The sequence below is a fragment of the Anabrus simplex genome, chromosome 4, assembly GCF_040414725.1.
Source record: "Anabrus simplex isolate iqAnaSimp1 chromosome 4, ASM4041472v1, whole genome shotgun sequence".
NCBI lineage: Eukaryota > Metazoa > Arthropoda > Insecta > Orthoptera > Tettigoniidae > Anabrus > Anabrus simplex.
This window is the reverse complement of record NC_090268.1, coordinates 453,975,899-454,036,846: the sequence shown is the minus strand read 5'-3', so window position 1 is coordinate 454,036,846 and position 60,948 is coordinate 453,975,899. Positions and strand designations below refer to the sequence as shown.

The window sequence follows — 60,948 nt, the reverse complement described above, 5'->3', positions numbered from 1 at the left end:
ACCCAACCGCAACAACCTTCACTACTCAGCCTAAAGATCCCACCACCTCCCGCCTACAACCCACCACCGCAACTCAACACACCTGCCATAGAGCTACTTAAAAGCCTCCTAACTCTCCTCACCACTACAGCAACATAAAGCCATTATCTCCCACCTCCAAAACTTTTTCACCCAAATACTGTATATAATAAATCCCAAATCTAACCTGCCCTACCCTCTTGAAATACTGGAAGATAGGGCTGAAAACTACAATGTCAAGATGGCATAGTCGAAAACTGAGAAGAACCAACTGAAGAACGAGGACAGCAAGTCGAAACAAGCAACTCACCAACCAGTTGGCATGGGACAAAGGACCCAGAAAGGTCGGCGGTCCCAAAAGATTTTAAACAAAAACCACGCGACCCCCCTTCGGGGGGTCACGTGGTCTCGTACACAGTCTGGAGCGCGCGAACACATTCTCATCGTGACCATGGCTGACACAGCAACAGCATCGGCAGCATCTGCACCCGCCTCGGCTCCGGCCCAGGCGTCGCCCAAGAAGAGCAAGGCTTCTGCATCGAAGAAACCTCGCACCAAGCCTGCCCATCCGAAAACCTCCGAGATGGTGGGCAGTGCCATCAAGAGCCTGAAGGAACGAGGTGGATCTTCTCTGCAGGCTATCAAGAAGTACATCTCTGCCAACTACAAGGTGGACTCTGAGAAGCTGGCCCCTTTCATCAAGAAGTACCTGAAATCTGCCGTGGCTTCCGGAGAGCTGGTCCAGACCAAGGGGAAGGGAGCTTCAGGTTCCTTCAAGCTCGCTTCGGCTGCCAAGCCGGAGAAGGCCAGCGCAGCCCCTGTCAAGCGGTCCGCTGCCCCCAAGGAGAAGCGCATCCCCAAGGCGAAGAAGGCTGGTGGAGCCAAGGCTGCAGCCAAGAAAGCCATTTCCAAAAAGCCTGCCGAGAAGAAGAAGGCCGCTCCTGCTCCCAAACCCAAGCAGAAGGCTCCTTCCAAGGCTAAGAAGGCCGCCAAGGTGCCCACTAAGAAACCTAAGGCACCTAAGCCTAAAAAGGCCGCTAAGCCCAAGGCCTCGCCTAAAAAGGCACCAGCAAAAAGGAAGTGAGGACATTTCATGTTCTTGCTTCCTTCTACACGCACCTCTTGCTCTCGTAGGAGCAGAGGAAAAACGGCCCTTATCAGGGCCATCAATTTTATTCCCCAAGAGAGCATATTATGTCAGTCACTGTCCAAGGCTGGAACCCTGGCCTCTCCTATCTCTGCCTCCTAAACAGGCTAGTTTGTCTCATTGCGGGGCGACTCACTCTTCAAATTTCATTATTATTGTACTTAACTACATTTTTCTTTATCCTTACTTACTGCACTTTTGCTGTTGCTGTTGTTGTTGTTATTATTATTATTATTATTATTATTATTATTATTATTATTACTATCACGTCCTAGATATTAATTAATGAATTATTGTACTCAATACTCAAGATTATTATTATTATTATTATTATTATTATTATTATTATTATTATTATTGTTATTATTATTATATTCTGTTACTCTTAGATTTTTCCTTGAACCTAGAGGAACCACTAGCTTTTTTTCTTTTCGTTTTCCTTCTATCCTAGACCAGAGAGACAATAACTACTCTTCTAGGAAATTTTGGTGGCCCTGAAAAGGGCCGTTTGGTAAAGCTCCAGCCATAAGACAAGCACCGGACTTAGGCACGTTCGCCACGGATGCGGCGGGCGAGCTGGATGTCCTTAGGCATGATGGTGACACGCTTGGCGTGGATGGCACACAAGTTGGTGTCTTCAAAAAGACCCACCAGGTAGGCCTCACTGGCCTCCTGCAAGGCCATGACAGCCGAGCTCTGGAAGCGCAGGTCGGTCTTGAAGTCCTGAGCTATCTCTCTCACCAGCCGCTGGAAGGGCAGCTTGCGGATCAGAAGCTCAGTGCTCTTCTGGTAGCGTCTGATCTCACGCAGGGCCACGGTACCGGGCCTGTAGCGATGAGGCTTCTTCACTCCTCCGGTGGCAGGCGCGCTCTTACGGGCAGCCTTGGTGGCCAGTTGCTTGCGCGGGGCCTTGCCTCCGGTAGATTTACGTGCAGTCTGCTTAGTACGGGCCATCACGTGCTCACTGTCGACTCGTCCCAGGAAGAATGGTTCGGGGGCTTGCTGCCCGACTGTTTTATTGCTTCGCTTCCCCCACCCTCGGTAGCAGCTGCACTCCCATTGGCCGGGCGGTGCTGACGTCACCGGGGCCAGGCACTTTCAACAAAAGCGAGGGGCCTCGAGTGCCAGCCGCATTCTAGCTCTGAACTCGCAGCTCTACTGATCTATCATGACCGGACGAGGCAAGGGAGGCAAGGGACTCGGCAAAGGAGGCGCCAAGCGTCACAGGAAGGTGCTCCGAGACAACATCCAGGGCATCACTAAGCCTGCCATCAGACGTCTCGCTCGCAGAGGTGGAGTCAAGCGTATTTCGGGACTTATCTACGAGGAGACCCGTGGCGTGCTCAAGGTATTCCTGGAGAACGTTATCCGGGATGCCGTCACCTACACCGAGCACGCCAAGAGGAAGACCGTGACCGCCATGGATGTCGTCTATGCTCTCAAGAGGCAGGGACGCACCCTGTACGGTTTTGGTGGTTAAGTCTCCTCCGAGCGTGCTCCCGTTTGTGAGCATGCAGTATTTAAAAAACGGCCCTTTTCAGGGCCACCACTTACCTCTCAAAAGAGCACAGAGTCCCACTTACAGTACTCCTCTAACGTAGCTTGCGCTATTCTCCCTCTCAAAACAGTCATCTCCCCGAAACCTGCACGGAAAAAAGCCCTCATTATCAGTTATGATGTCTACATTTTAATGCTAACAAGAGAAAACAAACATTATCTTCCTTGCTGTGCACGTCTAAAAGACAAAGTATTGTAAATATACTACTTTAAGTATCCTTTCCTTTCCTTTCTAGTTAAGTGTGTGTTCTTACATGCATAGGTTGGTAGTATCCAGCAGTCAAGAACAGAATTATACAGCATAAATGAAATGAAAAGAAATCTATAATGTACTTCCTTCTTCCTTCCCTTCTGAAAATTAAATATTAAGAGGGGCCTGGAGCTACCTTACTCATTTCCCCCTTAAATAAATAACCTCAAAGGAAAGGCTATTCTTGTGCTCTCCTGGCTAATGTTACAGATGCCCTCATATTTGCAGTGTCTCATTATTGTTATTATTATCATTATTATTAGGAGAGTTGTCTGAACTGCTCTATCACTTCAGGATTTCTCCATACTTCTGCTAAGATAGCTATAGCAGCATGATAGACAAACAGCTCTTATCTTAAGGAGTTGGTGGCCCTGAAAAGGGCCGTTTATTTATATTTTTCCGGTGAGCCAACGCCCTGACCGAGAACAGGAACTTAAGCCTTCTTCTCGGTCTTCTTAGGCAGGAGCACTGCCTGGATGTTGGGCAGAACACCACCCTGGGCAATGGTCACTCCAGACAGCAACTTGTTCAACTCCTCGTCGTTACGGATGGCCAACTGTAAGTGACGAGGGATGATCCTGGTCTTCTTGTTGTCACGGGCTGCATTGCCCGCCAACTCAAGAACTTCAGCTGCCAGGTATTCCATGACTGCAGCCAGGTACACAGGAGCCCCAGCACCCACTCGCTCAGCGTAGTTTCCCTTGCGGAGGAGACGGTGGATACGGCCGACAGGGAACTGCAGGCCTGCACGGCTGGAGCGACTCTTGGACTTGCCCTTCACTTTTCCTCCCTTTCCTCGTCCTGACATGATGCTATGATGCTCTGCTGCTCTACTTCGAAGGGAAAATGATACCGAATCACTCTGCGCACCAGTTTTGTAGCCTGCAAGGTTGCTCAACGTTACGAGCCAACCAATAAGGCTGCAGTAAGCTTGCGCTCATTGGCTAGTCGCATGCAGCCCTCTCGGTCTTAAAAAGAATTGCAAGGGGGCCGAAAAATTTACTTTCTAGGAGACATCCCAGACAACCATGCCACCCAAGACAAGCGGAAAGGCAGCCAAGAAAGCCGGCAAGGCCCAGAAGAACATCTCCAAGGGAGACAAGAAGAAGAAGCGCAAGAGGAAGGAAAGCTATGCCATCTACATCTACAAGGTGCTTAAACAGGTACATCCTGATACTGGCATCTCCAGCAAGGCGATGAGCATCATGAACAGCTTTGTCAACGACATCTTCGAGCGCATCGCCGCTGAGGCTTCCCGTCTGGCCCACTACAACAAGCGCTCCACCATCACCAGTCGGGAGATCCAGACTGCCGTCCGCCTCCTGTTGCCCGGTGAGCTGGCCAAGCACGCCGTCAGTGAGGGTACCAAGGCAGTTACCAAATACACCAGCTCCAAGTAAGGTGCCAGGTTTTCTGCCTTGCTGCATTCTTAACAAACGGCCCTTTTCAGGGCCACCACACCTTTAAAAAAAAGAGCAGCATCTGTTAGCCTTGTTATCAACTCCACTCTGATTTTATCTATCTGTCCTACTTCATATACATCGAAAGACAGTGCAAAACATTCAAATCATAAGCTAAGGAGGGAAGAACTACTACTACTACTACTACTACATTACCTTATTGCTAAAAATCCTCCTGCTTTGTCCTTTACAATGAAAACCAGACCAAGCCCCATGGCACTACAGCCCCTAAGCAAGCAGGCTGAGTGGACCTCAAAGCAGCCATTAGATCGAGGTAAAATTCCTTTGCCTGGCCGGGAATTGAACCCGGGCCCCCCAGCTACGAGGCAGGCACGCTGCCCCTGCGCTACAGCGCCGGCCCCTTCACAACCACCTTCAGTAATTATTATTATTATTATTATTATTATTATTACAACCCTCGACACTTCCCGTGTGTGTGTGCGCGCGCGCGCCAGCGCGCGCGTTTTTTTGGGGTTAGGTTACGAGAAGTGGGGTTAAGTCGAGTTAGGGTACGTTTCGCCGCGGAGCGCGACAACCACCCGCGCCCGCTCCGCGACGGCGACCTCCGAGCACACCCCTGCACCATTGCCAACGCCCCCGCGCCACAAAGACCTCCAGGAAACTCGCTTTGCGGTTCGTATGGACGTTTCAAGCTCCGTTCTCTCGCCAACGGCCATACCATGTTGAATACACCGGTTCTCGTCCGATCACCGCAGTTAAGCAACATTGGGCGTGGTCAGTACTTGGATGGGTGACCGCTTGGGAACACCACGTGCCGTTGGCTCAATTCCCTTTTTACCAAGTTTCCCAGTCCCAGTACGACAACTTACTTTCAACTTTTGCCTCAGGCCAGCAGAAATTGCTTAAATCACGTTTTTTGTTACGTCTGAAACTAGCTAGACCTTTTGCTGCTCTTCGACCCCGTGGCTATACAGGAACGAAGCTTAGCGTAGTATTGCATTTCCTCCTAGGTGACCGGCCTAACCTGGCGGCGGCGACATCATCATCATCGTTGTTGTTATTATTATTATTATTATTATTATTATTATTATTATTATTATTATTATTATTCGTCGTCTCTCTCTCTCTCTCTCTCTCTCTCTCTCTCTCTCTCTGTGTGTGTGTGTGTGTGTGTGTGTGTGTGTGTGTGTGTGTGTGTGTCGACCTAGGGGACCCTTGCTGAGCCTAGCACCGCTTCCAATTACTCGTGCCAGGATTTTAACTTTCGTACCTCCTATCGTACGTCCCTATGTCTAAACTTGCTGTTCTTATTCTTTTAGGTTAGTGTAGCTTATCCTGCAGGCCTCTTATGGCACATAACATCATTCTACGTCCTATTTCTCCCAATATTAAGATTATTAAAGGGCGGAACGAGGCTTCTAAACTCCCCGCCCACCTTGAAAATCGCGAGGAAGGTGGTTTCCATGCAACGTCATCGACACTGTCGTGATTACAATGAAAGCCATGTCCTAGCAACCGACCGCGGCATTTAGCAGCCCCTCAAAGAGTCGAACAATTTCCTTTTATGTTCTTTCAGGTAAGTAGCTATTCAAATTACGACACGGTTCGGCAATAAGTTACAAGTTTGTAGTACGCTCGTGTCTCTCCCGGGCTTCCTTACGAACGGTAGGGCACCAGTGCAGTACAGTGGCCTACACACAGCCCGCTATCTTCGAAGTGCGTGTGTTGCGATGTAACGTAGTTTTGAAGCCTAGGAACTTGTAAAACTCTTTCATTTCTATCAAAGACGAGACGCCCTTCAAATAAGACTGAGAAGGTAACCTTTTGACGACAAGGGTTAGTTCAAAGAGTCGTGACGTTTTAGGTTAGGTGAAGGGAGGAAAGCACTCGTTTTTGTTGTTTGTACGTCAGCTGACCGATCTTTTGGCAAGTGATAAATTGAGTAGAACGAATCGGAACTCCGTATAGTTACTGTTACCGTCCTAGAATTAAAATTAGACCATTCTGAGCCCTACTTGACAGGTTCGACACCGGCTCACTCGTGTGATATTTCGATGGTCTGTAGATATGGGCGCATAAAAAGAACTCCTGCGGGACAAACTTCCGGCACCTCGGCATCTACGAAAGGCGTAAGATAATAGTGAACATAACCTTACTAGTAGTACCACCACCACCATTACTGCTACTAATACGACTATTACTTAAGGCAGTGGACAATTTCGAACTCAAGCAATAATGTGTCCTTTTGCTGACCACCTGATCACTGCCTCTTGCCTTACTACTACAGGCTAGCGTTCAAGGAAAGAAAGAAAGAAAGAAAGAAAGAAATAAGTTACCGTTCTTCCCAAGTCAGGTTAGGATTTCTGCATCAGACACGGCTAGGGCTGATCGTGGATCTACTAGTACCTAACATGCTAAATTGTGCTCCGTTATATCATCACCAGTCGTGAAGTCACACCTGCATCTTCTAATTACAGGGTAGATGCTACATATTTCGGGCAATATATAACCCAGGTTTGGCTTGGATAACCTAAAAATATTCAGGTACTGGGTCTGGCCTGGTTATATCAAGTGTCACCCTAGATCAGCAGGGCTAAGAATCATCAGGTCTCTGTCATGAATTTAAATGGCTTAGTACCCCTCATTATGGTGTACTTCTCTTCATATTTGAGGGAAGAGGAGTAAAACTTAAAACTTTATTGCCTGTCTTAAACCACCTACTTTCTTTGGGGTATTGTCTAGCACAAACTTCTAAGGCGACCACATCACACAGCCCGATGCTCGAATACTGCTTGGGCAGGGGTGTAGGTGGTGGTTAGTGGTTGCAAGAAGGGTCCTGGAAGGGAGGGATAATAAGCCAGTACGCCACTTGCTCTTAAGTCTGTACCTTTCATTATACGGTTTCATTAACTATTTTTTACACCTGCCCTGTAGTATGGTACCATTTAGTAAGAGGTCTCTAGAGTTTGGCCTAGTACAACCTTCAATGAAAGTAGTTTTCAGGAGTGGTTAGGTACCCCTATACTTACTTTCTTTCTTTCTTTCTTTCTTTCTTTCTTTCTTTCTTTCTTGGATTACAAGGTGTCGGTAAAGCAGCTGATCGTTGCTTATGTACAAAAAAATGTTCATACATGGGCTTTCATTCGCTGAGGTAAATGATAATGATAATAATAATAATAATAATAATAATAATAATAATAATAATAATAATAATAATAATAATAATAATAATAATAATGGCAAGAACACAAAGGGTCCTTTTCTCTGCAGCTGATTTTTAGCATGAAGGACAGAGGCTGTCATGATGATGATGATTACCGAGTGATACCGTTAAGCTAAAACCCAGTAGGGGATTAATATTAACAGCAGGGAACGTTGTGCAGAATCATTCAGTAAAGATGTAATGGCAGGGGGAGGGGGGGAAGAGGGCGTTCAGTATAATACACCATCAACCCAAGTACAGTGCATATTTAGCTCTATGTTATGTAATGCTCTCTCTGCTCTCTGTACCTTTATTTGGCCCTACAACTTGTCTCACCAAGTGAAGGAGATCTTACACATAGTTACTGTACTGTACTTAATTTCACGCTGACTTCAACTGCTAGTAGGATACGCACGTCGAACCATGCAGAAACCTGCACGATTTCAAACGACTGCCGACTAGATAGCGACTAGGCCGAAGAAAGAAAGGGCATCTTATAAATCGAGAGCGACAATTCATTTTCGAGGTTAGGGTTACCGCTTGGTTCTCTTAGCCAAAGAAATCATGAAACCATTTTGCGAGTAAAAACTGATGTTACCTGAATTTTGGATACAGTTATTACTACCATCATCATCATCATCATCATCATCATCATCATCATCGTCATACGCTACTCTGTATGATGAAGGTGGGTAGCAAGATCGAGTCTCGGCGCGATCAGTTGGCTTCAAATTCTGCTTCACCTCGTTCAGAGTATACATATTCAAGGTAAAAACACTAGCTTCTCTCAAAAAATAAACTCCTATTGAAGGGTCATTAAACACAACTTCTTCTTCTTCTTCTTCTTCTTCTTCTTCTTCTTCTTCTTCTTCTTCTTCTTCTTCTTCTTCTTCTTATTATTATTATTATTATTATTATTATTATTATTATTATTATTATTATTATTATTATTATTTTCCTTTCTTTCTTTCTTTCTTTCTTTCTGTCTTTCTTTCTTTCTTTCTTTCTTTCTTTCTTTCTTTCTTTCTTTCAGGACCATTTAAGTGAGATGTTAGCTGTATGAGTGTTGCAGCACCTCAAACCTTTACATTTTTTCCCTTGTAAGTTGTGGCAATGTCTTGCAGAGAAGTTTGTTGGGAAACCATGGTCCTTCCTTCCTTCCTTCCTTCCTTCCTTCCTTCCTTCCTTCCTTCCTTCCTTCCTTCCTTCCAATAAATCTGCTGAGTTGCTGTCTCAAAGGGTCTCTCATCCTAAAGAAATTTGACCGAAGGTAAGGGATGTTGCCAGGTCTATCAAACTGACAGACTTATCATCTCCTGGTACAGGAAATCTGTTCTTTGAAGAGTCTGGACTGACTGCCCCTTCCTCCGTCACGGTGTTCTCGATCCTGCCTTCGCAGCCCACTGGAGGCAGTAAGATACGACTCACAATGCCTCCATCCAGCAGGCGAGGGGTGAAGCCTCTCCTGAGGCGGTACAGGCTCTGTAGCGAACTGGAAATTTAATTATGCCCTAAGAAACATCTAGAGGTTCCCTTGGGCAGGCTGTCCCTTTTCCCAACCTGAGCTTTCGACCCCCGACAGGGGCTGAAAGCTGCTGGATGTGAGAGACTGTACAGAGTTGAGAGCCTTATAAATAGAGGCCTAAAGGCTAGGACTTTACGAGATTGGCGCTACCAGCAGGAAAGCAGGAGTCGAACGAGTCATGGAGGCTAGCTTCTAACTTATGTCCTTTATCCTGTAGGTCCTTTCAAGCAAAGCTACAAGAGGCAGATTACAGCAGGTCTGCTTCACTCTGTGGAAAACTACCTAAAGGCTGACTTGCCTTTGCTCTCACTCGGAAGGGGTTAGAGCCTGAGGATGGCCGTTCAGCTCCATTGCTAGAGGAAGGATTGGGCTTCCTTCAGGTAAGAGGGGGTCACTCCCGGGGGCGTCGCGACGACGACGGCCGCCCCTAAACGTCGGCATGGAGAGGCGGCTGGTGAAATGCTGCCCATCGAACGCACCTCCATCAGGACGCCCGAAGCAAGGTGACGAGTACTTCTGCCACCTGAGGAGCAGCGTCAAACCTTTGACTATCCCTTCCTAACCGAACCCTGATTGTAACCCACCCCTTAAAGACGCAGGGAGCACGAGAAAGGAGCTAGGAAGCACGTCCCCAACTTGTCGCCGCGCAACCCACCCGACAGCCAGCCACTGCTGTTTCCTGCGCGGTCCGAGTAGCCTGATACACTCAGATAACCAGGGGAGCGCGCGAACACGAACAACACATTCCAAGCTTATGCTCTGAGCAGTCAACATCGCCAGAGAGCCCAGCCACCGAGCGAGTACCCTGCCAACCGACAGCGCTTTGCCGTCTCCCGCTAGCTACTCTCGCCTTCGGTACTAAAGTACTGCTCCCCGCCGCTTGGAGCGCTCCACCGAGCTTTCCTGCTAAGCGAGCCCGGCTCGCCCTCCAGCCACCGACCGCCAGCCGCAACAAGATTTGCCCGGCAACGGCCGCCATCTTGTCGTCCACAGCCGTTCCCAGCGCGGTCCGACTTTTCGGATATACTCCAACGAGTCCTTCTGCGGTCGCCATCAGTCACCCAGCTACCTCCAGACCATTACAGTCCGCCTGCCTTGTGCGGGCACACTAAAGAAGCCTGATAAAGAAAAAGAGCTTTTGTCTAGCACACAGTTTGGTTGCCTGCTCGTGACTTGTCCCGGTGCGACCCGGCAAAACTACACCTGGCACGACTGGTACCTGCTGTGTGCACCCTAATAGGCGATTGGTCCTCCACGGAGTTTGACCGTTCCAGTGCTTCTTTTTTCCCAACCCACCTGCCAAGTCTGACAATACCAGTAAGGAATATGGATAACCCTGGTGGATTGAGTAGCTGGGGCCCATATTCCGATTTCGCCCAGCCCCTGAACGTTACCTTCAACCACCAATTAAAGCACGATCAAACCAACTACTTTATAATAGCCTGCCCCAACCTTGACAACCTACCCTCCTTCAGGAAAATGCTCGCCTCAAAATTCCGACCCTGCACCCACCTCATCCATAGCATCAGGGAAGAAACCCACCTCATCCACCGCACCCAAAAACATGCAGTATTCTTCTTCCTATTCACCAACCACCCTTCCAATAACCAAGCAATAGCCGACATTCTCACCAGCAACAAACTCCAGTACCAATTCCGTGAAAACCAACCCACCCCCACGGCGCAAGAAGAAACTTCTGAGGAAGAGACTGAATCATCCGAGGAAGAGGCAGAAGAAGAGGAGGAACAGCACGATTTTGAGCACCCCTTCCGCTACATCAGACACGATTCTCCATTCCCCACTTCGCAAAAATGTGACATCCTTCTACTACCCCTAACTTCTCCAGGCCCAATACCACTTTCCCGTAAAATCATCATTGAAACTATCCAGCCCTTCATCCGTAAATTCATTGCAGTTATTGAGGAAACACACAACTGTCACCTCCTCATCACCCCCATCAGGAACAAATTCATCCCAGATATAATTAATATTTTACTAAAGGCAGGTATCCCAACTCCAATCCTAATCCATCCTGTACCCACCGAAACCATAGAATCATCCTCCCAAACGTACCCTCCTCTTCCCCCCCCTCTCCCTCCTCCAACCACCACCACCAAGAACACTCAGACAGACGGGACAGAGGCAGAAACTACCCAGGAAACAGCCTCTAGTCCACTCGCAAACACTGACACACAACAGACCCCTCCCCTCCCCCCCCAAACAACCACCGAGCCCGGGCGTGGGATCTCATCAGTCTCACCACCGAGCACGGAAACACTGCACAAATACACTCAGACTGGGAGCAGGCGTAAAAAACCTGCTCCCAAGTCCAAGCACATACCAACACCTCACACAACTACAGAAACTCGAACCCGTCCCCCCCCCAGACCCACACTTGTAACTCAGTGCTTTAACTGCCTCAAACTCCATCACTCAGCTGCCAATTGCACTGAACCCACCCGCTGCAACAGATGTGGTGGTTCCCACCGTCACACTGTCTGCACGGTCCCACGGAACGAGGCTAAGTGTGCTAACTGTCAAGGCGGCCACGCCGCCTCTTTCCCTGGATGCCCCTTCATTAAAAAGGCAGTCAAAGCACATCACAAACATTCACGGCACCTATTCACACGCAGTACACCAGTCTCTTCTCAGTCGATCCCAGTACCCACCCAGTCGAACCCAGTACCTACCACCCCAGAACAACCCATCCAAATAAACCAGGACATCTCTACCCTCATCCATCTACTACTACTCAAACTCCTTACACCCCAGAATCAGCCCACAATTCCCATGCCCACTAGACAGCTTATCATAAACTAATCCCCCCCCCCCTCCCGCCAAGAAGAACCACCAAGCAATTGTCCTCACTTCCAAAGCACTGGAACTCGGGTACAGCCGAGGCGGTGTGCCAACAACTGCACATATCAGATGCTCACTACTTTCCAAATTTAACACCTAATGCTGTTCTTTACATAACACCCGCAATAGCTGCTATTTTACAACACAAAATAGTATGCTGCGACAGTAAATACGATGTAGCGTTGCAAACTTCTGAAAGCAACACTAGCTATGCAAGCCCTATAATCAGGGCAAGCAACATCGTATACACAAACTGTGCTAGCCATGATCACGGAATGTCGCGTTTTCCCCGGCCAAATTAACACACTCACAACACTACTACTCAGACGCACAACACTCACACACACACATACACACAAGCACACACACAGACAGTTAAGCAACATTGGGAATGGTCACCCACTGGATGGGTGACCAAAACACATACGCACACAGAAACCCACTATAATAATGAACCTAACACATAACTGATCAATTATACACATAAAGAAAAATCACACAACAGTCAACAACACATAAAAGCCGACAGAGGAGCGCGGAACAGCGCACCGGTATCGGCACCTCACAAACCATCTATCTCTACGGAGATAGGTGGAACATACGGATGACCAGGGAGCGCGCGAACACATTCTCATCGTGACCATGGCTGACACAGCAACAGCATCGGCAGCATCTGCACCCGCCTCGGCTCCGGCCCAGGCGTCGCCCAAGAAGAGCAAGGCTTCTGCATCGAAGAAACCTCGCACCAAGCCTGCCCATCCGAAAACCTCCGAGATGGTGGGCAGTGCCATCAAGAGCCTGAAGGAACGAGGTGGATCTTCTCTGCAGGCTATCAAGAAGTACATCTCTGCCAACTACAAGGTGGACTCTGAGAAGCTGGCCCCTTTCATCAAGAAGTACCTGAAATCTGCCGTGGCTTCCGGAGAGCTGGTCCAGACCAAGGGGAAGGGAGCTTCAGGTTCCTTCAAGCTCGCTTCGGCTGCCAAGCCGGAGAAGGCCAGCGCAGCCCCTGTCAAGCGGTCCGCTGCCCCCAAGGAGAAGCGCATCCCCAAGGCGAAGAAGGCTGGTGGAGCCAAGGCTGCAGCCAAGAAAGCCATTTCCAAAAAGCCTGCCGAGAAGAAGAAGGCCGCTCCTGCTCCCAAACCCAAGCAGAAGGCTCCTTCCAAGGCTAAGAAGGCCGCCAAGGTGCCCACTAAGAAACCTAAGGCACCTAAGCCTAAAAAGGCCGCTAAGCCCAAGGCCTCGCCTAAAAAGGCACCAGCAAAAAGGAAGTGAGGACATTTCATGTTCTTGCTTCCTTCTACACGCACCTCTTGCTCTCGTAGGAGCAGAGGAAAAACGGCCCTTATCAGGGCCATCAATTTTATTCCCCAAGAGAGCATATTATGTCAGTCACTGTCCAAGGCTGGAACCCTGGCCTCTCCTATCTCTGCCTCCTAAACAGGCTAGTTTGTCTCATTGCGGGGCGACTCACTCTTCAAATTTCATTATTATTGTACTTAACTACATTTTTCTTTATCCTTACTTACTGCACTTTTGCTGTTGCTGTTGTTGTTGTTATTATTATTATTATTATTATTATTATTATTATTATTATTATTACTATCACGTCCTAGATATTAATTAATGAATTATTGTACTCAATACTCAAGATTATTATTATTATTATTATTATTATTATTATTATTATTATTATTGTTATTATTATTATATTCTGTTACTCTTAGATTTTTCCTTGAACCTAGAGGAACCACTAGCTTTTTTTCTTTTCGTTTTCCTTCTATCCTAGACCAGAGAGACAATAACTACTCTTCTAGGAAATTTTGGTGGCCCTGAAAAGGGCCGTTTGGTAAAGCTCCAGCCATAAGACAAGCACCGGACTTAGGCACGTTCGCCACGGATGCGGCGGGCGAGCTGGATGTCCTTAGGCATGATGGTGACACGCTTGGCGTGGATGGCACACAAGTTGGTGTCTTCAAAAAGACCCACCAGGTAGGCCTCACTGGCCTCCTGCAAGGCCATGACAGCCGAGCTCTGGAAGCGCAGGTCGGTCTTGAAGTCCTGAGCTATCTCTCTCACCAGCCGCTGGAAGGGCAGCTTGCGGATCAGAAGCTCAGTGCTCTTCTGGTAGCGTCTGATCTCACGCAGGGCCACGGTACCGGGCCTGTAGCGATGAGGCTTCTTCACTCCTCCGGTGGCAGGCGCGCTCTTACGGGCAGCCTTGGTGGCCAGTTGCTTGCGCGGGGCCTTGCCTCCGGTAGATTTACGTGCAGTCTGCTTAGTACGGGCCATCACGTGCTCACTGTCGACTCGTCCCAGGAAGAATGGTTCGGGGGCTTGCTGCCCGACTGTTTTATTGCTTCGCTTCCCCCACCCTCGGTAGCAGCTGCACTCCCATTGGCCGGGCGGTGCTGACGTCACCGGGGCCAGGCACTTTCAACAAAAGCGAGGGGCCTCGAGTGCCAGCCGCATTCTAGCTCTGAACTCGCAGCTCTACTGATCTATCATGACCGGACGAGGCAAGGGAGGCAAGGGACTCGGCAAAGGAGGCGCCAAGCGTCACAGGAAGGTGCTCCGAGACAACATCCAGGGCATCACTAAGCCTGCCATCAGACGTCTCGCTCGCAGAGGTGGAGTCAAGCGTATTTCGGGACTTATCTACGAGGAGACCCGTGGCGTGCTCAAGGTATTCCTGGAGAACGTTATCCGGGATGCCGTCACCTACACCGAGCACGCCAAGAGGAAGACCGTGACCGCCATGGATGTCGTCTATGCTCTCAAGAGGCAGGGACGCACCCTGTACGGTTTTGGTGGTTAAGTCTCCTCCGAGCGTGCTCCCGTTTGTGAGCATGCAGTATTTAAAAAACGGCCCTTTTCAGGGCCACCACTTACCTCTCAAAAGAGCACAGAGTCCCACTTACAGTACTCCTCTAACGTAGCTTGCGCTATTCTCCCTCTCAAAACAGTCATCTCCCCGAAACCTGCACGGAAAAAAGCCCTCATTATCAGTTATGATGTCTACATTTTAATGCTAACAAGAGAAAACAAACATTATCTTCCTTGCTGTGCACGTCTAAAAGACAAAGTATTGTAAATATACTACTTTAAGTATCCTTTCCTTTCCTTTCTAGTTAAGTGTGTGTTCTTACATGCATAGGTTGGTAGTATCCAGCAGTCAAGAACAGAATTATACAGCATAAATGAAATGAAAAGAAATCTATAATGTACTTCCTTCTTCCTTCCCTTCTGAAAATTAAATATTAAGAGGGGCCTGGAGCTACCTTACTCATTTCCCCCTTAAATAAATAACCTCAAAGGAAAGGCTATTCTTGTGCTCTCCTGGCTAATGTTACAGATGCCCTCATATTTGCAGTGTCTCATTATTGTTATTATTATCATTATTATTAGGAGAGTTGTCTGAACTGCTCTATCACTTCAGGATTTCTCCATACTTCTGCTAAGATAGCTATAGCAGCATGATAGACAAACAGCTCTTATCTTAAGGAGTTGGTGGCCCTGAAAAGGGCCGTTTATTTATATTTTTCCGGTGAGCCAACGCCCTGACCGAGAACAGGAACTTAAGCCTTCTTCTCGGTCTTCTTAGGCAGGAGCACTGCCTGGATGTTGGGCAGAACACCACCCTGGGCAATGGTCACTCCAGACAGCAACTTGTTCAACTCCTCGTCGTTACGGATGGCCAACTGTAAGTGACGAGGGATGATCCTGGTCTTCTTGTTGTCACGGGCTGCATTGCCCGCCAACTCAAGAACTTCAGCTGCCAGGTATTCCATGACTGCAGCCAGGTACACAGGAGCCCCAGCACCCACTCGCTCAGCGTAGTTTCCCTTGCGGAGGAGACGGTGGATACGGCCGACAGGGAACTGCAGGCCTGCACGGCTGGAGCGACTCTTGGACTTGCCCTTCACTTTTCCTCCCTTTCCTCGTCCTGACATGATGCTATGATGCTCTGCTGCTCTACTTCGAAGGGAAAATGATACCGAATCACTCTGCGCACCAGTTTTGTAGCCTGCAAGGTTGCTCAACGTTACGAGCCAACCAATAAGGCTGCAGTAAGCTTGCGCTCATTGGCTAGTCGCATGCAGCCCTCTCGGTCTTAAAAAGAATTGCAAGGGGGCCGAAAAATTTACTTTCTAGGAGACATCCCAGACAACCATGCCACCCAAGACAAGCGGAAAGGCAGCCAAGAAAGCCGGCAAGGCCCAGAAGAACATCTCCAAGGGAGACAAGAAGAAGAAGCGCAAGAGGAAGGAAAGCTATGCCATCTACATCTACAAGGTGCTTAAACAGGTACATCCTGATACTGGCATCTCCAGCAAGGCGATGAGCATCATGAACAGCTTTGTCAACGACATCTTCGAGCGCATCGCCGCTGAGGCTTCCCGTCTGGCCCACTACAACAAGCGCTCCACCATCACCAGTCGGGAGATCCAGACTGCCGTCCGCCTCCTGTTGCCCGGTGAGCTGGCCAAGCACGCCGTCAGTGAGGGTACCAAGGCAGTTACCAAATACACCAGCTCCAAGTAAGGTGCCAGGTTTTCTGCCTTGCTGCATTCTTAACAAACGGCCCTTTTCAGGGCCACCACACCTTTAAAAAAAAGAGCAGCATCTGTTAGCCTTGTTATCAACTCCACTCTGATTTTATCTATCTGTCCTACTTCATATACATCGAAAGACAGTGCAAAACATTCAAATCATAAGCTAAGGAGGGAAGAACTACTACTACTACTACTACTACATTACCTTATTGCTAAAAATCCTCCTGCTTTGTCCTTTACAATGAAAACCAGACCAAGCCCCATGGCACTACAGCCCCTAAGCAAGCAGGCTGAGTGGACCTCAAAGCAGCCATTAGATCGAGGTAAAATTCCTTTGCCTGGCCGGGAATTGAACCCGGGCCCCCCAGCTACGAGGCAGGCACGCTGCCCCTGCGCTACAGCGCCGGCCCCTTCACAACCACCTTCAGTAATTATTATTATTATTATTATTATTATTATTACAACCCTCGACACTTCCCGTGTGTGTGTGCGCGCGCGCGCCAGCGCGCGCGTTTTTTTGGGGTTAGGTTACGAGAAGTGGGGTTAAGTCGAGTTAGGGTACGTTTCGCCGCGGAGCGCGACAACCACCCGCGCCCGCTCCGCGACGGCGACCTCCGAGCACACCCCTGCACCATTGCCAACGCCCCCGCGCCACAAAGACCTCCAGGAAACTCGCTTTGCGGTTCGTATGGACGTTTCAAGCTCCGTTCTCTCGCCAACGGCCATACCATGTTGAATACACCGGTTCTCGTCCGATCACCGCAGTTAAGCAACATTGGGCGTGGTCAGTACTTGGATGGGTGACCGCTTGGGAACACCACGTGCCGTTGGCTCAATTCCCTTTTTACCAAGTTTCCCAGTCCCAGTACGACAACTTACTTTCAACTTTTGCCTCAGGCCAGCAGAAATTGCTTAAATCACGTTTTTTGTTACGTCTGAAACTAGCTAGACCTTTTGCTGCTCTTCGACCCCGTGGCTATACAGGAACGAAGCTTAGCGTAGTATTGCATTTCCTCCTAGGTGACCGGCCTAACCTGGCGGCGGCGACATCATCATCATCGTTGTTGTTGTTATTATTATTATTATTATTATTATTATTATTATTATTATTATTATTATTCGTCGTCTCTCTCTCTCTCTCTCTCTCTCTCTCTCTCTCTCTCTGTGTGTGTGTGTGTGTGTGTGTGTGTGTGTGTGTGTGTGTGTGTGTGTCGACCTAGGGGACCCTTGCTGAGCCTAGCACCGCTTCCAATTACTCGTGCCAGGATTTTAACTTTCGTACCTCCTATCGTACGTCCCTATGTCTAAACTTGCTGTTCTTATTCTTTTAGGTTAGTGTAGCTTATCCTGCAGGCCTCTTATGGCACATAACATCATTCTACGTCCTATTTCTCCCAATATTAAGATTATTAAAGGGCGGAACGAGGCTTCTAAACTCCCCGCCCACCTTGAAAATCGCGAGGAAGGTGGTTTCCATGCAACGTCATCGACACTGTCGTGATTACAATGAAAGCCATGTCCTAGCAACCGACCGCGGCATTTAGCAGCCCCTCAAAGAGTCGAACAATTTCCTTTTATGTTCTTTCAGGTAAGTAGCTATTCAAATTACGACACGGTTCGGCAATAAGTTACAAGTTTGTAGTACGCTCGTGTCTCTCCCGGGCTTCCTTACGAACGGTAGGGCACCAGTGCAGTACAGTGGCCTACACACAGCCCGCTATCTTCGAAGTGCGTGTGTTGCGATGTAACGTAGTTTTGAAGCCTAGGAACTTGTAAAACTCTTTCATTTCTATCAAAGACGAGACGCCCTTCAAATAAGACTGAGAAGGTAACCTTTTGACGACAAGGGTTAGTTCAAAGAGTCGTGACGTTTTAGGTTAGGTGAAGGGAGGAAAGCACTCGTTTTTGTTGTTTGTACGTCAGCTGACCGATCTTTTGGCAAGTGATAAATTGAGTAGAACGAATCGGAACTCCGTATAGTTACTGTTACCGTCCTAGAATTAAAATTAGACCATTCTGAGCCCTACTTGACAGGTTCGACACCGGCTCACTCGTGTGATATTTCGATGGTCTGTAGATATGGGCGCATAAAAAGAACTCCTGCGGGACAAACTTCCGGCACCTCGGCATCTACGAAAGGCGTAAGATAATAGTGAACATAACCTTACTAGTAGTACCACCACCACCATTACTGCTACTAATACGACTATTACTTAAGGCAGTGGACAATTTCGAACTCAAGCAATAATGTGTCCTTTTGCTGACCACCTGATCACTGCCTCTTGCCTTACTACTACAGGCTAGCGTTCAAGGAAAGAAAGAAAGAAAGAAAGAAAGAAAGAAATAAGTTACCGTTCTTCCCAAGTCAGGTTAGGATTTCTGCATCAGACACGGCTAGGGCTGATCGTGGATCTACTAGTACCTAACATGCTAAATTGTGCTCCGTTATATCATCACCAGTCGTGAAGTCACACCTGCATCTTCTAATTACAGGGTAGATGCTACATATTTCGGGCAATATATAACCCAGGTTTGGCTTGGATAACCTAAAAATATTCAGGTACTGGGTCTGGCCTGGTTATATCAAGTGTCACCCTAGATCAGCAGGGCTAAGAATCATCAGGTCTCTGTCATGAATTTAAATGGCTTAGTACCCCTCATTATGGTGTACTTCTCTTCATATTTGAGGGAAGAGGAGTAAAACTTAAAACTTTATTGCCTGTCTTAAACCACCTACTTTCTTTGGGGTATTGTCTAGCACAAACTTCTAAGGCGACCACATCACACAGCCCGATGCTCGAATACTGCTTGGGCAGGGGTGTAGGTGGTGGTTAGTGGTTGCAAGAAGGGTCCTGGAAGGGAGGGATAATAAGCCAGTACGCCACTTGCTCTTAAGTCTGTACCTTTCATTATACGGTTTCATTAACTATTTTTTACACCTGCCCTGTAGTATGGTACCATTTAGTAAGAGGTCTCTAGAGTTTGGCCTAGTACAACCTTCAATGAAAGTAGTTTTCAGGAGTGGTTAGGTACCCCTATACTTACTTTCTTTCTTTCTTTCTTTCTTTCTTTCTTTCTTTCTTTCTTGGATTACAAGGTGTCGGTAAAGCAGCTGATCGTTGCTTATGTACAAAAAAATGTTCATACATGGGCTTTCATTCGCTGAGGTAAATGATAATGATAATAATAATAATAATAATAATAATAATAATAATAATAATAATAATAATAATAATAATAATAATAATGGCAAGAACACAAAGGGTCCTTTTCTCTGCAGCTGATTTTTAGCATGAAGGACAGAGGCTGTCATGATGATGATGATTACCGAGTGATACCGTTAAGCTAAAACCCAGTAGGGGATTAATATTAACAGCAGGGAACGTTGTGCAGAATCATTCAGTAAAGATGTAATGGCAGGGGGAGGGGGGGAAGAGGGCGTTCAGTATAATACACCATCAACCCAAGTACAGTGCATATTTAGCTCTATGTTATGTAATGCTCTCTCTGCTCTCTGTACCTTTATTTGGCCCTACAACTTGTCTCACCAAGTGAAGGAGATCTTACACATAGTTACTGTACTGTACTTAATTTCACGCTGACTTCAACTGCTAGTAGGATACGCACGTCGAACCATGCAGAAACCTGCACGATTTCAAACGACTGCCGACTAGATAGCGACTAGGCCGAAGAAAGAAAGGGCATCTTATAAATCGAGAGCGACAATTCATTTTCGAGGTTAGGGTTACCGCTTGGTTCTCTTAGCCAAAGAAATCATGAAACCATTTTGCGAGTAAAAACTGATGTTACCTGAATTTTGGATACAGTTATTACTACCATCATCATCATCATCATCATCATCATCATCATCATCGTCATACGCTACTCTGTATGATGAAGGTGGGTAGCAAGATCGAGTCTCGGCGCGATCAGTTGGCTTCAAATTCTGCTTCACCTCGTTCAGAGTATACATATTCAAGGTAAAAACACTAGCTTCTCTCAAAAAATAAACTCCTATTGAAGGGTCATTAAACACAACTTCTTCTTCTTCTTCTTCTTCTTCTTCTTCTTCTTCTTCTTCTTCTTCTTCTTCTTCTTCTTCTTCTTATTATTATTATTATTATTATTATTATTATTATTATTATTATTATTATTATTATTATTATTATTTTCCTTTCTTTCTTTCTTTCTTTCTTTCTGTCTTTCTTTCTTTCTTTCTTTCTTTCTTTCTTTCTTTCTTTCAGGACCATTTAAGTGAGATGTTAGCTGTATGAGTGTTGCAGCACCTCAAACCTTTACATTTTTTCCCTTGTAAGTTGTGGCAATGTCTTGCAGAGAAGTTTGTTGGGAAACCATGGTCCTTCCTTCCTTCCTTCCTTCCTTCCTTCCTTCCTTCCTTCCTTCCTTCCTTCCTTCCTTCCAATAAATCTGCTGAGTTGCTGTCTCAAAGGGTCTCTCATCCTAAAGAAATTTGACCGAAGGTAAGGGATGTTGCCAGGTCTATCAAACTGACAGACTTATCATCTCCTGGTACAGGAAATCTGTTCTTTGAAGAGTCTGGACTGACTGCCCCTTCCTCCGTCACGGTGTTCTCGATCCTGCCTTCGCAGCCCACTGGAGGCAGTAAGATACGACTCACAATGCCTCCATCCAGCAGGCGAGGGGTGAAGCCTCTCCTGAGGCGGTACAGGCTCTGTAGCGAACTGGAAATTTAATTATGCCCTAAGAAACATCTAGAGGTTCCCTTGGGCAGGCTGTCCCTTTTCCCAACCTGAGCTTTCGACCCCCGACAGGGGCTGAAAGCTGCTGGATGTGAGAGACTGTACAGAGTTGAGAGCCTTATAAATAGAGGCCTAAAGGCTAGGACTTTACGAGATTGGCGCTACCAGCAGGAAAGCAGGAGTCGAACGAGTCATGGAGGCTAGCTTCTAACTTATGTCCTTTATCCTGTAGGTCCTTTCAAGCAAAGCTACAAGAGGCAGATTACAGCAGGTCTGCTTCACTCTGTGGAAAACTACCTAAAGGCTGACTTGCCTTTGCTCTCACTCGGAAGGGGTTAGAGCCTGAGGATGGCCGTTCAGCTCCATTGCTAGAGGAAGGATTGGGCTTCCTTCAGGTAAGAGGGGGTCACTCCCGGGGGCGTCGCGACGACGACGGCCGCCCCTAAACGTCGGCATGGAGAGGCGGCTGGTGAAATGCTGCCCATCGAACGCACCTCCATCAGGACGCCCGAAGCAAGGTGACGAGTACTTCTGCCACCTGAGGAGCAGCGTCAAACCTTTGACTATCCCTTCCTAACCGAACCCTGATTGTAACCCACCCCTTAAAGACGCAGGGAGCACGAGAAAGGAGCTAGGAAGCACGTCCCCAACTTGTCGCCGCGCAACCCACCCGACAGCCAGCCACTGCTGTTTCCTGCGCGGTCCGAGTAGCCTGATACACTCAGATAACCAGGGGAGCGCGCGAACACATTCTCATCGTGACCATGGCTGACACAGCAACAGCATCGGCAGCATCTGCACCCGCCTCGGCTCCGGCCCAGGCGTCGCCCAAGAAGAGCAAGGCTTCTGCATCGAAGAAACCTCGCACCAAGCCTGCCCATCCGAAAACCTCCGAGATGGTGGGCAGTGCCATCAAGAGCCTGAAGGAACGAGGTGGATCTTCTCTGCAGGCTATCAAGAAGTACATCTCTGCCAACTACAAGGTGGACTCTGAGAAGCTGGCCCCTTTCATCAAGAAGTACCTGAAATCTGCCGTGGCTTCCGGAGAGCTGGTCCAGACCAAGGGGAAGGGAGCTTCAGGTTCCTTCAAGCTCGCTTCGGCTGCCAAGCCGGAGAAGGCCAGCGCAGCCCCTGTCAAGCGGTCCGCTGCCCCCAAGGAGAAGCGCATCCCCAAGGCGAAGAAGGCTGGTGGAGCCAAGGCTGCAGCCAAGAAAGCCATTTCCAAAAAGCCTGCCGAGAAGAAGAAGGCCGCTCCTGCTCCCAAACCCAAGCAGAAGGCTCCTTCCAAGGCTAAGAAGGCCGCCAAGGTGCCCACTAAGAAACCTAAGGCACCTAAGCCTAAAAAGGCCGCTAAGCCCAAGGCCTCGCCTAAAAAGGCACCAGCAAAAAGGAAGTGAGGACATTTCATGTTCTTGCTTCCTTCTACACGCACCTCTTGCTCTCGTAGGAGCAGAGGAAAAACGGCCCTTATCAGGGCCATCAATTTTATTCCCCAAGAGAGCATATTATGTCAGTCACTGTCCAAGGCTGGAACCCTGGCCTCTCCTATCTCTGCCTCCTAAACAGGCTAGTTTGTCTCATTGCGGGGCGACTCACTCTTCAAATTTCATTATTATTGTACTTAACTACATTTTTCTTTATCCTTACTTACTGCACTTTTGCTGTTGCTGTTGTTGTTGTTATTATTATTATTATTATTATTATTATTATTATTATTATTATTACTATCACGTCCTAGATATTAATTAATGAATTATTGTACTCAATACTCAAGATTATTATTATTATTATTATTATTATTATTATTATTATTATTATTGTTATTATTATTATATTCTGTTACTCTTAGATTTTTCCTTGAACCTAGAGGAACCACTAGCTTTTTTTCTTTTCGTTTTCCTTCTATCCTAGACCAGAGAGACAATAACTACTCTTCTAGGAAATTTTGGTGGCCCTGAAAAGGGCCGTTTGGTAAAGCTCCAGCCATAAGACAAGCACCGGACTTAGGCACGTTCGCCACGGATGCGGCGGGCGAGCTGGATGTCCTTAGGCATGATGGTGACACGCTTGGCGTGGATGGCACACAAGTTGGTGTCTTCAAAAAGACCCACCAGGTAGGCCTCACTGGCCTCCTGCAAGGCCATGACAGCCGAGCTCTGGAAGCGCAGGTCGGTCTTGAAGTCCTGAGCTATCTCTCTCACCAGCCGCTGGAAGGGCAGCTTGCGGATCAGAAGCTCAGTGCTCTTCTGGTAGCGTCTGATCTCACGCAGGGCCACGGTACCGGGCCTGTAGCGATGAGGCTTCTTCACTCCTCCGGTGGCAGGCGCGCTCTTACGGGCAGCCTTGGTGGCCAGTTGCTTGCGCGGGGCCTTGCCTCCGGTAGATTTACGTGCAGTCTGCTTAGTACGGGCCATCACGTGCTCACTGTCGACTCGTCCCAGGAAGAATGGTTCGGGGGCTTGCTGCCCGACTGTTTTATTGCTTCGCTTCCCCCACCCTCGGTAGCAGCTGCACTCCCATTGGCCGGGCGGTGCTGACGTCACCGGGGCCAGGCACTTTCAACAAAAGCGAGGGGCCTCGAGTGCCAGCCGCATTCTAGCTCTGAACTCGCAGCTCTACTGATCTATCATGACCGGACGAGGCAAGGGAGGCAAGGGACTCGGCAAAGGAGGCGCCAAGCGTCACAGGAAGGTGCTCCGAGACAACATCCAGGGCATCACTAAGCCTGCCATCAGACGTCTCGCTCGCAGAGGTGGAGTCAAGCGTATTTCGGGACTTATCTACGAGGAGACCCGTGGCGTGCTCAAGGTATTCCTGGAGAACGTTATCCGGGATGCCGTCACCTACACCGAGCACGCCAAGAGGAAGACCGTGACCGCCATGGATGTCGTCTATGCTCTCAAGAGGCAGGGACGCACCCTGTACGGTTTTGGTGGTTAAGTCTCCTCCGAGCGTGCTCCCGTTTGTGAGCATGCAGTATTTAAAAAACGGCCCTTTTCAGGGCCACCACTTACCTCTCAAAAGAGCACAGAGTCCCACTTACAGTACTCCTCTAACGTAGCTTGCGCTATTCTCCCTCTCAAAACAGTCATCTCCCCGAAACCTGCACGGAAAAAAGCCCTCATTATCAGTTATGATGTCTACATTTTAATGCTAACAAGAGAAAACAAACATTTCCTTGCTGTGCACGTCTAAAAGACAAAGTATTGTAAATATACTACTTTAAGTATCCTTTCCTTTCCTTTCTAGTTAAGTGTGTGTTCTTACATGCATAGGTTGGTAGTATCCAGCAGTCAAGAACAGAATTATACAGCATAAATGAAATGAAAAGAAATCTATAATGTACTTCCTTCTTCCTTCCCTTCTGAAAATTAAATATTAAGAGGGGCCTGGAGCTACCTTACTCATTTCCCCCTTAAATAAATAACCTCAAAGGAAAGGCTATTCTTGTGCTCTCCTGGCTAATGTTACAGATGCCCTCATATTTGCAGTGTCTCATTATTGTTATTATTATCATTATTATTAGGAGAGTTGTCTGAACTGCTCTATCACTTCAGGATTTCTCCATACTTCTGCTAAGATAGCTATAGCAGCATGATAGACAAACAGCTCTTATCTTAAGGAGTTGGTGGCCCTGAAAAGGGCCGTTTATTTATATTTTTCCGGTGAGCCAACGCCCTGACCGAGAACAGGAACTTAAGCCTTCTTCTCGGTCTTCTTAGGCAGGAGCACTGCCTGGATGTTGGGCAGAACACCACCCTGGGCAATGGTCACTCCAGACAGCAACTTGTTCAACTCCTCGTCGTTACGGATGGCCAACTGTAAGTGACGAGGGATGATCCTGGTCTTCTTGTTGTCACGGGCTGCATTGCCCGCCAACTCAAGAACTTCAGCTGCCAGGTATTCCATGACTGCAGCCAGGTACACAGGAGCCCCAGCACCCACTCGCTCAGCGTAGTTTCCCTTGCGGAGGAGACGGTGGATACGGCCGACAGGGAACTGCAGGCCTGCACGGCTGGAGCGACTCTTGGACTTGCCCTTCACTTTTCCTCCCTTTCCTCGTCCTGACATGATGCTATGATGCTCTGCTGCTCTACTTCGAAGGGAAAATGATACCGCAGGACCGCCTCAATTGGTGCAGGCAGGGCCTGCACCGTGAGTATTATGGCCTATCAGCCCATTGGGGCTTTGAGTGCTTTTTCTTGAAGATTCTTCTTATTGTAGCTTGACGTTCTGTTGTTGGTGGTCGGTCTTGATACCGAATCACTCTGCGCACCAGTTTTGTAGCCTGCAAGGTTGCTCAACGTTACGAGCCAACCAATAAGGCTGCAGTAAGCTTGCGCTCATTGGCTAGTCGCATGCAGCCCTCTCGGTCTTAAAAAGAATTGCAAGGGGGCCGAAAAATTTACTTTCTAGGAGACATCCCAGACAACCATGCCACCCAAGACAAGCGGAAAGGCAGCCAAGAAAGCCGGCAAGGCCCAGAAGAACATCTCCAAGGGAGACAAGAAGAAGAAGCGCAAGAGGAAGGAAAGCTATGCCATCTACATCTACAAGGTGCTTAAACAGGTACATCCTGATACTGGCATCTCCAGCAAGGCGATGAGCATCATGAACAGCTTTGTCAACGACATCTTCGAGCGCATCGCCGCTGAGGCTTCCCGTCTGGCCCACTACAACAAGCGCTCCACCATCACCAGTCGGGAGATCCAGACTGCCGTCCGCCTCCTGTTGCCCGGTGAGCTGGCCAAGCACGCCGTCAGTGAGGGTACCAAGGCAGTTACCAAATACACCAGCTCCAAGTAAGGTGCCAGGTTTTCTGCCTTGCTGCATTCTTAACAAACGGCCCTTTTCAGGGCCACCACACCTTTAAAAAAAAGAGCAGCATCTGTTAGCCTTGTTATCAACTCCACTCTGATTTTATCTATCTGTCCTACTTCATATACATCGAAAGACAGTGCAAAACATTCAAATCATAAGCTAAGGAGGGAAGAACTACTACTACTACTACTACTACATTACCTTATTGCTAAAAATCCTCCTGCTTTGTCCTTTACAATGAAAACCAGACCAAGCCCCATGGCACTACAGCCCCTAAGCAAGCAGGCTGAGTGGACCTCAAAGCAGCCATTAGATCGAGGTAAAATTCCTTTGCCTGGCCGGGAATTGAACCCGGGCCCCCCAGCTACGAGGCAGGCACGCTGCCCCTGCGCTACAGCGCCGGCCCCTTCACAACCACCTTCAGTAATTATTATTATTATTATTATTATTATTATTACAACCCTCGACACTTCCCGTGTGTGTGTGCGCGCGCGCGCCAGCGCGCGCGTTTTTTTGGGGTTAGGTTACGAGAAGTGGGGTTAAGTCGAGTTAGGGTACGTTTCGCCGCGGAGCGCGACAACCACCCGCGCCCGCTCCGCGACGGCGACCTCCGAGCACACCCCTGCACCATTGCCAACGCCCCCGCGCCACAAAGACCTCCAGGAAACTCGCTTTGCGGTTCGTATGGACGTTTCAAGCTCCGTTCTCTCGCCAACGGCCATACCATGTTGAATACACCGGTTCTCGTCCGATCACCGCAGTTAAGCAACATTGGGCGTGGTCAGTACTTGGATGGGTGACCGCTTGGGAACACCACGTGCCGTTGGCTCAATTCCCTTTTTACCAAGTTTCCCAGTCCCAGTACGACAACTTACTTTCAACTTTTGCCTCAGGCCAGCAGAAATTGCTTAAATCACGTTTTTTGTTACGTCTGAAACTAGCTAGACCTTTTGCTGCTCTTCGACCCCGTGGCTATACAGGAACGAAGCTTAGCGTAGTATTGCATTTCCTCCTAGGTGACCGGCCTAACCTGGCGGCGGCGACATCATCATCATCGTTGTTGTTATTATTATTATTATTATTATTATTATTATTATTATTATTATTATTATTATTCGTCGTCTCTCTCTCTCTCTCTCTCTCTCTCTCTCTCTCTCTCTGTGTGTGTGTGTGTGTGTGTGTGTGTGTGTGTGTGTGTGTGTGTGTGTCGACCTAGGGGACCCTTGCTGAGCCTAGCACCGCTTCCAATTACTCGTGCCAGGATTTTAACTTTCGTACCTCCTATCGTACGTCCCTATGTCTAAACTTGCTGTTCTTATTCTTTTAGGTTAGTGTAGCTTATCCTGCAGGCCTCTTATGGCACATAACATCATTCTACGTCCTATTTCTCCCAATATTAAGATTATTAAAGGGCGGAACGAGGCTTCTAAACTCCCCGCCCACCTTGAAAATCGCGAGGAAGGTGGTTTCCATGCAACGTCATCGACACTGTCGTGATTACAATGAAAGCCATGTCCTAGCAACCGACCGCGGCATTTAGCAGCCCCTCAAAGAGTCGAACAATTTCCTTTTATGTTCTTTCAGGTAAGTAGCTATTCAAATTACGACACGGTTCGGCAATAAGTTACAAGTTTGTAGTACGCTCGTGTCTCTCCCGGGCTTCCTTACGAACGGTAGGGCACCAGTGCAGTACAGTGGCCTACACACAGCCCGCTATCTTCGAAGTGCGTGTGTTGCGATGTAACGTAGTTTTGAAGCCTAGGAACTTGTAAAACTCTTTCATTTCTATCAAAGACGAGACGCCCTTCAAATAAGACTGAGAAGGTAACCTTTTGACGACAAGGGTTAGTTCAAAGAGTCGTGACGTTTTAGGTTAGGTGAAGGGAGGAAAGCACTCGTTTTTGTTGTTTGTACGTCAGCTGACCGATCTTTTGGCAAGTGATAAATTGAGTAGAACGAATCGGAACTCCGTATAGTTACTGTTACCGTCCTAGAATTAAAATTAGACCATTCTGAGCCCTACTTGACAGGTTCGACACCGGCTCACTCGTGTGATATTTCGATGGTCTGTAGATATGGGCGCATAAAAAGAACTCCTGCGGGACAAACTTCCGGCACCTCGGCATCTACGAAAGGCGTAAGATAATAGTGAACATAACCTTACTAGTAGTACCACCACCACCATTACTGCTACTAATACGACTATTACTTAAGGCAGTGGACAATTTCGAACTCAAGCAATAATGTGTCCTTTTGCTGACCACCTGATCACTGCCTCTTGCCTTACTACTACAGGCTAGCGTTCAAGGAAAGAAAGAAAGAAAGAAAGAAAGAAAGAAATAAGTTACCGTTCTTCCCAAGTCAGGTTAGGATTTCTGCATCAGACACGGCTAGGGCTGATCGTGGATCTACTAGTACCTAACATGCTAAATTGTGCTCCGTTATATCATCACCAGTCGTGAAGTCACACCTGCATCTTCTAATTACAGGGTAGATGCTACATATTTCGGGCAATATATAACCCAGGTTTGGCTTGGATAACCTAAAAATATTCAGGTACTGGGTCTGGCCTGGTTATATCAAGTGTCACCCTAGATCAGCAGGGCTAAGAATCATCAGGTCTCTGTCATGAATTTAAATGGCTTAGTACCCCTCATTATGGTGTACTTCTCTTCATATTTGAGGGAAGAGGAGTAAAACTTAAAACTTTATTGCCTGTCTTAAACCACCTACTTTCTTTGGGGTATTGTCTAGCACAAACTTCTAAGGCGACCACATCACACAGCCCGATGCTCGAATACTGCTTGGGCAGGGGTGTAGGTGGTGGTTAGTGGTTGCAAGAAGGGTCCTGGAAGGGAGGGATAATAAGCCAGTACGCCACTTGCTCTTAAGTCTGTACCTTTCATTATACGGTTTCATTAACTATTTTTTACACCTGCCCTGTAGTATGGTACCATTTAGTAAGAGGTCTCTAGAGTTTGGCCTAGTACAACCTTCAATGAAAGTAGTTTTCAGGAGTGGTTAGGTACCCCTATACTTACTTTCTTTCTTTCTTTCTTTCTTTCTTTCTTTCTTTCTTTCTTGGATTACAAGGTGTCGGTAAAGCAGCTGATCGTTGCTTATGTACAAAAAAATGTTCATACATGGGCTTTCATTCGCTGAGGTAAATGATAATGATAATAATAATAATAATAATAATAATAATAATAATAATAATAATAATAATAATAATAATAATAATAATAATAATGGCAAGAACACAAAGGGTCCTTTTCTCTGCAGCTGATTTTTAGCATGAAGGACAGAGGCTGTCATGATGATGATGATTACCGAGTGATACCGTTAAGCTAAAACCCAGTAGGGGATTAATATTAACAGCAGGGAACGTTGTGCAGAATCATTCAGTAAAGATGTAATGGCAGGGGGAGGGGGGGAAGAGGGCGTTCAGTATAATACACCATCAACCCAAGTACAGTGCATATTTAGCTCTATGTTATGTAATGCTCTCTCTGCTCTCTGTACCTTTATTTGGCCCTACAACTTGTCTCACCAAGTGAAGGAGATCTTACACATAGTTACTGTACTGTACTTAATTTCACGCTGACTTCAACTGCTAGTAGGATACGCACGTCGAACCATGCAGAAACCTGCACGATTTCAAACGACTGCCGACTAGATAGCGACTAGGCCGAAGAAAGAAAGGGCATCTTATAAATCGAGAGCGACAATTCATTTTCGAGGTTAGGGTTACCGCTTGGTTCTCTTAGCCAAAGAAATCATGAAACCATTTTGCGAGTAAAAACTGATGTTACCTGAATTTTGGATACAGTTATTACTACCATCATCATCATCATCATCATCATCATCATCATCATCGTCATACGCTACTCTGTATGATGAAGGTGGGTAGCAAGATCGAGTCTCGGCGCGATCAGTTGGCTTCAAATTCTGCTTCACCTCGTTCAGAGTATACATATTCAAGGTAAAAACACTAGCTTCTCTCAAAAAATAAACTCCTATTGAAGGGTCATTAAACACAACTTCTTCTTCTTCTTCTTCTTCTTCTTCTTCTTCTTCTTCTTCTTCTTCTTCTTCTTCTTCTTCTTCTTATTATTATTATTATTATTATTATTATTATTATTATTATTATTATTATTATTATTATTATTTTCCTTTCTTTCTTTCTTTCTTTCTTTCTGTCTTTCTTTCTTTCTTTCTTTCTTTCTTTCTTTCTTTCTTTCAGGACCATTTAAGTGAGATGTTAGCTGTATGAGTGTTGCAGCACCTCAAACCTTTACATTTTTTCCCTTGTAAGTTGTGGCAATGTCTTGCAGAGAAGTTTGTTGGGAAACCATGGTCCTTCCTTCCTTCCTTCCTTCCTTCCTTCCTTCCTTCCTTCCTTCCTTCCTTCCTTCCTTCCAATAAATCTGCTGAGTTGCTGTCTCAAAGGGTCTCTCATCCTAAAGAAATTTGACCGAAGGTAAGGGATGTTGCCAGGTCTATCAAACTGACAGACTTATCATCTCCTGGTACAGGAAATCTGTTCTTTGAAGAGTCTGGACTGACTGCCCCTTCCTCCGTCACGGTGTTCTCGATCCTGCCTTCGCAGCCCACTGGAGGCAGTAAGATACGACTCACAATGCCTCCATCCAGCAGGCGAGGGGTGAAGCCTCTCCTGAGGCGGTACAGGCTCTGTAGCGAACTGGAAATTTAATTATGCCCTAAGAAACATCTAGAGGTTCCCTTGGGCAGGCTGTCCCTTTTCCCAACCTGAGCTTTCGACCCCCGACAGGGGCTGAAAGCTGCTGGATGTGAGAGACTGTACAGAGTTGAGAGCCTTATAAATAGAGGCCTAAAGGCTAGGACTTTACGAGATTGGCGCTACCAGCAGGAAAGCAGGAGTCGAACGAGTCATGGAGGCTAGCTTCTAACTTATGTCCTTTATCCTGTAGGTCCTTTCAAGCAAAGCTACAAGAGGCAGATTACAGCAGGTCTGCTTCACTCTGTGGAAAACTACCTAAAGGCTGACTTGCCTTTGCTCTCACTCGGAAGGGGTTAGAGCCTGAGGATGGCCGTTCAGCTCCATTGCTAGAGGAAGGATTGGGCTTCCTTCAGGTAAGAGGGGGTCACTCCCGGGGGCGTCGCGACGACGACGGCCGCCCCTAAACGTCGGCATGGAGAGGCGGCTGGTGAAATGCTGCCCATCGAACGCACCTCCATCAGGACGCCCGAAGCAAGGTGACGAGTACTTCTGCCACCTGAGGAGCAGCGTCAAACCTTTGACTATCCCTTCCTAACCGAACCCTGATTGTAACCCACCCCTTAAAGACGCAGGGAGCACGAGAAAGGAGCTAGGAAGCACGTCCCCAACTTGTCGCCGCGCAACCCACCCGACAGCCAGCCACTGCTGTTTCCTGCGCGGTCCGAGTAGCCTGATACACTCAGATAACCAGGGGAGCGCGCGAACACATTCTCATCGTGACCATGGCTGACACAGCAACAGCATCGGCAGCATCTGCACCCGCCTCGGCTCCGGCCCAGGCGTCGCCCAAGAAGAGCAAGGCTTCTGCATCGAAGAAACCTCGCACCAAGCCTGCCCATCCGAAAACCTCCGAGATGGTGGGCAGTGCCATCAAGAGCCTGAAGGAACGAGGTGGATCTTCTCTGCAGGCTATCAAGAAGTACATCTCTGCCAACTACAAGGTGGACTCTGAGAAGCTGGCCCCTTTCATCAAGAAGTACCTGAAATCTGCCGTGGCTTCCGGAGAGCTGGTCCAGACCAAGGGGAAGGGAGCTTCAGGTTCCTTCAAGCTCGCTTCGGCTGCCAAGCCGGAGAAGGCCAGCGCAGCCCCTGTCAAGCGGTCCGCTGCCCCCAAGGAGAAGCGCATCCCCAAGGCGAAGAAGGCTGGTGGAGCCAAGGCTGCAGCCAAGAAAGCCATTTCCAAAAAGCCTGCCGAGAAGAAGAAGGCCGCTCCTGCTCCCAAACCCAAGCAGAAGGCTCCTTCCAAGGCTAAGAAGGCCGCCAAGGTGCCCACTAAGAAACCTAAGGCACCTAAGCCTAAAAAGGCCGCTAAGCCCAAGGCCTCGCCTAAAAAGGCACCAGCAAAAAGGAAGTGAGGACATTTCATGTTCTTGCTTCCTTCTACACGCACCTCTTGCTCTCGTAGGAGCAGAGGAAAAACGGCCCTTATCAGGGCCATCAATTTTATTCCCCAAGAGAGCATATTATGTCAGTCACTGTCCAAGGCTGGAACCCTGGCCTCTCCTATCTCTGCCTCCTAAACAGGCTAGTTTGTCTCATTGCGGGGCGACTCACTCTTCAAATTTCATTATTATTGTACTTAACTACATTTTTCTTTATCCTTACTTACTGCACTTTTGCTGTTGCTGTTGTTGTTGTTATTATTATTATTATTATTATTATTATTATTATTATTATTACTATCACGTCCTAGATATTAATTAATGAATTATTGTACTCAATACTCAAGATTATTATTATTATTATTATTATTATTATTATTATTATTATTATTATTGTTATTATTATTATATTCTGTTACTCTTAGATTTTTCCTTGAACCTAGAGGAACCACTAGCTTTTTTTCTTTTCGTTTTCCTTCTATCCTAGACCAGAGAGACAATAACTACTCTTCTAGGAAATTTTGGTGGCCCTGAAAAGGGCCGTTTGGTAAAGCTCCAGCCATAAGACAAGCACCGGACTTAAGCACGTTCGCCACGGATGCGGCGGGCGAGCTGGATGTCCTTAGGCATGATGGTGACACGCTTGGCGTGGATGGCACACAAGTTGGTGTCTTCAAAAAGACCCACCAGGTAGGCCTCACTGGCCTCCTGCAAGGCCATGACAGCCGAGCTCTGGAAGCGCAGGTCGGTCTTGAAGTCCTGAGCTATCTCTCTCACCAGCCGCTGGAAGGGCAGCTTGCGGATCAGAAGCTCAGTGCTCTTCTGGTAGCGTCTGATCTCACGCAGGGCCACGGTACCGGGCCTGTAGCGATGAGGCTTCTTCACTCCTCCGGTGGCAGGCGCGCTCTTACGGGCAGCCTTGGTGGCCAGTTGCTTGCGCGGGGCCTTGCCTCCGGTAGATTTACGTGCAGTCTGCTTAGTACGGGCCATCACGTGCTCACTGTCGACTCGTCCCAGGAAGAATGGTTCGGGGGCTTGCTGCCCGACTGTTTTATTGCTTCGCTTCCCCCACCCTCGGTAGCAGCTGCACTCCCATTGGCCGGGCGGTGCTGACGTCACCGGGGCCAGGCACTTTCAACAAAAGCGAGGGGCCTCGAGTGCCAGCCGCATTCTAGCTCTGAACTCGCAGCTCTACTGATCTATCATGACCGGACGAGGCAAGGGAGGCAAGGGACTCGGCAAAGGAGGCGCCAAGCGTCACAGGAAGGTGCTCCGAGACAACATCCAGGGCATCACTAAGCCTGCCATCAGACGTCTCGCTCGCAGAGGTGGAGTCAAGCGTATTTCGGGACTTATCTACGAGGAGACCCGTGGCGTGCTCAAGGTATTCCTGGAGAACGTTATCCGGGATGCCGTCACCTACACCGAGCACGCCAAGAGGAAGACCGTGACCGCCATGGATGTCGTCTATGCTCTCAAGAGGCAGGGACGCACCCTGTACGGTTTTGGTGGTTAAGTCTCCTCCGAGCGTGCTCCCGTTTGTGAGCATGCAGTATTTAAAAAACGGCCCTTTTCAGGGCCACCACTTACCTCTCAAAAGAGCACAGAGTCCCACTTACAGTACTCCTCTAACGTAGCTTGCGCTATTCTCCCTCTCAAAACAGTCATCTCCCCGAAACCTGCACGGAAAAAAGCCCTCATTATCAGTTATGATGTCTACATTTTAATGCTAACAAGAGAAAACAAACATTATCTTCCTTGCTGTGCACGTCTAAAAGACAAAGTATTGTAAATATACTACTTTAAGTATCCTTTCCTTTCCTTTCTAGTTAAGTGTGTGTTCTTACATGCATAGGTTGGTAGTATCCAGCAGTCAAGAACAGAATTATACAGCATAAATGAAATGAAAAGAAATCTATAATGTACTTCCTTCTTCCTTCCCTTCTGAAAATTAAATATTAAGAGGGGCCTGGAGCTACCTTACTCATTTCCCCCTTAAATAAATAACCTCAAAGGAAAGGCTATTCTTGTGCTCTCCTGGCTAATGTTACAGATGCCCTCATATTTGCAGTGTCTCATTATTGTTATTATTATCATTATTATTAGGAGAGTTGTCTGAACTGCTCTATCACTTCAGGATTTCTCCATACTTCTGCTAAGATAGCTATAGCAGCATGATAGACAAACAGCTCTTATCTTAAGGAGTTGGTGGCCCTGAAAAGGGCCGTTTATTTATATTTTTCCGGTGAGCCAACGCCCTGACCGAGAACAGGAACTTAAGCCTTCTTCTCGGTCTTCTTAGGCAGGAGCACTGCCTGGATGTTGGGCAGAACACCACCCTGGGCAATGGTCACTCCAGACAGCAACTTGTTCAACTCCTCGTCGTTACGGATGGCCAACTGTAAGTGACGAGGGATGATCCTGGTCTTCTTGTTGTCACGGGCTGCATTGCCCGCCAACTCAAGAACTTCAGCTGCCAGGTATTCCATGACTGCAGCCAGGTACACAGGAGCCCCAGCACCCACTCGCTCAGCGTAGTTTCCCTTGCGGAGGAGACGGTGGATACGGCCGACAGGGAACTGCAGGCCTGCACGGCTGGAGCGACTCTTGGACTTGCCCTTCACTTTTCCTCCCTTTCCTCGTCCTGACATGATGCTATGATGCTCTGCTGCTCTACTTCGAAGGGAAAATGATACCGAATCACTCTGCGCACCAGTTTTGTAGCCTGCAAGGTTGCTCAACGTTACGAGCCAACCAATAAGGCTGCAGTAAGCTTGCGCTCATTGGCTAGTCGCATGCAGCCCTCTCGGTCTTAAAAAGAATTGCAAGGGGGCCGAAAAATTTACTTTCTAGGAGACATCCCAGACAACCATGCCACCCAAGACAAGCGGAAAGGCAGCCAAGAAAGCCGGCAAGGCCCAGAAGAACATCTCCAAGGGAGACAAGAAGAAGAAGCGCAAGAGGAAGGAAAGCTATGCCATCTACATCTACAAGGTGCTTAAACAGGTACATCCTGATACTGGCATCTCCAGCAAGGCGATGAGCATCATGAACAGCTTTGTCAACGACATCTTCGAGCGCATCGCCGCTGAGGCTTCCCGTCTGGCCCACTACAACAAGCGCTCCACCATCACCAGTCGGGAGATCCAGACTGCCGTCCGCCTCCTGTTGCCCGGTGAGCTGGCCAAGCACGCCGTCAGTGAGGGTACCAAGGCAGTTACCAAATACACCAGCTCCAAGTAAGGTGCCAGGTTTTCTGCCTTGCTGCATTCTTAACAAACGGCCCTTTTCAGGGCCACCACACCTTTAAAAAAAAGAGCAGCATCTGTTAGCCTTGTTATCAACTCCACTCTGATTTTATCTATCTGTCCTACTTCATATACATCGAAAGACAGTGCAAAACATTCAAATCATAAGCTAAGGAGGGAAGAACTACTACTACTACTACTACTACATTACCTTATTGCTAAAAATCCTCCTGCTTTGTCCTTTACAATGAAAACCAGACCAAGCCCCATGGCACTACAGCCCCTAAGCAAGCAGGCTGAGTGGACCTCAAAGCAGCCATTAGATCGAGGTAAAATTCCTTTGCCTGGCCGGGAATTGAACCCGGGCCCCCCAGCTACGAGGCAGGCACGCTGCCCCTGCGCTACAGCGCCGGCCCCTTCACAACCACCTTCAGTAATTATTATTATTATTATTATTATTATTATTACAACCCTCGACACTTCCCGTGTGTGTGTGCGCGCGCGCGCCAGCGCGCGCGTTTTTTTGGGGTTAGGTTACGAGAAGTGGGGTTAAGTCGAGTTAGGGTACGTTTCGCCGCGGAGCGCGACAACCACCCGCGCCCGCTCCGCGACGGCGACCTCCGAGCACACCCCTGCACCATTGCCAACGCCCCCGCGCCACAAAGACCTCCAGGAAACTCGCTTTGCGGTTCGTATGGACGTTTCAAGCTCCGTTCTCTCGCCAACGGCCATACCATGTTGAATACACCGGTTCTCGTCCGATCACCGCAGTTAAGCAACATTGGGCGTGGTCAGTACTTGGATGGGTGACCGCTTGGGAACACCACGTGCCGTTGGCTCAATTCCCTTTTTACCAAGTTTCCCAGTCCCAGTACGACAACTTACTTTCAACTTTTGCCTCAGGCCAGCAGAAATTGCTTAAATCACGTTTTTTGTTACGTCTGAAACTAGCTAGACCTTTTGCTGCTCTTCGACCCCGTGGCTATACAGGAACGAAGCTTAGCGTAGTATTGCATTTCCTCCTAGGTGACCGGCCTAACCTGGCGGCGGCGACATCATCATCATCGTTGTTGTTATTATTATTATTATTATTATTATTATTATTATTATTATTATTATTATTATTCGTCGTCTCTCTCTCTCTCTCTCTCTCTCTCTCTCTCTCTCTCTGTGTGTGTGTGTGTGTGTGTGTGTGTGTGTGTGTGTGTGTGTGTGTCGACCTAGGGGACCCTTGCTGAGCCTAGCACCGCTTCCAATTACTCGTGCCAGGATTTTAACTTTCGTACCTCCTATCGTACGTCCCTATGTCTAAACTTGCTGTTCTTATTCTTTTAGGTTAGTGTAGCTTATCCTGCAGGCCTCTTATGGCACATAACATCATTCTACGTCCTATTTCTCCCAATATTAAGATTATTAAAGGGCGGAACGAGGCTTCTAAACTCCCCGCCCACCTTGAAAATCGCGAGGAAGGTGGTTTCCATGCAACGTCATCGACACTGTCGTGATTACAATGAAAGCCATGTCCTAGCAACCGACCGCGGCATTTAGCAGCCCCTCAAAGAGTCGAACAATTTCCTTTTATGTTCTTTCAGGTAAGTAGCTATTCAAATTACGACACGGTTCGGCAATAAGTTACAAGTTTGTAGTACGCTCGTGTCTCTCCCGGGCTTCCTTACGAACGGTAGGGCACCAGTGCAGTACAGTGGCCTACACACAGCCCGCTATCTTCGAAGTGCGTGTGTTGCGATGTAACGTAGTTTTGAAGCCTAGGAACTTGTAAAACTCTTTCATTTCTATCAAAGACGAGACGCCCTTCAAATAAGACTGAGAAGGTAACCTTTTGACGACAAGGGTTAGTTCAAAGAGTCGTGACGTTTTAGGTTAGGTGAAGGGAGGAAAGCACTCGTTTTTGTTGTTTGTACGTCAGCTGACCGATCTTTTGGCAAGTGATAAATTGAGTAGAACGAATCGGAACTCCGTATAGTTACTGTTACCGTCCTAGAATTAAAATTAGACCATTCTGAGCCCTACTTGACAGGTTCGACACCGGCTCACTCGTGTGATATTTCGATGGTCTGTAGATATGGGCGCATAAAAAGAACTCCTGCGGGACAAACTTCCGGCACCTCGGCATCTACGAAAGGCGTAAGATAATAGTGAACATAACCTTACTAGTAGTACCACCACCACCATTACTGCTACTAATACGACTATTACTTAAGGCAGTGGACAATTTCGAACTCAAGCAATAATGTGTCCTTTTGCTGACCACCTGATCACTGCCTCTTGCCTTACTACTACAGGCTAGCGTTCAAGGAAAGAAAGAAAGAAAGAAAGAAAGAAAGAAATAAGTTACCGTTCTTCCCAAGTCAGGTTAGGATTTCTGCATCAGACACGGCTAGGGCTGATCGTGGATCTACTAGTACCTAACATGCTAAATTGTGCTCCGTTATATCATCACCAGTCGTGAAGTCACACCTGCATCTTCTAATTACAGGGTAGATGCTACATATTTCGGGCAATATATAACCCAGGTTTGGCTTGGATAACCTAAAAATATTCAGGTACTGGGTCTGGCCTGGTTATATCAAGTGTCACCCTAGATCAGCAGGGCTAAGAATCATCAGGTCTCTGTCATGAATTTAAATGGCTTAGTACCCCTCATTATGGTGTACTTCTCTTCATATTTGAGGGAAGAGGAGTAAAACTTAAAACTTTATTGCCTGTCTTAAACCACCTACTTTCTTTGGGGTATTGTCTAGCACAAACTTCTAAGGCGACCACATCACACAGCCCGATGCTCGAATACTGCTTGGGCAGGGGTGTAGGTGGTGGTTAGTGGTTGCAAGAAGGGTCCTGGAAGGGAGGGATAATAAGCCAGTACGCCACTTGCTCTTAAGTCTGTACCTTTCATTATACGGTTTCATTAACTATTTTTTACACCTGCCCTGTAGTATGGTACCATTTAGTAAGAGGTCTCTAGAGTTTGGCCTAGTACAACCTTCAATGAAAGTAGTTTTCAGGAGTGGTTAGGTACCCCTATACTTACTTTCTTTCTTTCTTTCTTTCTTTCTTTCTTTCTTTCTTTCTTGGATTACAAGGTGTCGGTAAAGCAGCTGATCGTTGCTTATGTACAAAAAAATGTTCATACATGGGCTTTCATTCGCTGAGGTAAATGATAATGATAATAATAATAATAATAATAATAATAATAATAATAATAATAATAATAATAATAATAATAATAATAATAATAATGGCAAGAACACAAAGGGTCCTTTTCTCTGCAGCTGATTTTTAGCATGAAGGACAGAGGCTGTCATGATGATGATGATTACCGAGTGATACCGTTAAGCTAAAACCCAGTAGGGGATTAATATTAACAGCAGGGAACGTTGTGCAGAATCATTCAGTAAAGATGTAATGGCAGGGGGAGGGGGGGAAGAGGGCGTTCAGTATAATACACCATCAACCCAAGTACAGTGCATATTTAGCTCTATGTTATGTAATGCTCTCTCTGCTCTCTGTACCTTTATTTGGCCCTACAACTTGTCTCACCAAGTGAAGGAGATCTTACACATAGTTACTGTACTGTACTTAATTTCACGCTGACTTCAACTGCTAGTAGGATACGCACGTCGAACCATGCAGAAACCTGCACGATTTCAAACGACTGCCGACTAGATAGCGACTAGGCCGAAGAAAGAAAGGGCATCTTATAAATCGAGAGCGACAATTCATTTTCGAGGTTAGGGTTACCGCTTGGTTCTCTTAGCCAAAGAAATCATGAAACCATTTTGCGAGTAAAAACTGATGTTACCTGAATTTTGGATACAGTTATTACTACCATCATCATCATCATCATCATCATCATCATCATCATCGTCATACGCTACTCTGTATGATGAAGGTGGGTAGCAAGATCGAGTCTCGGCGCGATCAGTTGGCTTCAAATTCTGCTTCACCTCGTTCAGAGTATACATATTCAAGGTAAAAACACTAGCTTCTCTCAAAAAATAAACTCCTATTGAAGGGTCATTAAACACAACTTCTTCTTCTTCTTCTTCTTCTTCTTCTTCTTCTTCTTCTTCTTCTTCTTCTTCTTCTTCTTATTATTATTATTATTATTATTATTATTATTATTATTATTATTATTATTATTATTATTATTATTATTATTTTCCTTTCTTTCTTTCTTTCTTTCTTTCTGTCTTTCTTTCTTTCTTTCTTTCTTTCTTTCTTTCTTTCTTTCAGGACCATTTAAGTGAGATGTTAGCTGTATGAGTGTTGCAGCACCTCAAACCTTTACATTTTTTCCCTTGTAAGTTGTGGCAATGTCTTGCAGAGAAGTTTGTTGGGAAACCATGGTCCTTCCTTCCTTCCTTCCTTCCTTCCTTCCTTCCTTCCTTCCTTCCTTCCTTCCTTCCTTCCAATAAATCTGCTGAGTTGCTGTCTCAAAGGGTCTCTCATCCTAAAGAAATTTGACCGAAGGTAAGGGATGTTGCCAGGTCTATCAAACTGACAGACTTATCATCTCCTGGTACAGGAAATCTGTTCTTTGAAGAGTCTGGACTGACTGCCCCTTCCTCCGTCACGGTGTTCTCGATCCTGCCTTCGCAGCCCACTGGAGGCAGTAAGATACGACTCACAATGCCTCCATCCAGCAGGCGAGGGGTGAAGCCTCTCCTGAGGCGGTACAGGCTCTGTAGCGAACTGGAAATTTAATTATGCCCTAAGAAACATCTAGAGGTTCCCTTGGGCAGGCTGTCCCTTTTCCCAACCTGAGCTTTCGACCCCCGACAGGGGCTGAAAGCTGCTGGATGTGAGAGACTGTACAGAGTTGAGAGCCTTATAAATAGAGGCCTAAAGGCTAGGACTTTACGAGATTGGCGCTACCAGCAGGAAAGCAGGAGTCGAACGAGTCATGGAGGCTAGCTTCTAACTTATGTCCTTTATCCTGTAGGTCCTTTCAAGCAAAGCTACAAGAGGCAGATTACAGCAGGTCTGCTTCACTCTGTGGAAAACTACCTAAAGGCTGACTTGCCTTTGCTCTCACTCGGAAGGGGTTAGAGCCTGAGGATGGCCGTTCAGCTCCATTGCTAGAGGAAGGATTGGGCTTCCTTCAGGTAAGAGGGGGTCACTCCCGGGGGCGTCGCGACGACGACGGCCGCCCCTAAACGTCGGCATGGAGAGGCGGCTGGTGAAATGCTGCCCATCGAACGCACCTCCATCAGGACGCCCGAAGCAAGGTGACGAGTACTTCTGCCACCTGAGGAGCAGCGTCAAACCTTTGACTATCCCTTCCTAACCGAACCCTGATTGTAACCCACCCCTTAAAGACGCAGGGAGCACGAGAAAGGAGCTAGGAAGCACGTCCCCAACTTGTCGCCGCGCAACCCACCCGACAGCCAGCCACTGCTGTTTCCTGCGCGGTCCGAGTAGCCTGATACACTCAGATACCAGCAACAAACTCCAGTACCAATTCCGTGAAAACCAACCCACCCCCACGGCGCAAGAAGAAACTTCTGAGGAAGAGACTGAATCATCCGAGGAAGAGGCAGAAGAAGAGGAGGAACAGCACGATTTTGAGCACCCCTTCCGCTACATCAGACACGATTCTCCATTCCCCACTTCGCAAAAATGTGACATCCTTCTACTACCCCTAACTTCTCCAGGCCCAATACCACTTTCCCGTAAAATCATCATTGAAACTATCCAGCCCTTCATCCGTAAATTCATTGCAGTTATTGAGGAAACACACAACTGTCACCTCCTCATCACCCCCATCAGGAACAAATTCATCCCAGATATAATTAATATTTTACTAAAGGCAGGTATCCCAACTCCAATCCTAATCCATCCTGTACCCACCGAAACCATAGAATCATCCTCCCAAACGTACCCTCCTCTTCCCCCCCCTCTCCCTCCTCCAACCACCACCACCAAGAACACTCAGACAGACGGGACAGAGGCAGAAACTACCCAGGAAACAGCCTCTAGTCCACTCGCAAACACTGACACACAACAGACCCCTCCCCTCCCCCCCCAAACAACCACCGAGCCCGGGCGTGGGATCTCATCAGTCTCACCACCGAGCACGGAAACACTGCACAAATACACTCAGACTGGGAGCAGGCGTAAAAAACCTGCTCCCAAGTCCAAGCACATACCAACACCTCACACAACTACAGAAACTCGAACCCGTCCCCCCCCCAGACCCACACTTGTAACTCAGTGCTTTAACTGCCTCAAACTCCATCACTCAGCTGCCAATTGCACTGAACCCACCCGCTGCAACAGATGTGGTGGTTCCCACCGTCACACTGTCTGCACGGTCCCACGGAACGAGGCTAAGTGTGCTAACTGTCAAGGCGGCCACGCCGCCTCTTTCCCTGGATGCCCCTTCATTAAAAAGGCAGTCAAAGCACATCACAAACATTCACGGCACCTATTCACACGCAGTACACCAGTCTCTTCTCAGTCGATCCCAGTACCCACCCAGTCGAACCCAGTACCTACCACCCCAGAACAACCCATCCAAATAAACCAGGACATCTCTACCCTCATCCATCTACTACTACTCAAACTCCTTACACCCCAGAATCAGCCCACAATTCCCATGCCCACTAGACAGCTTATCATAAACTAATCCCCCCCCCCCTCCCGCCAAGAAGAACCACCAAGCAATTGTCCTCACTTCCAAAGCACTGGAACTCGGGTACAGCCGAGGCGGTGTGCCAACAACTGCACATATCAGATGCTCACTACTTTCCAAATTTAACACCTAATGCTGTTCTTTACATAACACCCGCAATAGCTGCTATTTTACAACACAAAATAGTATGCTGCGACAGTAAATACGATGTAGCGTTGCAAACTTCTGAAAGCAACACTAGCTATGCAAGCCCTATAATCAGGGCAAGCAACATCGTATACACAAACTGTGCTAGCCATGATCACGGAATGTCGCGTTTTCCCCGGCCAAATTAACACACTCACAACACTACTACTCAGACGCACAACACTCACACACACACATACACACAAGCACACACACAGACAGTTAAGCAACATTGGGAATGGTCACCCACTGGATGGGTGACCAAAACACATACGCACACAGAAACCCACTATAATAATGAACCTAACACATAACTGATCAATTATACACATAAAGAAAAATCACACAACAGTCAACAACACATAAAAGCCGACAGAGGAGCGCGGAACAGCGCACCGGTATCGGCACCTCACAAACCATCTATCTCTACGGAGATAGGTGGAACATACGGATGACCAGGGAGCGCGCGAACACATTCTCATCGTGACCATGGCTGACACAGCAACAGCATCGGCAGCATCTGCACCCGCCTCGGCTCCGGCCCAGGCGTCGCCCAAGAAGAGCAAGGCTTCTGCATCGAAGAAACCTCGCACCAAGCCTGCCCATCCGAAAACCTCCGAGATGGTGGGCAGTGCCATCAAGAGCCTGAAGGAACGAGGTGGATCTTCTCTGCAGGCTATCAAGAAGTACATCTCTGCCAACTACAAGGTGGACTCTGAGAAGCTGGCCCCTTTCATCAAGAAGTACCTGAAATCTGCCGTGGCTTCCGGAGAGCTGGTCCAGACCAAGGGGAAGGGAGCTTCAGGTTCCTTCAAGCTCGCTTCGGCTGCCAAGCCGGAGAAGGCCAGCGCAGCCCCTGTCAAGCGGTCCGCTGCCCCCAAGGAGAAGCGCATCCCCAAGGCGAAGAAGGCTGGTGGAGCCAAGGCTGCAGCCAAGAAAGCCATTTCCAAAAAGCCTGCCGAGAAGAAGAAGGCCGCTCCTGCTCCCAAACCCAAGCAGAAGGCTCCTTCCAAGGCTAAGAAGGCCGCCAAGGTGCCCACTAAGAAACCTAAGGCACCTAAGCCTAAAAAGGCCGCTAAGCCCAAGGCCTCGCCTAAAAAGGCACCAGCAAAAAGGAAGTGAGGACATTTCATGTTCTTGCTTCCTTCTACACGCACCTCTTGCTCTCGTAGGAGCAGAGGAAAAACGGCCCTTATCAGGGCCATCAATTTTATTCCCCAAGAGAGCATATTATGTCAGTCACTGTCCAAGGCTGGAACCCTGGCCTCTCCTATCTCTGCCTCCTAAACAGGCTAGTTTGTCTCATTGCGGGGCGACTCACTCTTCAAATTTCATTATTATTGTACTTAACTACATTTTTCTTTATCCTTACTTACTGCACTTTTGCTGTTGCTGTTGTTGTTGTTATTATTATTATTATTATTATTATTATTATTATTATTATTACTATCACGTCCTAGATATTAATTAATGAATTATTGTACTCAATACTCAAGATTATTATTATTATTATTATTATTATTATTATTATTATTATTATTATTATTGTTATTATTATTATATTCTGTTACTCTTAGATTTTTCCTTGAACCTAGAGGAACCACTAGCTTTTTTTCTTTTCGTTTTCCTTCTATCCTAGACCAGAGAGACAATAACTACTCTTCTAGGAAATTTTGGTGGCCCTGAAAAGGGCCGTTTGGTAAAGCTCCAGCCATAAGACAAGCACCGGACTTAGGCACGTTCGCCACGGATGCGGCGGGCGAGCTGGATGTCCTTAGGCATGATGGTGACACGCTTGGCGTGGATGGCACACAAGTTGGTGTCTTCAAAAAGACCCACCAGGTAGGCCTCACTGGCCTCCTGCAAGGCCATGACAGCCGAGCTCTGGAAGCGCAGGTCGGTCTTGAAGTCCTGAGCTATCTCTCTCACCAGCCGCTGGAAGGGCAGCTTGCGGATCAGAAGCTCAGTGCTCTTCTGGTAGCGTCTGATCTCACGCAGGGCCACGGTACCGGGCCTGTAGCGATGAGGCTTCTTCACTCCTCCGGTGGCAGGCGCGCTCTTACGGGCAGCCTTGGTGGCCAGTTGCTTGCGCGGGGCCTTGCCTCCGGTAGATTTACGTGCAGTCTGCTTAGTACGGGCCATCACGTGCTCACTGTCGACTCGTCCCAGGAAGAATGGTTCGGGGGCTTGCTGCCCGACTGTTTTATTGCTTCGCTTCCCCCACCCTCGGTAGCAGCTGCACTCCCATTGGCCGGGCGGTGCTGACGTCACCGGGGCCAGGCACTTTCAACAAAAGCGAGGGGCCTCGAGTGCCAGCCGCATTCTAGCTCTGAACTCGCAGCTCTACTGATCTATCATGACCGGACGAGGCAAGGGAGGCAAGGGACTCGGCAAAGGAGGCGCCAAGCGTCACAGGAAGGTGCTCCGAGACAACATCCAGGGCATCACTAAGCCTGCCATCAGACGTCTCGCTCGCAGAGGTGGAGTCAAGCGTATTTCGGGACTTATCTACGAGGAGACCCGTGGCGTGCTCAAGGTATTCCTGGAGAACGTTATCCGGGATGCCGTCACCTACACCGAGCACGCCAAGAGGAAGACCGTGACCGCCATGGATGTCGTCTATGCTCTCAAGAGGCAGGGACGCACCCTGTACGGTTTTGGTGGTTAAGTCTCCTCCGAGCGTGCTCCCGTTTGTGAGCATGCAGTATTTAAAAAACGGCCCTTTTCAGGGCCACCACTTACCTCTCAAAAGAGCACAGAGTCCCACTTACAGTACTCCTCTAACGTAGCTTGCGCTATTCTCCCTCTCAAAACAGTCATCTCCCCGAAACCTGCACGGAAAAAAGCCCTCATTATCAGTTATGATGTCTACATTTTAATGCTAACAAGAGAAAACAAACATTATCTTCCTTGCTGTGCACGTCTAAAAGACAAAGTATTGTAAATATACTACTTTAAGTATCCTTTCCTTTCCTTTCTAGTTAAGTGTGTGTTCTTACATGCATAGGTTGGTAGTATCCAGCAGTCAAGAACAGAATTATACAGCATAAATGAAATGAAAAGAAATCTATAATGTACTTCCTTCTTCCTTCCCTTCTGAAAATTAAATATTAAGAGGGGCCTGGAGCTACCTTACTCATTTCCCCCTTAAATAAATAACCTCAAAGGAAAGGCTATTCTTGTGCTCTCCTGGCTAATGTTACAGATGCCCTCATATTTGCAGTGTCTCATTATTGTTATTATTATCATTATTATTAGGAGAGTTGTCTGAACTGCTCTATCACTTCAGGATTTCTCCATACTTCTGCTAAGATAGCTATAGCAGCATGATAGACAAACAGCTCTTATCTTAAGGAGTTGGTGGCCCTGAAAAGGGCCGTTTATTTATATTTTTCCGGTGAGCCAACGCCCTGACCGAGAACAGGAACTTAAGCCTTCTTCTCGGTCTTCTTAGGCAGGAGCACTGCCTGGATGTTGGGCAGAACACCACCCTGGGCAATGGTCACTCCAGACAGCAACTTGTTCAACTCCTCGTCGTTACGGATGGCCAACTGTAAGTGACGAGGGATGATCCTGGTCTTCTTGTTGTCACGGGCTGCATTGCCCGCCAACTCAAGAACTTCAGCTGCCAGGTATTCCATGACTGCAGCCAGGTACACAGGAGCCCCAGCACCCACTCGCTCAGCGTAGTTTCCCTTGCGGAGGAGACGGTGGATACGGCCGACAGGGAACTGCAGGCCTGCACGGCTGGAGCGACTCTTGGACTTGCCCTTCACTTTTCCTCCCTTTCCTCGTCCTGACATGATGCTATGATGCTCTGCTGCTCTACTTCGAAGGGAAAATGATACCGAACAGAACCAGCCTCCTCAAAGGTCCCGAGGGACCAATGAGTGATTTTAGCCCGTCGACCAATATTTCAGGCCTTGAGTGCTATTTCATAGATTCTTATAGAAGGGACATAACGGTTTAGGTGAACTGGTATAGTTGTGCGGGGATCGAACTGGCCAGGATATGGCCTGGGCCCCAAGTGGGGCCGGGGGTGCCCTTAATAGGGCAGAGGTTGTGGGGGGTCGTTGGCACTCTGTGACTAGTGACCAACGAAGGGGGGGGGCGGCAACATCAGGTGGATGGTCACCCATCCAAGAAGTGACCATTCCCAATGTTGCTTCATAACAAATTTAGAAGATGGACATAATTATGGAGGAAGTAAGGGGAGTCCGAGAGGGTGCAGGTGTGCGGGGGGTAAGATGAGGAGTTGATTTCTTGGAACAGGGCGGTGTGTGAGCAGGGGGGGGATTAGCTAACGATTAGCTGGCGGCTTGGCATGGGCTGGTTAAGGGACGAAAGTAACTGGATGAGGAGTAAGTTGAGGAGTGTGGAATTGTCAAGACTTGGCAGGGCGGGGTTTACGAGAGGTGGAGGAGCAGGGTTCGAAGTGGTGGGGGGGCAGAGGAGAGGCTGAGGTGTGTGTGAGGTGGGTGAGTGTAGGTGTTGAGAGTGTTTGTGATGTGCTCTAATTGCCCGCTTTAGGTATGGGCAGCCAGGGTAGGAGGCTGCGTGACTGCCTTCGCAGTTAGCGCACCTCGGCTTGGCTTTTGGTAGCGTGCAGTCAGTGTGGCGGTGGGCACCACCACATCTGTTGCACCTAGTAGCCTCTGAGCATGAAGCCGCAGAGTGGCCCAGCTGGAGGCAGTTATAGCACTGGATGATGAGTGAGGAGGGACGGTGGCGTGTAGTTGTGCTATGAGTGATAGGTGTTGGTGGGGGAATTGACCGAGAGGCAGGTTTGTTACGCCTGCTCCCAGTTTGAGTGTACTTGTGCAGTGTTGCCTTGTCCGGTTGAGAGACTGATGGGGTCTCACTTCCGGACTCGGTGGATGGTTGAGAGTCAGTGACCTTGGCCGGTCGTGAGACTAATGGGATCTCACTTCCGGGTTCGGTCACAGACTCGGTAGAGGGTGGGGAGTCGGGTACCTTGGCCGGTTGTGAGGCTAATGAGGTCTCACTTCCGGGTTCGGTAGGTGGTGTAGTGTTGATGAGTGTGGGTGTGTGTGTGCCAGGAGGGATGGTGATGTCGGACTGGGAGGGTCTGGAGATCTTGGGAGGGAGGCGGGAGAACAGCGTTTGGGTGCTCGCGTCCACAGATTGGGCTTCAAGATGACATGTATATGGGAGCAGCTTGTGGTGAGCAAGCCGATTCCAAAGTTTTTGAAAACTACGATCGGAGTCCGTAAATATGATTACGTAACCGTTCTCAAGTTCTTGCATCAATTGGATGTGCTTAGTGACAGAAGCAGTAGCCATGGACACGAGCTCTCGGAATTTATTGAGGGGAAGGAAATCCTTCATGGGTGGGATGACCAAAGGTAGGAGTGAGGTATTGAGTTCTAGAGCAGAGTGGTAAAGTGGTTTGCAGAAGGGGTCTTTGGATTTAAGGTTAGGTGAGGCGGAATCAGGAGGGGGATTGGAAGATGGTGATTTACGCGAGGGCGTATCTGAGACGGTGGTGAATATTGGTTCGGACGGGAGGATTAAAGGACGCGATTTTACTTGTGAGGAGAGGTCCATGTCTGAAGTTGTCAGGGTCCCAGCTACTCAGTCCACCGGGATTGACCTGACAGGGGGGGGGGGGGGGTAGGTAAGGAAGGAGTGCTGGGTAGGTCAAACTCCGAAGAGGACCAGGTATAGCACGCTCAGTGGGCACCAGTCGTGTCAGGTATAGTTATACGGATCACGCCGGGACAAGACACGAGCAGGCGTTCCACTGAGCGGTAAACAAATTTGCTTGGTGATACAGGGCAGCCCGAAGGCAGGGTGGCTTGGTTGACGATGTGGCCTGACGAGGAGCTGGTGCTGATGTGAGAGACCGCGGAACGACTGGACCCAGAGTATATCCAGGAAGTCGGACCGCGCTGGGAACTTGGCAGGCTCGACGCTGATTGGCTGGCCGTAGAGTGCGGGCAAGGGCTCGTGGCGACGGCGAGAGCGAGTGGGCAGGCTGGCACTTGGCGGGCGGCGACGGTGAGCTGGCGGTCAACAGGGTGCAAGCTCGGACAGTCGTCAGCTTGATGTGCTCGCGCCGAGGTTTCCAGGCAGAGAGGTGGTGAATGATCGGTGGGTGATGATACCGAATCACTCTGCGCACCAGTTTTGTAGCCTGCAAGGTTGCTCAACGTTACGAGCCAACCAATAAGGCTGCAGTAAGCTTGCGCTCATTGGCTAGTCGCATGCAGCCCTCTCGGTCTTAAAAAGAATTGCAAGGGGGCCGAAAAATTTACTTTCTAGGAGACATCCCAGACAACCATGCCACCCAAGACAAGCGGAAAGGCAGCCAAGAAAGCCGGCAAGGCCCAGAAGAACATCTCCAAGGGAGACAAGAAGAAGAAGCGCAAGAGGAAGGAAAGCTATGCCATCTACATCTACAAGGTGCTTAAACAGGTACATCCTGATACTGGCATCTCCAGCAAGGCGATGAGCATCATGAACAGCTTTGTCAACGACATCTTCGAGCGCATCGCCGCTGAGGCTTCCCGTCTGGCCCACTACAACAAGCGCTCCACCATCACCAGTCGGGAGATCCAGACTGCCGTCCGCCTCCTGTTGCCCGGTGAGCTGGCCAAGCACGCCGTCAGTGAGGGTACCAAGGCAGTTACCAAATACACCAGCTCCAAGTAAGGTGCCAGGTTTTCTGCCTTGCTGCATTCTTAACAAACGGCCCTTTTCAGGGCCACCACACCTTTAAAAAAAAGAGCAGCATCTGTTAGCCTTGTTATCAACTCCACTCTGATTTTATCTATCTGTCCTACTTCATATACATCGAAAGACAGTGCAAAACATTCAAATCATAAGCTAAGGAGGGAAGAACTACTACTACTACTACTACTACATTACCTTATTGCTAAAAATCCTCCTGCTTTGTCCTTTACAATGAAAACCAGACCAAGCCCCATGGCACTACAGCCCCTAAGCAAGCAGGCTGAGTGGACCTCAAAGCAGCCATTAGATCGAGGTAAAATTCCTTTGCCTGGCCGGGAATTGAACCCGGGCCCCCCAGCTACGAGGCAGGCACGCTGCCCCTGCGCTACAGCGCCGGCCCCTTCACAACCACCTTCAGTAATTATTATTATTATTATTATTATTATTATTACAACCCTCGACACTTCCCGTGTGTGTGTGCGCGCGCGCGCCAGCGCGCGCGTTTTTTTGGGGTTAGGTTACGAGAAGTGGGGTTAAGTCGAGTTAGGGTACGTTTCGCCGCGGAGCGCGACAACCACCCGCGCCCGCTCCGCGACGGCGACCTCCGAGCACACCCCTGCACCATTGCCAACGCCCCCGCGCCACAAAGACCTCCAGGAAACTCGCTTTGCGGTTCGTATGGACGTTTCAAGCTCCGTTCTCTCGCCAACGGCCATACCATGTTGAATACACCGGTTCTCGTCCGATCACCGCAGTTAAGCAACATTGGGCGTGGTCAGTACTTGGATGGGTGACCGCTTGGGAACACCACGTGCCGTTGGCTCAATTCCCTTTTTACCAAGTTTCCCAGTCCCAGTACGACAACTTACTTTCAACTTTTGCCTCAGGCCAGCAGAAATTGCTTAAATCACGTTTTTTGTTACGTCTGAAACTAGCTAGACCTTTTGCTGCTCTTCGACCCCGTGGCTATACAGGAACGAAGCTTAGCGTAGTATTGCATTTCCTCCTAGGTGACCGGCCTAACCTGGCGGCGGCGACATCATCATCATCGTTGTTGTTATTATTATTATTATTATTATTATTATTATTATTATTATTATTATTATTATTCGTCGTCTCTCTCTCTCTCTCTCTCTCTCTCTCTCTCTCTCTCTGTGTGTGTGTGTGTGTGTGTGTGTGTGTGTGTGTGTGTGTGTGTGTCGACCTAGGGGACCCTTGCTGAGCCTAGCACCGCTTCCAATTACTCGTGCCAGGATTTTAACTTTCGTACCTCCTATCGTACGTCCCTATGTCTAAACTTGCTGTTCTTATTCTTTTAGGTTAGTGTAGCTTATCCTGCAGGCCTCTTATGGCACATAACATCATTCTACGTCCTATTTCTCCCAATATTAAGATTATTAAAGGGCGGAACGAGGCTTCTAAACTCCCCGCCCACCTTGAAAATCGCGAGGAAGGTGGTTTCCATGCAACGTCATCGACACTGTCGTGATTACAATGAAAGCCATGTCCTAGCAACCGACCGCGGCATTTAGCAGCCCCTCAAAGAGTCGAACAATTTCCTTTTATGTTCTTTCAGGTAAGTAGCTATTCAAATTACGACACGGTTCGGCAATAAGTTACAAGTTTGTAGTACGCTCGTGTCTCTCCCGGGCTTCCTTACGAACGGTAGGGCACCAGTGCAGTACAGTGGCCTACACACAGCCCGCTATCTTCGAAGTGCGTGTGTTGCGATGTAACGTAGTTTTGAAGCCTAGGAACTTGTAAAACTCTTTCATTTCTATCAAAGACGAGACGCCCTTCAAATAAGACTGAGAAGGTAACCTTTTGACGACAAGGGTTAGTTCAAAGAGTCGTGACGTTTTAGGTTAGGTGAAGGGAGGAAAGCACTCGTTTTTGTTGTTTGTACGTCAGCTGACCGATCTTTTGGCAAGTGATAAATTGAGTAGAACGAATCGGAACTCCGTATAGTTACTGTTACCGTCCTAGAATTAAAATTAGACCATTCTGAGCCCTACTTGACAGGTTCGACACCGGCTCACTCGTGTGATATTTCGATGGTCTGTAGATATGGGCGCATAAAAAGAACTCCTGCGGGACAAACTTCCGGCACCTCGGCATCTACGAAAGGCGTAAGATAATAGTGAACATAACCTTACTAGTAGTACCACCACCACCATTACTGCTACTAATACGACTATTACTTAAGGCAGTGGACAATTTCGAACTCAAGCAATAATGTGTCCTTTTGCTGACCACCTGATCACTGCCTCTTGCCTTACTACTACAGGCTAGCGTTCAAGGAAAGAAAGAAAGAAAGAAAGAAAGAAATAAGTTACCGTTCTTCCCAAGTCAGGTTAGGATTTCTGCATCAGACACGGCTAGGGCTGATCGTGGATCTACTAGTACCTAACATGCTAAATTGTGCTCCGTTATATCATCACCAGTCGTGAAGTCACACCTGCATCTTCTAATTACAGGGTAGATGCTACATATTTCGGGCAATATATAACCCAGGTTTGGCTTGGATAACCTAAAAATATTCAGGTACTGGGTCTGGCCTGGTTATATCAAGTGTCACCCTAGATCAGCAGGGCTAAGAATCATCAGGTCTCTGTCATGAATTTAAATGGCTTAGTACCCCTCATTATGGTGTACTTCTCTTCATATTTGAGGGAAGAGGAGTAAAACTTAAAACTTTATTGCCTGTCTTAAACCACCTACTTTCTTTGGGGTATTGTCTAGCACAAACTTCTAAGGCGACCACATCACACAGCCCGATGCTCGAATACTGCTTGGGCAGGGGTGTAGGTGGTGGTTAGTGGTTGCAAGAAGGGTCCTGGAAGGGAGGGATAATAAGCCAGTACGCCACTTGCTCTTAAGTCTGTACCTTTCATTATACGGTTTCATTAACTATTTTTTACACCTGCCCTGTAGTATGGTACCATTTAGTAAGAGGTCTCTAGAGTTTGGCCTAGTACAACCTTCAATGAAAGTAGTTTTCAGGAGTGGTTAGGTACCCCTATACTTACTTTCTTTCTTTCTTTCTTTCTTTCTTTCTTTCTTTCTTTCTTGGATTACAAGGTGTCGGTAAAGCAGCTGATCGTTGCTTATGTACAAAAAAATGTTCATACATGGGCTTTCATTCGCTGAGGTAAATGATAATGATAATAATAATAATAATAATAATAATAATAATAATAATAATAATAATAATAATAATAATAATAATAATAATGGCAAGAACACAAAGGGTCCTTTTCTCTGCAGCTGATTTTTAGCATGAAGGACAGAGGCTGTCATGATGATGATGATTACCGAGTGATACCGTTAAGCTAAAACCCAGTAGGGGATTAATATTAACAGCAGGGAACGTTGTGCAGAATCATTCAGTAAAGATGTAATGGCAGGGGGAGGGGGGGAAGAGGGCGTTCAGTATAATACACCATCAACCCAAGTACAGTGCATATTTAGCTCTATGTTATGTAATGCTCTCTCTGCTCTCTGTACCTTTATTTGGCCCTACAACTTGTCTCACCAAGTGAAGGAGATCTTACACATAGTTACTGTACTGTACTTAATTTCACGCTGACTTCAACTGCTAGTAGGATACGCACGTCGAACCATGCAGAAACCTGCACGATTTCAAACGACTGCCGACTAGATAGCGACTAGGCCGAAGAAAGAAAGGGCATCTTATAAATCGAGAGCGACAATTCATTTTCGAGGTTAGGGTTACCGCTTGGTTCTCTTAGCCAAAGAAATCATGAAACCATTTTGCGAGTAAAAACTGATGTTACCTGAATTTTGGATACAGTTATTACTACCATCATCATCATCATCATCATCATCATCATCATCATCGTCATACGCTACTCTGTATGATGAAGGTGGGTAGCAAGATCGAGTCTCGGCGCGATCAGTTGGCTTCAAATTCTGCTTCACCTCGTTCAGAGTATACATATTCAAGGTAAAAACACTAGCTTCTCTCAAAAAATAAACTCCTATTGAAGGGTCATTAAACACAACTTCTTCTTCTTCTTCTTCTTCTTCTTCTTCTTCTTCTTCTTCTTCTTATTATTATTATTATTATTATTATTATTATTATTATTATTATTATTATTATTATTATTATTATTATTATTTTCCTTTCTTTCTTTCTTTCTTTCTTTCTGTCTTTCTTTCTTTCTTTCTTTCTTTCTTTCTTTCTTTCTTTCAGGACCATTTAAGTGAGATGTTAGCTGTATGAGTGTTGCAGCACCTCAAACCTTTACATTTTTTCCCTTGTAAGTTGTGGCAATGTCTTGCAGAGAAGTTTGTTGGGAAACCATGGTCCTTCCTTCCTTCCTTCCTTCCTTCCTTCCTTCCTTCCTTCCTTCCTTCCTTCCTTCCTTCCAATAAATCTGCTGAGTTGCTGTCTCAAAGGGTCTCTCATCCTAAAGAAATTTGACCGAAGGTAAGGGATGTTGCCAGGTCTATCAAACTGACAGACTTATCATCTCCTGGTACAGGAAATCTGTTCTTTGAAGAGTCTGGACTGACTGCCCCTTCCTCCGTCACGGTGTTCTCGATCCTGCCTTCGCAGCCCACTGGAGGCAGTAAGATACGACTCACAATGCCTCCATCCAGCAGGCGAGGGGTGAAGCCTCTCCTGAGGCGGTACAGGCTCTGTAGCGAACTGGAAATTTAATTATGCCCTAAGAAACATCTAGAGGTTCCCTTGGGCAGGCTGTCCCTTTTCCCAACCTGAGCTTTCGACCCCCGACAGGGGCTGAAAGCTGCTGGATGTGAGAGACTGTACAGAGTTGAGAGCCTTATAAATAGAGGCCTAAAGGCTAGGACTTTACGAGATTGGCGCTACCAGCAGGAAAGCAGGAGTCGAACGAGTCATGGAGGCTAGCTTCTAACTTATGTCCTTTATCCTGTAGGTCCTTTCAAGCAAAGCTACAAGAGGCAGATTACAGCAGGTCTGCTTCACTCTGTGGAAAACTACCTAAAGGCTGACTTGCCTTTGCTCTCACTCGGAAGGGGTTAGAGCCTGAGGATGGCCGTTCAGCTCCATTGCTAGAGGAAGGATTGGGCTTCCTTCAGGTAAGAGGGGGTCACTCCCGGGGGCGTCGCGACGACGACGGCCGCCCCTAAACGTCGGCATGGAGAGGCGGCTGGTGAAATGCTGCCCATCGAACGCACCTCCATCAGGACGCCCGAAGCAAGGACGCCCGAAGCAAGGTGACGAGTACTTCTGCCACCTGAGGAGCAGCGTCAAACCTTTGACTATCCCTTCCTAACCGAACCCTGATTGTAACCCACCCCGAGCTAGGAAGCACGTCCCCAACTTGTCGCCGCGCAACCCACCCGACAGCCAGCCACTGCTGTTTCCTGCGCGGTCCGAGTAGCCTGATACACTCAGATAACCAGGGGAGCGCGCGAACACATTCTCATCGTGACCATGGCTGACACAGCAACAGCATCGGCAGCATCTGCACCCGCCTCGGCTCCGGCCCAGGCGTCGCCCAAGAAGAGCAAGGCTTCTGCATCGAAGAAACCTCGCACCAAGCCTGCCCATCCGAAAACCTCCGAGATGGTGGGCAGTGCCATCAAGAGCCTGAAGGAACGAGGTGGATCTTCTCTGCAGGCTATCAAGAAGTACATCTCTGCCAACTACAAGGTGGACTCTGAGAAGCTGGCCCCTTTCATCAAGAAGTACCTGAAATCTGCCGTGGCTTCCGGAGAGCTGGTCCAGACCAAGGGGAAGGGAGCTTCAGGTTCCTTCAAGCTCGCTTCGGCTGCCAAGCCGGAGAAGGCCAGCGCAGCCCCTGTCAAGCGGTCCGCTGCCCCCAAGGAGAAGCGCATCCCCAAGGCGAAGAAGGCTGGTGGAGCCAAGGCTGCAGCCAAGAAAGCCATTTCCAAAAAGCCTGCCGAGAAGAAGAAGGCCGCTCCTGCTCCCAAACCCAAGCAGAAGGCTCCTTCCAAGGCTAAGAAGGCCGCCAAGGTGCCCACTAAGAAACCTAAGGCACCTAAGCCTAAAAAGGCCGCTAAGCCCAAGGCCTCGCCTAAAAAGGCACCAGCAAAAAGGAAGTGAGGACATTTCATGTTCTTGCTTCCTTCTACACGCACCTCTTGCTCTCGTAGGAGCAGAGGAAAAACGGCCCTTATCAGGGCCATCAATTTTATTCCCCAAGAGAGCATATTATGTCAGTCACTGTCCAAGGCTGGAACCCTGGCCTCTCCTATCTCTGCCTCCTAAACAGGCTAGTTTGTCTCATTGCGGGGCGACTCACTCTTCAAATTTCATTATTATTGTACTTAACTACATTTTTCTTTATCCTTACTTACTGCACTTTTGCTGTTGCTGTTGTTGTTGTTATTATTATTATTATTATTATTATTATTATTATTATTATTATTACTATCACGTCCTAGATATTAATTAATGAATTATTGTACTCAATACTCAAGATTATTATTATTATTATTATTATTATTATTATTATTATTATTATTGTTATTATTATTATATTCTGTTACTCTTAGATTTTTCCTTGAACCTAGAGGAACCACTAGCTTTTTTTCTTTTCGTTTTCCTTCTATCCTAGACCAGAGAGACAATAACTACTCTTCTAGGAAATTTTGGTGGCCCTGAAAAGGGCCGTTTGGTAAAGCTCCAGCCATAAGACAAGCACCGGACTTAGGCACGTTCGCCACGGATGCGGCGGGCGAGCTGGATGTCCTTAGGCATGATGGTGACACGCTTGGCGTGGATGGCACACAAGTTGGTGTCTTCAAAAAGACCCACCAGGTAGGCCTCACTGGCCTCCTGCAAGGCCATGACAGCCGAGCTCTGGAAGCGCAGGTCGGTCTTGAAGTCCTGAGCTATCTCTCTCACCAGCCGCTGGAAGGGCAGCTTGCGGATCAGAAGCTCAGTGCTCTTCTGGTAGCGTCTGATCTCACGCAGGGCCACGGTACCGGGCCTGTAGCGATGAGGCTTCTTCACTCCTCCGGTGGCAGGCGCGCTCTTACGGGCAGCCTTGGTGGCCAGTTGCTTGCGCGGGGCCTTGCCTCCGGTAGATTTACGTGCAGTCTGCTTAGTACGGGCCATCACGTGCTCACTGTCGACTCGTCCCAGGAAGAATGGTTCGGGGGCTTGCTGCCCGACTGTTTTATTGCTTCGCTTCCCCCACCCTCGGTAGCAGCTGCACTCCCATTGGCCGGGCGGTGCTGACGTCACCGGGGCCAGGCACTTTCAACAAAAGCGAGGGGCCTCGAGTGCCAGCCGCATTCTAGCTCTGAACTCGCAGCTCTACTGATCTATCATGACCGGACGAGGCAAGGGAGGCAAGGGACTCGGCAAAGGAGGCGCCAAGCGTCACAGGAAGGTGCTCCGAGACAACATCCAGGGCATCACTAAGCCTGCCATCAGACGTCTCGCTCGCAGAGGTGGAGTCAAGCGTATTTCGGGACTTATCTACGAGGAGACCCGTGGCGTGCTCAAGGTATTCCTGGAGAACGTTATCCGGGATGCCGTCACCTACACCGAGCACGCCAAGAGGAAGACCGTGACCGCCATGGATGTCGTCTATGCTCTCAAGAGGCAGGGACGCACCCTGTACGGTTTTGGTGGTTAAGTCTCCTCCGAGCGTGCTCCCGTTTGTGAGCATGCAGTATTTAAAAAACGGCCCTTTTCAGGGCCACCACTTACCTCTCAAAAGAGCACAGAGTCCCACTTACAGTACTCCTCTAACGTAGCTTGCGCTATTCTCCCTCTCAAAACAGTCATCTCCCCGAAACCTGCACGGAAAAAAGCCCTCATTATCAGTTATGATGTCTACATTTTAATGCTAACAAGAGAAAACAAACATTATCTTCCTTGCTGTGCACGTCTAAAAGACAAAGTATTGTAAATATACTACTTTAAGTATCCTTTCCTTTCCTTTCTAGTTAAGTGTGTGTTCTTACATGCATAGGTTGGTAGTATCCAGCAGTCAAGAACAGAATTATACAGCATAAATGAAATGAAAAGAAATCTATAATGTACTTCCTTCTTCCTTCCCTTCTGAAAATTAAATATTAAGAGGGGCCTGGAGCTACCTTACTCATTTCCCCCTTAAATAAATAACCTCAAAGGAAAGGCTATTCTTGTGTGCTCTCCTGGCTAATGTTACAGATGCCCTCATATTTGCAGTGTCTCATTATTGTTATTATTATCATTATTATTAGGAGAGTTGTCTGAACTGCTCTATCACTTCAGGATTTCTCCATACTTCTGCTAAGATAGCTATAGCAGCATGATAGACAAACAGCTCTTATCTTAAGGAGTTGGTGGCCCTGAAAAGGGCCGTTTATTTATATTTTTCCGGTGAGCCAACGCCCTGACCGAGAACAGGAACTTAAGCCTTCTTCTCGGTCTTCTTAGGCAGGAGCACTGCCTGGATGTTGGGCAGAACACCACCCTGGGCAATGGTCACTCCAGACAGCAACTTGTTCAACTCCTCGTCGTTACGGATGGCCAACTGTAAGTGACGAGGGATGATCCTGGTCTTCTTGTTGTCACGGGCTGCATTGCCCGCCAACTCAAGAACTTCAGCTGCCAGGTATTCCATGACTGCAGCCAGGTACACAGGAGCCCCAGCACCCACTCGCTCAGCGTAGTTTCCCTTGCGGAGGAGACGGTGGATACGGCCGACAGGGAACTGCAGGCCTGCACGGCTGGAGCGACTCTTGGACTTGCCCTTCACTTTTCCTCCCTTTCCTCGTCCTGACATGATGCTATGATGCTCTGCTGCTCTACTTCGAAGGGAAAATGATACCGAATCACTCTGCGCACCAGTTTTGTAGCCTGCAAGGTTGCTCAACGTTACGAGCCAACCAATAAGGCTGCAGTAAGCTTGCGCTCATTGGCTAGTCGCATGCAGCCCTCTCGGTCTTAAAAAGAATTGCAAGGGGGCCGAAAAATTTACTTTCTAGGAGACATCCCAGACAACCATGCCACCCAAGACAAGCGGAAAGGCAGCCAAGAAAGCCGGCAAGGCCCAGAAGAACATCTCCAAGGGAGACAAGAAGAAGAAGCGCAAGAGGAAGGAAAGCTATGCCATCTACATCTACAAGGTGCTTAAACAGGTACATCCTGATACTGGCATCTCCAGCAAGGCGATGAGCATCATGAACAGCTTTGTCAACGACATCTTCGAGCGCATCGCCGCTGAGGCTTCCCGTCTGGCCCACTACAACAAGCGCTCCACCATCACCAGTCGGGAGATCCAGACTGCCGTCCGCCTCCTGTTGCCCGGTGAGCTGGCCAAGCACGCCGTCAGTGAGGGTACCAAGGCAGTTACCAAATACACCAGCTCCAAGTAAGGTGCCAGGTTTTCTGCCTTGCTGCATTCTTAACAAACGGCCCTTTTCAGGGCCACCACACCTTTAAAAAAAAGAGCAGCATCTGTTAGCCTTGTTATCAACTCCACTCTGATTTTATCTATCTGTCCTACTTCATATACATCGAAAGACAGTGCAAAACATTCAAATCATAAGCTAAGGAGGGAAGAACTACTACTACTACTACTACTACATTACCTTATTGCTAAAAATCCTCCTGCTTTGTCCTTTACAATGAAAACCAGACCAAGCCCCATGGCACTACAGCCCCTAAGCAAGCAGGCTGAGTGGACCTCAAAGCAGCCATTAGATCGAGGTAAAATTCCTTTGCCTGGCCGGGAATTGAACCCGGGCCCCCCAGCTACGAGGCAGGCACGCTGCCCCTGCGCTACAGCGCCGGCCCCTTCACAACCACCTTCAGTAATTATTATTATTATTATTATTATTATTATTACAACCCTCGACACTTCCCGTGTGTGTGTGCGCGCGCGCGCCAGCGCGCGCGTTTTTTTGGGGTTAGGTTACGAGAAGTGGGGTTAAGTCGAGTTAGGGTACGTTTCGCCGCGGAGCGCGACAACCACCCGCGCCCGCTCCGCGACGGCGACCTCCGAGCACACCCCTGCACCATTGCCAACGCCCCCGCGCCACAAAGACCTCCAGGAAACTCGCTTTGCGGTTCGTATGGACGTTTCAAGCTCCGTTCTCTCGCCAACGGCCATACCATGTTGAATACACCGGTTCTCGTCCGATCACCGCAGTTAAGCAACATTGGGCGTGGTCAGTACTTGGATGGGTGACCGCTTGGGAACACCACGTGCCGTTGGCTCAATTCCCTTTTTACCAAGTTTCCCAGTCCCAGTACGACAACTTACTTTCAACTTTTGCCTCAGGCCAGCAGAAATTGCTTAAATCACGTTTTTTGTTACGTCTGAAACTAGCTAGACCTTTTGCTGCTCTTCGACCCCGTGGCTATACAGGAACGAAGCTTAGCGTAGTATTGCATTTCCTCCTAGGTGACCGGCCTAACCTGGCGGCGGCGACATCATCATCATCGTTGTTGTTATTATTATTATTATTATTATTATTATTATTATTATTATTATTATTATTATTCGTCGTCTCTCTCTCTCTCTCTCTCTCTCTCTCTCTCTCTCTCTGTGTGTGTGTGTGTGTGTGTGTGTGTGTGTGTGTGTGTGTGTGTGTCGACCTAGGGGACCCTTGCTGAGCCTAGCACCGCTTCCAATTACTCGTGCCAGGATTTTAACTTTCGTACCTCCTATCGTACGTCCCTATGTCTAAACTTGCTGTTCTTATTCTTTTAGGTTAGTGTAGCTTATCCTGCAGGCCTCTTATGGCACATAACATCATTCTACGTCCTATTTCTCCCAATATTAAGATTATTAAAGGGCGGAACGAGGCTTCTAAACTCCCCGCCCACCTTGAAAATCGCGAGGAAGGTGGTTTCCATGCAACGTCATCGACACTGTCGTGATTACAATGAAAGCCATGTCCTAGCAACCGACCGCGGCATTTAGCAGCCCCTCAAAGAGTCGAACAATTTCCTTTTATGTTCTTTCAGGTAAGTAGCTATTCAAATTACGACACGGTTCGGCAATAAGTTACAAGTTTGTAGTACGCTCGTGTCTCTCCCGGGCTTCCTTACGAACGGTAGGGCACCAGTGCAGTACAGTGGCCTACACACAGCCCGCTATCTTCGAAGTGCGTGTGTTGCGATGTAACGTAGTTTTGAAGCCTAGGAACTTGTAAAACTCTTTCATTTCTATCAAAGACGAGACGCCCTTCAAATAAGACTGAGAAGGTAACCTTTTGACGACAAGGGTTAGTTCAAAGAGTCGTGACGTTTTAGGTTAGGTGAAGGGAGGAAAGCACTCGTTTTTGTTGTTTGTACGTCAGCTGACCGATCTTTTGGCAAGTGATAAATTGAGTAGAACGAATCGGAACTCCGTATAGTTACTGTTACCGTCCTAGAATTAAAATTAGACCATTCTGAGCCCTACTTGACAGGTTCGACACCGGCTCACTCGTGTGATATTTCGATGGTCTGTAGATATGGGCGCATAAAAAGAACTCCTGCGGGACAAACTTCCGGCACCTCGGCATCTACGAAAGGCGTAAGATAATAGTGAACATAACCTTACTAGTAGTACCACCACCACCATTACTGCTACTAATACGACTATTACTTAAGGCAGTGGACAATTTCGAACTCAAGCAATAATGTGTCCTTTTGCTGACCACCTGATCACTGCCTCTTGCCTTACTACTACAGGCTAGCGTTCAAGGAAAGAAAGAAAGAAAGAAAGAAAGAAATAAGTTACCGTTCTTCCCAAGTCAGGTTAGGATTTCTGCATCAGACACGGCTAGGGCTGATCGTGGATCTACTAGTACCTAACATGCTAAATTGTGCTCCGTTATATCATCACCAGTCGTGAAGTCACACCTGCATCTTCTAATTACAGGGTAGATGCTACATATTTCGGGCAATATATAACCCAGGTTTGGCTTGGATAACCTAAAAATATTCAGGTACTGGGTCTGGCCTGGTTATATCA

General features: G+C 47.9%; 6 non-coding genes across 6 annotated transcripts; all 6 read left to right on the top strand.

The window, feature by feature from the left end:
* The first annotated feature begins 5,097 nt into the window (after positions 1–5,097).
* LOC137500614 (5S ribosomal RNA) lies at positions 5,098–5,216 on the top strand. The gene has a single exon (XR_011018122.1). It is a non-coding gene; the product is annotated as a 5S ribosomal RNA (ribosomal RNA).
* Positions 5,217–17,249: 12,033 nt separating this feature from the next.
* Positions 17,250–17,368, top strand: LOC137500613 (5S ribosomal RNA). Its single transcript, XR_011018121.1, has one exon. It is a non-coding gene; the product is annotated as a 5S ribosomal RNA (ribosomal RNA).
* A 9,419-nt stretch (positions 17,369–26,787) lies between these two features.
* Positions 26,788–26,906, top strand: LOC137500612 (5S ribosomal RNA). Its single transcript, XR_011018120.1, has one exon. It is a non-coding gene; the product is annotated as a 5S ribosomal RNA (ribosomal RNA).
* A 9,283-nt stretch (positions 26,907–36,189) lies between these two features.
* On the top strand, positions 36,190–36,308 carry LOC137500611 (5S ribosomal RNA). Its single transcript, XR_011018119.1, has one exon. It is a non-coding gene; the product is annotated as a 5S ribosomal RNA (ribosomal RNA).
* Positions 36,309–49,710: 13,402 nt separating this feature from the next.
* LOC137500610 (5S ribosomal RNA) lies at positions 49,711–49,829 on the top strand. Its single transcript, XR_011018118.1, has one exon. It is a non-coding gene; the product is annotated as a 5S ribosomal RNA (ribosomal RNA).
* Positions 49,830–59,082: 9,253 nt separating this feature from the next.
* LOC137500609 (5S ribosomal RNA) lies at positions 59,083–59,201 on the top strand. The gene has a single exon (XR_011018117.1). It is a non-coding gene; the product is annotated as a 5S ribosomal RNA (ribosomal RNA).
* The last annotated feature ends 1,747 nt before the right edge of the window (positions 59,202–60,948 follow it).